At 36.2% G+C, this 72,089-nt stretch overlaps 3 protein-coding genes across 3 annotated transcripts; 2 read left to right on the plus strand and 1 right to left on the minus strand.

Moving 5' to 3' along the window:
- Positions 1-36,000: 36,000 nt before the first annotated feature.
- LOC108204769 (bifunctional aspartate aminotransferase and glutamate/aspartate-prephenate aminotransferase) lies at positions 36,001-46,995 on the plus strand. The gene is made up of 10 exons (XM_017374374.2): positions 36,001-36,312; positions 39,755-39,986; positions 40,115-40,208; positions 40,292-40,395; positions 43,355-43,603; positions 43,698-43,811; positions 44,391-44,474; positions 45,384-45,554; positions 46,255-46,368; positions 46,658-46,995. Exons 1-10 carry the CDS (start codon positions 36,185-36,187, stop codon positions 46,796-46,798), a joined length of 1,431 nt encoding a protein of 476 aa, XP_017229863.1. The 5' UTR covers positions 36,001-36,184; the 3' UTR covers positions 46,799-46,995.
- A 633-nt stretch (positions 46,996-47,628) lies between these two features.
- On the minus strand, positions 47,629-52,569 carry LOC108205016 (low affinity sulfate transporter 3). Its single transcript, XM_017374761.2, has 12 exons — positions 52,066-52,569; positions 51,748-51,796; positions 51,445-51,652; positions 51,143-51,320; positions 50,899-50,964; positions 50,569-50,799; positions 50,293-50,419; positions 49,456-49,742; positions 48,309-48,502; positions 48,141-48,235; positions 47,983-48,059; positions 47,629-47,909 (listed from the first exon to the last, which is right to left on the minus strand). The coding sequence occupies exons 1-12, from the start codon at positions 52,396-52,398 to the stop codon at positions 47,772-47,774; spliced, it is 1,983 nt and encodes a 660-aa protein (XP_017230250.1). The 5' UTR covers positions 52,399-52,569; the 3' UTR covers positions 47,629-47,771.
- A 12,850-nt stretch (positions 52,570-65,419) lies between these two features.
- On the plus strand, positions 65,420-66,313 carry LOC135151057 (uncharacterized). The gene has a single exon (XM_064088562.1). The coding sequence runs from the start codon at positions 65,420-65,422 to the stop codon at positions 66,311-66,313; it is 894 nt and encodes a 297-aa protein (XP_063944632.1).
- The last annotated feature ends 5,776 nt before the right edge of the window (positions 66,314-72,089 follow it).

Below are 72,089 nucleotides of genomic sequence, written 5' to 3' on the forward strand. Positions count from 1 at the left end.
GTGTAGTTGAAAGGAAAAACAGGACTCTTATAGAAGCTGCCAGAACTATGCTTGATGAGGCTAAATTGCCTACTTATTTCTGGGCAGAAGCTGTTCAAACAGCTTGTTTCACTCAATATGCAACCTTGATTAATAAGCATGGCAAAACCCCATATGAGATGGTGAAGAAAAAGAAGCCAAATCTGAAGTACTTTCATATATTTGGGTGCAAATGCTTTGTATTAAAGACTCATCCAGAACAGCTTACCAAGTTTGATTTAAAAGCTGATGAAGGCATTTTTGTAGGTTATCCTCTGACAACAAAGGCCTTCAGAGTCTATAATCTGAGAACCAAGGTGATCATGGAATCCATACATGTGTCATTTGATGACAAAAGAATTATGGGTTTAGCAGATATGGATGATCATGAAGAACTGCATTTTGAAAATGAAGAAATATTTTCTGATTCGACAAACTCTGATGAACAGTCAAACTCTGACTGTGAACAAAATACAGCAAACTCTGGTGAAAGCTTACAAGTTCATGATGATGAAGCAAATGTTGAGGGGGAGCATCAGAATGTTTCAGACTCTACCCAAGACCCAAACTCATCAGAGAATGCTGACTCAAACTCATCAGAGAATACTGATTCAAACTCTGATAGCACAAATTTAGGGGGAGCTACAGAGAATGAACAACAGAATCAAGAGAGCATGGATCAAGGGGGAGGATCCACTGATGAAAATGGTCAACTTCCACATGCTAGGAAGTGGACAAAATCCCACACACCTGATTTAATAATTGGAGATCCAGAAGCAGGTGTGCAAACAAGGACAACTACAGCAAATGAGTGTTTACATCATTGCTTTCTGTCCCAAACAGAACCCAAAAAGGTGGAGGAAGCTCTTCAAGATGCTGACTGGATACAAGCAATGCAAGAGGAGCTAAATGAGTTTGAGAGAAACAAAGTATGGACCCTAGTACCAAGACCTAAAGATAGATCCATAGTTGGTACAAAATGGGTTTTCAGAAACAAAACTGACAGTGAGGGTATCATTACAAGGAATAAAGCAAGACTTGTGGCAAAAGGGTATTCACGACAGGAAGGTATTGACTATGATGAGACATTTGCTCCAGTTGCAAGATTGGAGGCAATTAGAATCTTTCTGGCCTATGCTGCTCACAAGAAATTCAAGGTATTTCAGATGGATGTCAAAAGTGCTTTTCTAAATGGGAAACTGGATGAGGAGGTATATGTTGAACAACCTCCAGGCTTTGTGGATCCAAAGCATCCAGACTATGTCTATAGATTGGACAAGGCACTTTATGGACTAAAGCAGGCTCCAAGGGCATGGTATGAAACTCTGGCTCAATTTCTTCTTGAAAGTGGATTCACTAGAGGTACCATAGACAAAACCTTGTTTTATTTGAATCATGGCAATGATCTGCTTTTAGTTCAAATCTATGTTGATGATATCTTTTTTGGTTCCACTAATGCTAAACTCTGTCAAAGATTTGCCAAGCTCATGCAGTCTAGATACCAAATGAGCATGATGGGGGAACTCAGTTATTTTCTGGGTTTACAAGTTAAACAGACTGAAGATGGGATTTTTATAAATCAAGCCAAGTATACCAGAAATCTTTTGAAGAAATTTGGTATGCAAGACAGTTCAGCTGCAACTACTCCTATGGCAACAGCAACCAAACTAGACAAAGATACTGGTGCATCAGTGGATATCACAAACTATAGAGGAATGATTGGATCTTTGCTTTATCTGACTGCAAGTAGACCAGACATCATGTATGCCACATGTCTATGTGCAAGATTTCAGGCAGACCCAAGAGAGCCTCATCTGATTGCAGTAAAGAGGATATTCAGATATCTCAAGGGAACCACATCATTGGGATTATGGTATCCTAGAGAATCAGACTTTAGTCTAATTGGATACTCTGATGCAGATTTTGCAGGTTGCAAAATTGACAGGAAAAGCACAAGTGGGAGCTGTCAATTTCTAGGTGGAAGACTTGTTTCTTGGTACAGCAAGAAGCAAAAGTCAATATCAACATCAACAGCAGAGTCAGAGTATATAGCTGCAGGCAGCTGCTGTGCTCAAATTCTTTTGATGAAGAATCAACTGTTGGACTATGGGTTATCCTTTTCAAAAATTCCTATTTATTGTGATAACCAAAGTGCTATTGCTATGACAGGAAACCCAGTTCAACATTCTCTGACAAAGCACATCAGTATAAGATATCATTTTATAAGGGAGCATGTGGAGGAAGGAACCATTGAACTTCACTTTGTTCCTACTGAACAGCAGCTAGCAGACATATTCACCAAACCACTAAGTGAGGCAACCTTCACTAGGCTGGTGAATGAACTAGGAATGATATCAGGAACTGAGTAAACATAATGGTTAGATCTTTCAAATTTAAATTGTCAATTTACCATATGTATTGCTCACACATTTGCTATGATATACTCTGATTGTTAAAATCTGATGACATTCTCTGATGATATACTCTGTGTGTTATACTCTGATGACATTCTTTGATGACATTCTCTGATGTCATTCTCTGACGATATTCTCTGATATTTGTAAACTCTGAATCTTGATAAATAATCTCATTTTTTTTCTCTGAGACATATAACCTGTGAAGATACTATGAAGCATGATCTGAATTAGTAATCATGAATCTTAGTTAAGTTCCTTAATCTTGATCTCAATTTTGTGCTACTATTTTACACTATATGCATATTGATATCATTGAGACTCTACTACTTCACATATCTTAATTATAAGTGAGACTGATTAATTTGTATTTTCTCTCAGTAAATTAGACAGTGTTTATAAACTCTGATGCTATACACACCCCTGCAAATAAGCATGGTACTCCTTTGAGATCTTAGATGTCTATATGACAGTGACTGGGAAGACCCAAACATTTACTGGTATTAAGTAATTGCCAAGATTCTATAATCTATGGTGACCAGTCACAATCTCTGATTACTGGAGAAATACTGTTGCAAAATTATATTTAAAGGTCGTGATTCATTTACACTGAAAAGCGTCCTTGATATGAAAAAAAAAATAAATAAATAAAATAATTAAGGGGTTAGTTTATTTTATATTTATCCATCAGAGTATGCCTATTGTCTATGTCTTGAGAGTTTAAATAAATTATTCTTGTCTACCTTATAATTACGAAATTGTGAAATTCTTTAGTCTCTGATTTCATATGTTAAATCACACACATTATCTCACAAGCACATTATTGAGCTATGGATTTTATAACAAACTCTGATTTATTGATGAATATTCTGAACATTATGTCTTTATTCTGAGGTATTTCGAAATTTATTTTCTTTGATTTAAATCTCAGAGTTTAAAATTCGAGAGACCTGATCTTGATTTTTTAAATCATGTACATTTCAGGAGTCCAAATATTCAGAGAATGTGAAGAAAGTGTTCCAAACGGATGTATTATTAGTGGGTTTACATGAAAAACATTTTTAATAGGAGAACGTGTAATCAGCATTTATAACTGCACATGTTTTACTGCACTCATGATTATTAATCTCGTTTCTCCATCCCACTAACATTCATCTACCAGTTAAAATCTGACAGGTGTCCAAGTGAACAAAGAGCCCAAGCGTGTACAGCTAAACAAAATCTGAAGAGTTTATCATCAGATTTTATTGCTTATTCTTCACTTATACACTTAATCTTTACACACACTCTCTCAACAAACTCTTACGCTCTTCTCTCTGAATTTCAAATCTTCTCTAACACACTTTCTCAAACACCTTCATTCACAAACTCTGTTCTAATGGCCACTACAGCTTTTACCTTTGCAGGTGTGGAATTCGTTCCAAACAACCATGCTGCCATTCTCAACACTGCCGACGCTCCAAGGGATTATCATCCCATCCAGCAATTTTTGGCACAGAGTGCCCTTGCTAACGCCCTTACCGCTCCTGCCAGACTCTCAGGAAGCCAAATCATCAATTTTTGGAGGACGGGTAAATATGACAATGGTGGTGCAGATGGATCACCATCAATTGTGTTTTCATATGAAGGGGAGGAGTATTCTGTTACTCCAGCCACAGTTCGTCAGGCATTCAACCTGCCAGAGCATACTGCTTATATCACTAATGGAGATGCAAATCTGAGAACAATGATGACTGATTTGGGCTACAGTGAATCACTTGAAAAATTGGGACAACTGAAGCGTCCAGGGCTCAGAAGGGAATGGAGTTTCTTCTTCGACTGCATCACCAGGGCCTTTCAAAAGAAGTCTACAAACTGGGATGCAATACCAATGGACATGCTGCAGATTGGGTATTCTCTGATCTACTCTACTAATTTTGATTTTGGTAGATTAGTTCTTAGAAATATTGGTGAAAGAATGCATGAGAATAGACAAGTCATATATTTCTCAAGATTCTGTCAATTATTGTGTAATACTACTGTTGGTGAGGTAGATTTTGATGTTGATGATGAGATCAAGCCATTCAGGCTTCATAAAAGAGTGTTTAAGGACCTCATCTCCAAGGATGAGAAGTATCCAATTCAGAGACCTCTTCTAATTCCAGCTCAAGTTAGAGCCAGGATGGATATGCCCCCAGTACAACACCAACAACAACCACAACCACAACAGCCTCAACCTCCAGTCTCTCCTACAATCCCCAAACAACCCAGAACCTCTGCATCCAGATCTAAAAAGGCTACAAAGTCTGATGAAAATCTTTCTACTAAGAAGACCAGAACCTCTGTTGCAACACAAGTTCTGAAGACAAAGTCTGATAAATCAGCAAACTCTGATGCTGTAAACTCTGATGCTATAAACACTGATGCTTTAAACTCTGAAGCTGCTTCTCCTCCAAAGCAGAAAAGAAGGAGACTGGTTGCAGCCTATGATTATGATGATCTTGAACCTGCACATGCTGTAAACTCTGAACCTACTCCTACAACAAACTCTGAACCTGTTCAGACCAGTCCTCAACAAAAGCCAGCCAGATTCAAAAGAAGGGCTCAAAAGCCTGCGAGGGCAAAGGTACCCATAACAGAGATTACAGATTTTACTGTTAATGAAGAGCAAACACCATCTACCACACTACCAGAATCTTCTCAAGCTCTGATGGTGCTTCCTCTTCAGGCTGTTCCAATCTCTGATGGTGCTACAGCATCTACTACATTCTCTGAAGTAGATGAAGAAATAAGGTGTGATGAACCAGTTACAACTGAAGCTGGAGCAACAATGTCTGATCCTCAAATTCCATTATCTGATCTTGGACCCTCCACTCCAATTCCTCATTCTCCAATGAAAATTCCTGAGGGTGCCATTGTTCATGATACAGCTCCAGAAAACTACAAGTCAGATGTTGTAGTTGATGAATCTGACAAAGTAGCATTGGAAGCCCTACAGTCTCTTGCTAAGGCTGGTGAAGAGCCTAGCAAATCACAGTCTGAAGCTCAACAAAAATCTGTTCAAGATCCTGTTGAGAAAGTTGCTAATCCTACATCTGATAGTAATGAGGATGATGAAAGTTCAGATGATGACAATGATCAAAATGATGAAGTCCCTCAGTCACATCTACAACAAAAGTGGGAGTCTACCAGCCAGTATAATGCCAGGCTACAAACTCTGGACACAAACTCTGAGCCACTTCCCAGGGATCTTCAGGTTGATCCACCAAGTGAAGTATGGGACAAACTCTGGCTGAGCCACCAACATTCTCTGGAGCCAGCAAAAGCTGAAGATTTTCTATCTATGGCAGAGAATAAAATCACAAACTCTGATGTAATGTCAAGCCTCAAGGCTACAGTTCTTTATCTAAAGACATTTCATCCTGCTCAAGCTCAGACATCTAAGTCTATAGATGGTCTCAGAACAGAGGTAGCCAGTCTCAAGGAAACTCAAACTATGGAGAAGAAAAGGACTCTACTACCTCTGAAAGATGATGTTAAGAAGCTGGTGTCTGCTAATGACTCTCTGGAAAAGAGGATGACCACCATTGAGTCTACTCAAGAGAAAATGTCCAAACAGCTTGAAGCCATCCAATCTTCACTTTCTCTGATAACTTCAATACTGATTCCTTATGAGGATGATGTCAAAAAGGGGGAGAGAGTAGCACAAGTCAAATGCAAGTCTACTTCTCAAGCTCTGAAGAGAAAGAAGAAGGAAGATGATGATGATGTGGATGACTTCACAAAACACAAGAGATTTCAAGCAGGGACTGGTGGAAGAGTTTCAAACTCTGACAGTCAAAAACAGTCTAAGCTAAGCACAAAGTCTGCTCCAACACATAATGTCACATCTGGATCAAAGCACATACCAGTGGCTGGAGCAGATAAACCATTGACTGATGAAGAGCTTGCCAGATTGATTTTTGAACAAGAAAATCCAGAAGCCAAATTGGATTTGGAGTTGATTGCTGCAGAGGAAGCTGAGCTAAAGAAAGAACATGTTGAAGCTATAAACTCTGGAAAGATCCAAAAGCCTGCAAAATCAACTACCAAGCCAAAAGAGAAAGGGATACTGATCAAGGAAACTACTGTTGCTGATCAGAGTTTACCAGTCAAAAAGGTATACTCTGAAGATGAGTATACATCCAAGGGAAAAAGCAAAGTAGATGAACACCTTGAGAAAGGCTGGGATAAGAAGAAGTCTACAACCTCTGACAAGGCTCAAGTTGTAAAGGAAAAGAAATCAGAAGCTGCAATCTCTGACAAAGCTCATGTTGCAGAATCACAAAAAGGAAAATTAACCTCTGACACAGCTCAAGTTAATAAGGAAGCAAAGAAAGACACAACCTCTGACAAGGCTCAAGATGTGTTCAAACCAACAACTACTCCATTGCTAGGATTTGCAAAGCCTAGTCTGATGACTGAGATAAACTTTGAAAAGGGCTCAATTCAACCAATCTCTCATCGAAAAGTAGGAAGAGATAAAGGAGGGCTGGGATCCAAATATGAGAAATTTGATCAGAGTATAGGATCAATGTCAACAGACCCCTCATCTCTATGTGCTCCCAAGACTGGAGCATTGCAAGAAAGAATGGACAAACTGGATTCAGTCCAACTGGTGAAGAATGACAGAGGAGATAATATACTTATCTACTTCATGTCTGATGGAACAGTGTTTAGAGTAATTGAAGCTGATCTCTATGCTAAACACTGGGAGGAATTGAGATATGTCTCATACATATTTCAAGTAAAGAACAAGTCATGCCAACACATCTCCAATCTGCTCAAAGATCAAATCAGAAGAAAGATGGGTATTACAGGAAACAAAAATGCTGGACCTTTCATTCCTAAATACTTTAATCATCAAGGAAAGCTGGTTGAGATGAAGAAAAATTCAGCAAAAATAGTAACAATAGCTGGAATCAGGACTCTTGCATTCAATGAAGAGTCTGATAAAGCTTACAATATCAGGCTGGATAGAGACTTGAAGAGAAACAAGATATATGATCTCAGAGCTGCAATTTACCAAACTGGAGTTTCAGATCCAGAGCTGAGAGAGATCAAGAGACAAATGATTACAGTACTTGAAGAAGCTGAAAGACAACTCCTCAAAGGATATCTAAAGACAGCTCATGGTGTCTATGAAGCTAGAGAGTAAAGTATCTGTAAGTTTTAAAAAGTTTTCTGTTATATAGTTAAACTCTGTTGCATTTGACTTATCTGTTTTGACATCATCAATTATCTGTTAACTTGCACATAACATATTTATGCACAAGTTGGGGGAGATTGTTAGATATAATTGATGATTACTAATGTTCTTAAAGTTTGTTTTAGAACAGGAGTGATCAGAGTTTAAGCTGGAAGCTGGTCAGAGTTTGATGAAGCTGATCAGAGTTTAGTAAAGTCTGACCAGAGTTTGATAAAGTCTGATCAGAGTTTACATAGTCAAGACTCGTCAGAGTTTACACGTGGAAAGAGCTCAGAAGCGGATATACTTCAAGGAAGGATAGAAGCGGAGGAGTGATTTGCTGACTATGGAAACTAAACAGAAAACTGGAGCAATCTTTGATTGATAGAATACATAGCTGATTTATAGGATATCAAATCAGAGATTGATTTTGTAACTGTGTCTATATAAACACATAATAGGGTTACTCTATATGAGTTGAGTTATCGAGTATATTGTTAAGAACCCTAGCAGCTCTTAGTGATAATATATAAATCACTGAGAGAGTTTTTGTAACCATTTGAGCTTTGTGAATAAGAGTTTATTGATTTCAATCTCTTATATTGTCATACTGTGTTACAGATTGTGATCACTATATCATCTTATATAGTGAGTTAATAGGACCTAACAAATGGCATTATGGCAAACCCTTTGACTAATTAGCTTAAAAAAGATAACTTTCATTGAGATGAACATGCTTTTGTAGCTTTTGAGCAACTAAAACAGGCTATGACTACTCCACCAGTACTTAGACAACTAGATTTCACTCAAGAATGTACTGTGGATTCGGATGCTTGCAACGCTAGCTTTGGAGCTGTCCTAACACAAGAAAGTCAAGAAATGGACTCCTTATTTGATGGATAAACATTTTTCATTAAGATAGACCACTGGGTTATAAATTTTTTGGAAGTACAGAAAATTAGTGATCTTGCAGAAGAAGTGGATCAGCAAACTTTTGGGTTACAACTACAACATTTTTTATAGGAGAGGGACAGACAATACAGTTGCTGTCTTGCTGATACTCTGTCTAGGAGGCATGAGGAGAATAATGTCCAAGTTGAGCAGTCTAAAGTTTAGAATTTGTTATGATGCCAACATCAGTATTAGCATTGTGTCATTGGACTAATTTGGTGTTATCATCAGTACTGTAGTAATAGTAAGGGCAAGGGTCTAATTTCAGTACTACTTAGTTAAGGCGTGATTCTAAATAACAGGCAGGAAGACCGATCAAAAATAACAAAACAAATTTGAAAGCTCAAAATGACACTTACTTTACAGTGCCCGAGTTCCGAGCCCAAAGCGAAGCTGGAATCACGAATGTTAGAAGTTTAGCCACACTAGAACATTTTTAAGAACTGAAAACTGCATCAGAGAACTCCCCAGCACTGCACCAGATGGATACTGATCCTCTTTGCATGTTACATATTTGATGATGTCACAGGTATCTAACTTGTTTAGTGTGCAGAAGCAAATATCAGAGTTTAGCTGAAAATCAGAGTTTAACGACTGACAGCTGGATCAGAGTTTAAGCAATGATCAGAGTTTGCAGGCGGCTGATTTTCAGGAGCATATCTGACTAAATAAGGAAGATAAATATCAAGAGAGATTGTTCAGATCAGGACAGCAGAAGGATAGCTACTGATTAGATTATTTTAGGAAGCAGATAATTATAAATCAATCAGTAGATATCATGTAACTGTGTATATAAACACAGCTTAGGGTTTACTCTAGATGAGTTATCAATTGAATATCATTCGTGTAACCTAGCAGCTCTTAGTGATAACATATAAATCACTAAGAGATTATTTGTAAGCTACTGAGATTTGTGAATAAGAGTTTATTGAGTTATTCTCTTATACTTGTGTTTGTCTTGGATTGTGTTCACTATATTATCATATATAGTGAGTTTATTTGGCCTAACAAGTGGTATCAGAGCCAGCTCTGTTGATATACCTACAGTGAGATCTTAATCACACAATCATGTCTGAGAAATCACAAAACAGTAGATATGAGTCTCTTAGGGTTCCGGTCCTCAGGGCATCTGAATATTCTGTCTGGAAAGTAAGAATGATCATGTTTCTGGAATCTACAGATCCAGAATATCTGGATAGAATTTATGATGGTCCACACATGCCAACAAAGCTCTCTGTTGCAGTGGGAGATGAACCCCAGAAGATGATTCCTAAAGAAAAGAAGGACTATACTCCAGAGGACATCTCATCTATCAGTAAAGATGCAAAGGTGAAGCATCTGTTGCATAGTGCTCTGGACAATGCTATGTCCAATAGAGTAATTGGGTGCAAAACTGCAAAGGAGATATGGGATGCTTTGGAAGTCAGATGTCAAGGGACCAAAGCCATCAAAAAGAACAGAAGAACCATACTTACTCAAGAGTATGAACACTTTGATTCAAAATCTGGTGAATCACTGACTGATCTTTATGACAGGTTTGTCAAGCTGCTGAATGACTTGTCTCTTGTGGACAAAGAATATGATTTGGAAGATTCAAATCTCAAATTTCTGCTTGCTCTTAGTGAAAAGTGGGATTTGAAAGTAACTACTATAAGAGACAATCATGATCTTGAAGAGATGTCTCTGGATGAAATCTTTGGAAGGTTGAAAACTCATGAACTTGAAATGGAGCAAAGGAGCAAACGACATGGTGGGAAACCCAAACCAGTTGCTCTAAAAGTTCAAGAAGATTCAACTGTGAAAAGCAAAGGAAAAGCTCATGTCAAAAAGTCTGATACTGAGTCATCAAACTCTGATGTTGACTCAGACTCTGATATGCCTTCAGACTCTGATGACAGTGATACTGAGATGATGCAGCTGGCAGCACTGATGGTGAAAAGCTTCAAGAAGATGGCTTATAAGAACTTCAACAAAGGGAAGAAGTTCTCAAAGAAAGACAGAAACTCTGATAGGAAGGTCTTCAAAAAGAATGAAGGCAAAGAAGAAAAATCTGGAAAATCTGATAAGTCTAAATACACCTGCTTCAATTGTGGAGAGAAAGGCCACTTTGCAACTGAGTGCAAGAAAGCTAAGAAAGAAAAGGAACAGGCCTTTATCACAAAGAAGGGGAGCTGGGCAGACTCATCAGAATCAGAGGAAGAAGTCAACTATGCCTTGATGGCAAACATGGACAACAGCACTGAGACTATTGAAACCAAGGTACCTCATTCCACTCTTGCTTTTGATACTGAGGATATAACTGAGTTAAGATTGTTTCTTAAAACTCTGCATGTTAGTTATAGAGATCAGACTTTAGAAAATGACAGACTAAAATCTGAGATCTTGGATGTTAAGAAAAGGAATGATTATCTTGAAAAGGAACTAGTTCAAATGCTAGAAGTTCAGAAGGAAAGAGATGACTCTATCTTTGTTAGAAATGAACTCTTAAAGAAAAATGCTTCTCTTGAATCAGAACTTGTAAAGGAAAGAGAGATAATCAGAACTTGGACTAACTCAGGGAAGACTACTCAGAATATCTTAGAAAGTGGAAACTGGAAGAAAGGGTTAGGTTACTCTGATAAATATGAAGCTGAGTCATATAAACAAGAAACCATTAAAATTGAAAAACCTAGGGTAGTTCCAGTAAGATTTGTTGCAGAATCAAAAACTGATATACCTAAACAGGTTAACATTGGTTTGATGACTCAGAAACAATTTAAGCATAAGCTCAAGGAGGTTAAGAAAGAAAACAGGATTAAGGAACCTAAAAAAAATAAGAATGGAAAGGTTGGAATAAACAAAAGCAACAGTTATATGCCTATTCCAAATGCTCCTAGGAAAACTTGTCATAATTGTGGTAATCCTAATCATCTTGCTTCTTTTTGCAGGAAAAATAAGGACATAAATGCTATGTCTCCAAAATCAGAAGTTAAGACTAGGAATACTAGATTTAGACCAGAGAATCCTTGTTTTCATTGTGGTAGTTTATGGCATTCCATTTACACTTGTAAGGAATACCATAGTTTATATTATGATTATTATGAATTAAAACCTTCTTTGAAGAAAAAGATTGATTCTCCTAGTTCAGCATCTGTTAAAAAGCCTGTTAGCACAAACTCTGATTTAAACTCTGATAAATCTTCCGCTGCTAGTGTTAACAAACTTAACAAGAACAAAGGATCCAAGCAAGTCTGGGTCCTTAAAACTAATCATTAGTTGTGTATGTGATTGCAGGGCAACATGAAAAACATCCTAGTTCTGGACAGTGGATGCTCAGGACATATGACAGGAAATAAAGCCCTGCTATCAGACTTTGTGGAGAAGGCTGGCCCAAATGTTTCTTATGGAGATGGCAACATAGGGAAAACCTTGGGATATGGCAATATCAATCTTGGAAATGTCATCATACAATCTGTAGCTCTTGTCTCAGGACTTAAGCACAATCTGCTGAGCATAAGTCAAATCTGTGACAGAGGATATCATGTCAATTTCCTAGAAGAACACTGTGAGATCATTAGCAAAAGAACTGGAAAAATTGTTCTGAAAGGATACAGACATGGAAACATCTATGAAGCTAAGCTATCTTTAAACTCTGAAAGCTCTGCAATCTGTCTACTTGGCAGAGCTAGTATTGAAGAAAGCTGGAACTGGCACAAGAAATTATCTCACCTAAACTTCAATAATATAAATGAACTTGTGAAGAAAGATCTTGTGAAAGGACTTCCAAAATCAGTTTTTACTCCAGATGGACTCTGTGATTCCTGTCAGAAAGCAAAACAGAGGAAATCTTCCTTCAAAAGTAAAACTGAGTCCTCAATTCTTGAGCCATATCATCTGCTGCATGTTGATCTTTTTGGACCAGTAAATATAATGTCCATTGCAAAGAAGAGATATACTCTGGTTATTGTTGATGAATTTACCAGATATACATGGGTATATTTTCTACACAGCAAGGATGAGACACCATCTTTATTGATTGAGCATGTCAGACAGTTGAACAAAATCTCTAAAGATGCAGTAAAGATCATCAGAAGTGATAATGGCACTGAGTTCAAGAATTTTAAAATGGAGGAGTTCTGTAAAACAAATGGCATTAAACAGGAATTTTCAGCACCTGGAACACCTCAACAAAATGGTGTTGTTGAAAGAAAGAACAAAACTCTGATTGAAGCTGCTAGAACCATGTTGGAGGAAGCAAAGTTACCAACCTACTTCTGGGCTGAAGCTGTGCAGTCTGCCTGTTTCACACAGAATGCAACTCTGATTAACAAACATGGGAAAACTCCATTTGAAATGGCTAAAGGCAGAAAACCAAATCTCAAATACTTCCATATCTTTGGATGTAAATGTTTTGTTCTGAAAAATCATCCTGAACAGCTAACCAAATTTGATTTAAAAGCTGATGAAGGAATTTTTGTTGGTTATCCTTTATCAACAAAAGCCTTCAGGGTTTACAATCTGAGAACAAGGGTAATCATGGAATCCATTCATGTGTCCTTTGATGATAAGAAAATTACTGGAATGGAAGATTTTGAAGATCATGAGCAACTGAGATTTGAAGATGAAGATGCATTCTCTGATTCCATAAACTCTGACTCTGAGACAATATCAGAGCATGTCACTTCTACTCACCAACCTCAAGCACATGTTGAGGGGGAGCACTTTCAAGATGAAAATCTGGATGAAAATGTTGCAGACTCGGCAGAAAACACAAACTCTGATTCTGACTCCTCAAACTCTGATCACTCTGCATCAGAAAATCAGGAGAACACATCTTCAGGGGGAGCATCAGACACTCAGAATGCTCATGGAGATAGCATGAATAATGGGAGAGAGGCATCAGAGAACCACAATGATACTGGCATGGATCATGGGGGAGGGTCTAGTTCCAGGAATCAACTGCCACATGAAAGAAAATGGACAAAGTCTCATACACCAGATCTGATTATTGGAGATCCAGATGCTGGAGTACAAACCAGAACTGCAACAGCAAATGAGTGTTTATTCCATTCATTTTTATCTCAGACAGAACCAAAGAAAGTGGAAGAAGCTTTAAAGGATGCAGACTGGGTAACAGCAATGCAGGAGGAGTTAAATGAATTTGAGAGAAATAAAGTCTGGACACTTGTACCAAGACCAAAGAACAGATCAATAGTTGGTACTAAGTGGGTTTTTAGGAACAAAACAGACAGTGATGGTGTAATTACAAGAAATAAAGCCAGACTGGTAGCTAAGGGATATTCTCAACAAGAAGGAATTGACTATGATGAGACCTTTGCCCCAGTTGCCAGATTGGAAGCAATCAGAATTTTCTTGGCTTATGCAGCACACAAGAAATTCAAAGTTTATCAGATGGATGTGAAGAGTGCTTTTCTCAATGGGGAGCTGGAGGAAGAAGTATATGTTGAACAACCTCCAGGATTTGTGGACACAAAATTTCCAGATCATGTCTACAGATTGGATAAAGCACTGTATGGACTAAAGCAAGCACCAAGAACATGGTATGAAACTCTGGCTCAATTTCTTTTGGACAGTGGTTTCAACAGAGGTACAATTGATAAAACTCTATTTTATCTCAACCATGGTAATGATCTGCTATTAGTTCAAGTCTATGTAGATGATATCATTTTTGGGTCTACTAATTCTAAACTCTGTGAGAGATTCTCAAAGCTTATGAAGTCCAGATATCAGATGAGCATGATGGGAGAAATGAGCTATTTTTTGGGACTTCAAGTCAAACAGACTGATGAGGGTATTTTCGTTAATCAGTCTAAATATACCAGGAACCTGCTAAAGAAATTTGGCATGCAGGATAGCTCAGCTGCTACCACTCCAATGGCAACTGCCACTAAGTTAGATAAAGACACTGGTTCACCTGTAGAGATTACTAACTATAGAGGTATGATAGGTTCACTACTGTATCTGACTGCTAGTAGACCTGATATCATGTTTGCAACCTGTCTCTGTGCAAGATTTCAAGCAGATCCAAGAGAGCCACACCTTGTAGCAGTCAAAAGGATTCTCAAATATCTCAAAGGAACAGTTGAGATGGGACTCTGGTATCCCAGAGAATCAGACTTTACACTGATTGGTTACTCTGATGCAGATTTTGCAGGATGCAAAATAGACAGAAAAAGTACAAGTGGGAGCTGTCAATTTCTAGGAGGAAGATTAGTTTCTTGGTTCAGTAAGAAACAAAAATCTATCTCCACATCCACTGCAGAAGCAGAGTATATTGCTGCAGGAAGCTGCTGTGCTCAGATTTTATGGATGAAGAATCAACTACTGGACTATGGGTTAACTCTGACTCAAATTCCTATTTATTGTGATAACCAAAGTGCTATTGCTATGACAGGAAATCCAGTACAGCATTCCATGACCAAGCATATCAGCATAAGATATCATTTTATCAGAGAACATGTGATGGAAGGAACAGTAGAGCTTCATTTTGTTCCAACAGATCAGCAGTTGGCAGATATCTTCACCAAACCTCTGGCTGAAGCAACATTTACAAGGCTTGTAAACGAATTAGGGATGATCTCTGGTCCTCTCTAAACTCTGATACATTGCATGATACTATATCTGTTAGTAATTGTTGTTATAAACCTGATCTACAACTGCATCTGTTATTCTCTGATCTAGACTCTGATGATTATACTCTGATTTGATAAACTCTGATATTTAAACTCCGACCCGACAAACTCTGATGACTTGAATTTTTCATGATGAAAGATACTCCTGTGAAGAATATGTTGCACTTAACTGAATTTAGTCGTTAGCCTCTCCAAAGTCTGAATTTTGTGATATTACAGCTGTGGAAATCTTTAGCACACAACACATGAGTTAATTTTGTCACCTAGACTGTCTTACTTCTTAAATATTAGATATGTACTTAGAAAAGAATCTGCTTTCCTCCTCTTATGAGCTAAGAGTTAATAAACTTCAGTTATGGATCCTCAAGATATTTCTTCTCGGAAAAGAAAATCAAAAGAAAAGAAAAACAAAAGAAATAATCTCAGGTACTCCTTTGAGATCTTAGAAAATTTGTGAAAGGAAAGATCCAAGTGCACTGCTGGTATTAAGCAAATGCATCGAAAATTAAGTTAATTTTTGGGGACTTTTCACATTCTCTGATTACTGGAGAAATACTCTGAGCAAACAAAAGTCTGATAAAGGTTATGACTCACTTACCATGAGAAGTTCCCTTTCAAAAGACAAAATGTTGTTCAAAAGAGAAGAAATTGTATACTCTGATCCATTTTGTAAGAAACTCGGCTTATGAGATGATTAAAACAGTTTCTAAATATCTGATTCTTTCTAATATTATTTGAGAAATTTGACAATCTCTGTGACATTAGAATATTCATGTTAACACACACCTCACTCCACTTCTGTGATTAACAATTTTTCTTGGCTTCGAGTAATTTTTGACTAGAGTTCAATAAATATTTGCAAACTCTGAGGAGCAAGTGTCATTTAGACCTTGAATATTTATCTCTCATCATTACAAGATTCTATGATCACTCTTTGATTTGTCATTTTATAAGTCATTTATTTAAACTCTGGTCAATGGTCAGCTTCTGATCGAAGTCCGAGTTCTCACCCTCTGGAGATCAGCAAATTACGATGATGGAGGTGAAAATGGTTCTCCATCTCTCACCTGCAATTATGAAGGCCAAGAGTATGCTATCTCACCAGCAACCATTAGGAAGGCTCTTCATCTTCCTGAAGAAAAGAAATATGATGCTTCAGTACCCACTCAGACTTTGCGTGACATGATGATCTTTCTTGGGTATTCTGCAAGCACAGACAAAATGGGGGAACTTAAGCGTCCACACCTCTGCAAGGAGTGGAGCTTCTTCTATGACTGCATAACCAGGGCTTTTGGTAACAAATGCAGCAACTTTGATGCCATTCCCATCTTCAGTCAGCAGATTGGGTATTTTCTAATCCACAATCTCAAATTTGATATTGCCACATCTATATTGAGATTTATTGGTGATAGGAGAAAAGAAAATATGAATATTGTCTATTATTCAAGATTTTGTCAGCTCATATTTTCTTACTGCTTCCCTGATGTGCCCCTTCCTGAAAATGGAAATGAGCTCCCATTTAAGATCACCAAAAGAGCTTTTACTGATCTGATTAAGAAGGACAGTAAGAAGAATACTGTACCTGTATTGGCTATTCCTGTGACTGTACAGGATAAACTGAAGATAGCTTTACCTGACAAGTATGAAGCCTTATTCTCTGATGAGAATATCCCACAACCTTCATCTCCTGCTCATGATCCAATAGCAAAATCTGATCCCAAACCAACCTCTGGCTCTTCTCAACAAGGACCAGTTGAAAAATCTTCACCAAAAAGGATACTCAGATCTACCAAATCCCCAACCAAACCCTCCCCTCCTCCCAGAAAAAGAAGATTCCTACAGAAAATTTCAGATTCTGAATCAGAAGAAGACATACCTCCTCCTCCACCGGCAAAGAGACTGAGAAAGAAAATAAAGCCAACCTCTATTACTGATCTGACTGTGGAACCACCACAATCAGAGGATCCTGAACAAGCTTTGATTCCATTCTCTGATCAATCTGCAGAGCCACTATTGATTGAGCCTATTTCTGCACTGCCACTTGATACAGCTGCAGCTGACAAACAACTGTCAGAGTCCACCTCTGATCACAATGATCAGCCTGAAGGAACAAAGTCTGTTGAAGAGAAAGTTGCAGCTGATACTGATATATCAGAAAAACCCTCTGATGCTCCTAGTAAATCAGAGGATGCACAAATAGAAATGGTCCTCCAGTTAATCCAAGATTCTCTGGTTCAACCTGATGATATTGTTGCAGCTCCTGCTCAGGAGATTCCCATGGCAGAAAACTCTGAGGCAGCTACTGAAGCTCTAGAGTCCCATACTCTGAGTATTTTTCTTGCAGACATTGATGATGATGAAGGCACAGAAGTCACATCAACCCCCATTCAAGCTCCTGGTCTACACTCACTAATCTCTGAGCCAGTCAGAGAAACTACACCAGTCAGGGAATCCACTCCTTTTATAGCTCCTGCAGTTCCAAGTTCTCCAATTCCATTCTCTGAGCCTGTCAGAAGGAAAATTTGCCACTTGTCTTATAATAGCAGGATGTGCAGAACCACATCACCTTCTGTTGAAGACAGACTTACCTCTATTGAAGCAACTCAGGCTTCAATGAATTATACTCTGGCAGATTTGAGTGCTTCTGTGGCACAGCTGGTACAGGTTCTCACCTCTGCTGATGTCAAAAAGGGGGAGAAAACATCCAAAGACAAATGCAAACCTGATCAGCAAATAAAAAGGAAAAAGCCAGATGATGATAAGGAAGAAAAAGGGGAGATGAACAAACAGCAAAAGCTGCTGCAGATTAAAGAAACAAAGAAGAACAGTAGAGAAGCAGCAAGCTCTGAGAGACCACCCAGAGAATCTCAAAAACACAAATCTATGGAATTGACTGTTGTAACTCAAGCTCAGAGTATAAGTAAAGCAGTCAGAGATTCAGATGCTATATCTAAAGAGATAGATCTTGTGAACTCTGAAGTGGAAAAGAAGAAAGAAAAATTGGTTGCTGAAGCTGAAAAGCTGATTGAAGCTGGAGACCCTGAGTCTCAGAAATTTTGTCAAACTCTGAAGTTCAGAGGCAAAGAAACCACTCTCTTCTATAAATCTCCTTCCTTGCAAGCAATTGATGAAGCCATGGCAAGAAAAATCTTTGAAAAAGAAAATCCAGGAGTAGATATTGAGGCCATCAGACTTGAAGAAGAAAGATTGGCTGCTGAGAAGAAGAAGATCAGCAAAACAAAATCTGATGAGCAAAGACAGATTACTGATTCCTCTCAGAAACAGAAGATTCCAAAGCAAAAGGGAATAGTAATAAGTGAGGTGAATTACACTGACATCAATAGACCAAGAACCAGATCTCAAACTCAAACTCTGCCTGAGTCTGACTCAAAAGACAAAGGTAAGAAACCAGTTGATATAGTTCCTTCAGTTCCTACTATGCCAAAGAAATCAGTAATTACATTAGCACCAGAGAATCCTACAAAGAGGATGGTCAAACTGAGCAAGAGTGTGCATGTAATGGCAAATGTATCTGAGCAACCAGAAGAAAAGGAAGTTGGATTGGTCAGAAGAAGAAAAGGTGAATCCAAATCAATTCCTAAGATAACTTTAACCTCTGACAATGCTCAAGTTAAAGCTCCAATAACTGAAGAAAAGATTGAAGATACTAAAGCTTCTTGGTTGAAGTTAAACTCTGAAAAGACTCAAGATGATCAGAAGAAAAAGAGTTTATATGGGAGTCTTGGTACAAATTTATACAAGGAAAGCCCAATGCTCACCAGAGTAAGAACTCATGGTACCAGAGGGAAAGAAGCTTATGACTCAACTGGTCTTGGTCACAGAAAAGAAAAGATTCAAACAGGCTCAGCAACTACTTTCAGAGATCCTTATCCTCTGACTGAAAAAGTAGGAGAAGCTGTTACACAGAAGGATCTTGACAAAGTTGAGTCAGTACAGATTCTGATGGACACTCATGATGGGCCAGAAGATAAAGAAAAGATTGCTATATTTCTAGAATCTGGCAGAGTGTATAGAATATCAGAAGCTGATTTATTGCTGAAATCTCTGAGAGAGCTGGAACATTTTCACTATATGTTGGAGATCAAGAATGAAGCAACTCAGAGGTGGTCAGATTTGATGAAGAAAACTGAAAGGCATATGTTCAGCCTATTTGTATTTAAAGAGGTACAACTCAACTCAGATAAGAAAGCTCAGTAAATAGCAAGTCAACGGAATCCGTACGAAGAACGTCAAATGATTTATGGGAATTATATGTCAGATAAATTCCAGGATGCTGCTGCACACCACTGAAAGAAGTTCATTAATATGTTCAAGCCTCAGTGCACAAATAATCTTTTGTGGCATGTCCAGGAGTTCAGAAGATATAAAGTTTCTATACTTTATTTTATCAGAAGATTCCAGTTAATGAAGAAGTACTTACAAGACGAAGTCTCGACGAACAAATCAAACTCTTAATGTTTATTTGACAAAGAATATTTGATTCAACTAGATACAGATGAACCAGACAGTGCATCTGTGTATCAGTTATTCAAATTGAATATTTGAAGTCAAGCAGAGTTGGTGGTTCGTTCGCTCGACTGATCAAGACGGAGATTTTAATGTTTAAAGAAGACGGGATGCAGTTCTGCTGTTGAATGGGTGATTAAATATTTAATAGATTATTATTTCACTTCTCAAATAATTAAATTAGTTATGTAATTTATTTGTTAAATTAATTCACTCTCGAATTAATTTAATTTATGAATTTATATGATTAAATTAATTAAGTGGATAATTTTCTATTTAAATATAATCTACAAATCACATTCAATCATCCACTCAAGCTCAGCAAGACAATCTGAGATTGTCTTACCGAATTTCCAACTGCCAAGACAATCCTTGATTGTCTGACCGAATGGTTCTCAGCAAGACAATCAGGAATTGTCTGCCCGAGAATGCTTTGCCAAGACAATCTTCAATTGTCTGCCCGAGAACAATCTGCCAAGACAATTAGGAATTGTCTGACCGAGATAAATTGTCTGCAAGACATTCTGTGACTTCCCAGACAATCTAAGATTGTCTGACCGAAGGTGCTCTGCCAAGACAATTGGATTGTCTGGCCGAGAGAACCACACTGCCAAGACAATTTAATTGTCTGACCGAATGGGAATTGTCTGACCGAGCTCTGGATTGTCTTACGGGCCTTGAAATTGTCTTTCTGCATTGTCTTGTGCTTGCAAGGCAATCTAGAATTGTCTTGCCCTTGCTACTTTGTCTTTGCAACTTTCAATTGTCTTGTCTTTCAATTGTCTTACAAGTACAAATGCTTTGCCTATAAATATGGCATTGCATCCTTCATTTTTAGTGTTCATTCACTTTGTAATCAAAGCATTTGTAAAGCTTTCAAGTTGTTTGTAACTTGCTTGATCGTTATATCCACAGTTTTCTGTGCTTTGATAACCCGGTTGTTTTAATCACTAAATCTAGAATATACCCTGTCGAATTTATTCTACGAACTTTAGTGGACATTAAAACTGAACCATCTTAATTATATAACGACGTCAAACATTGTTATATTAATTAATTATAATCTGATTAACAAATCATATTCAATCAGATTAACTTCCGCGAAGATTTGGTACTGATTGTATTCAACCCCCCCCCCCTTCTACAATCATATCTGGACCTAACAATTGGCATCAGAGCGGTTGATACCATTTTTCCGTATCAGATCCTATACACACTCTGTAACGTCCAAATATTTTTTATTCGAATTAATTTTATTCCAAAAATTAATTTTGATTAAAAATATTTTTCTTTCAAAAATCTAAATCTCTCCAAACACTATTCACTTCAAATCCTTAAACATGAGTACACAAAAGATCAGTAGCATTAAAATCCCACCGTTCAGCCAGGAACACTTTGGCCTATGGAAGAGGCACATGTTCCTATTCCTCCGCACTGCGAACAGAAAATACATTGGGATTTTAGACAAAGGTGTTACTACTCCGATGAAGGTCATATTAGCACACGAAGAGGATGGTGTGTTGATACCTCATCAGGTCATTCCGAAAGAACTTTCTGAGTACACAGACGAAGAGAGTGATCAGATGAACTTAGATGATGCTCTTCAACTAATCTTGGTTGAATCTCTAAACCCAGTAATGTACAATGCTGTTGTAAATTGTACGAACGCCAAGCAAATCTGGGATACATTAGAGATTATCAATGAAGGCTCAGAGGAAGTTAGGGAAAACAAGAAAGAGATACTGATGGCTCAGTATGAACAGTTTGGTTCTCATCCCGGTGAAGGGATTTCAGAAGTATTTATCAGACTTAATAATTTGATAAATAATTTAAATCTGAATGGGAAATTCTACGACAAGAAAGAGGTCAACATGAAGTTTCTCTTAACCCTTCCTGAACATCTGGAACACAGAATCACTGCCATCAGGGAAAGCAGAGACCTGAATGAGATTTCTCTGGAAAGACTCTACGGAGTTTTGAAAACTTATGAACTGGAGCAAGTTCAGAGTAAACAGAGATATGGCTGGGGTAAAACACAGAACCATTCGAGAGCTCTAGTTGTTGAGTCACCTGTACTGGAAGAAAAGAAGAAGGATGTTGTTGTTCCTTCTGAGACTACTCAGGAATTTGTTGTACCTGAGATGGGTCAGACTGCTTCTACCAGTGGTGATGAAGAGTTCTATACAATGGAAGAGCTGGAACAGTTAGAAGATCAATCTCTATCACTGTTTGCCAAGAAGTTTGGAAACATGAGATTCCGGAAGAACCCTTCCTATAAATACAAACCTACTGTTAGTAAGTTTCAGAAGGGAGGCTATTCATCTTCTACAAGTAAAGGAGGATATAAGACTGGGATGGTGGACAGAAGCAAGTTCAAATGCTTCAATTGTGGTGAACCTGGACACTTTGCAACTGAATGCAAACAGCCCAAGGTTCAAGGAAAAAGAAAAGATTCGTATGATGAGCTGAAGCAGAAGTATGATGCACTGGTTAGAAAGCATCATGGTACTTCTGGAAGTCAAGGTTTCAAAAGCAAGTCTTATCTGGCAGAAGGCAAAAGCTGGGATGATACAGATAGTGATGAAGAGGAGCAGCTAGGGAATGTTGCTTTCATGGCTACTACTGGATCATCTTCACCTCCTCCTGCTGGAAGCTTTCAGGTAGATCCTACATGCCCTAAACTGTTTATGCAATTAGGACTTGAAAGAGATGATGCTATTAAAAGGATGAAAGCTGCTAATCTTAAAATTGATACTTTAGTCTTAGAAATTCATGATTATAAAATGAATGAGATGAAAGTATTAAAACCTAAAATAGAACAATTGACTATGGACTTAGGATTACAATGTGCTAAAGTCAAAGTTCTAGAGAAAGGTGAGATTGCTTTAAGACTTCAGCTAGACGAAGAGAAAGTGAAATGTAAAGCCTTTAAGGATGCCTCCTTGATAGTCAAAGAACTCAATGATAAACAAGAGATCAAGAGAACTGTTGGAATAGGCTTTGACTATAACAAATCTGTAGGTAAGGCTAGTAACATCACTCCTTTTAAGAAGAGTGCTGAAGAGAGAGGGATTCCTTTTGTTTTGAAAGATTCCCTTAAACCTTTGTTTAAAACCTCAGAAGCTGAACCTCTTTTAGAGACTCCTGTTGTCATTAGATATGAACTAAAACAGGAAGACCTTAAAATGAAAGAGAGTAATGAGATGAGAGATGAGATTCTGACAAACCTGAAACCAATTAAAGTGAAAGGCAATGTTAGGTTGCCTAAAGCTGGTTTAGGTGTCAACTCTGAGAGAACTAAATTCAACAAGCCCAATAATTTTGTTAATAGTAAGAACAAGAACAATAGGTGTCATTCTACTGAGAACTTTAAATCTGATAATAAGGTTAGAGTAGAATCTATTGATGTTCCTACTACTATGACTGATACTTCTGTTGCTCCTGCTTTTGATGCATGTCATAAATCTTGTAGTGTTGATAATTGTATGACTTGTGCTTTCAATTTGATGTCTGCTTATTTTAAAAATTTGCATGCTAAAAATGAAAACACATCACCTAGACAACACACAAACAACAAGCATGCTAGATCAAAGACTGCTAGTCCTTCTCACAAGAGAGAGGAGACTTATGTTCCAAAGCCTAAAACCAAAGTTTATAAGGCTGTTGTTAAGGAGGTAAGTTCAGTCAAATCTGAACCAAGTATCAGTCTAAGGGGCTCTGTTGTATTACCTGATAGAAATCAGCTCTTTAAGACTGCCGGACCCAATCAATTGTGGGTCCCAAAGACTGTCTAATCAAGTTGTCTTTTGCAGGGTGCCAGTGGAGTTGTTCGTGTTACCTGGGTGCTTGACAGTGGAGCGTCAATGCACATGACTGGCAACAAATCCCTGCTGGAGGACATAAGAGAAGGAGCTGGCCCCACAGTCAGTTTTGCTGATAATAGCAAAGGTCGTACTGTGGGATATGGCAAGTACAAAATTGGAAGGATCATCATAGAAGATATTGCAATAGTTGAAGGACTTCAACATAATCTCCTGAGTGTCAGTCAATTCTGTGACAAAGGTTATTATGTTCATTTTGAAAAAGAGATATGTATCATTAAACATATCAAGGATAAGCGTCCTTCACTATGTGGCATAAGGAAAGGCAATATATTCGTAGCTGATTTGTCTTCAGGACCAGGAAACGAAGTTCACTGTTTCTACGCCAAAGCGTCTGCTGAAGATAGTTGGTTATGGCATAAGAAGCTCTCACACCTCAACTTCAAAACCATGAACTCTCTAGTCAAGAGAGATCTAGTGAGAGGGTTGCCTTCCCTGGAATTCTCAACTGATGATCTTTGTGAAGCTTGTCAGAAAGGAAAAGCGAAGAGAGCATCTCACAAAGGCAAAACCATCAATACCATTACAGATCCACTTCATTTGTTGCATATGGATTTGTTTGGCCCCGTGAATGTTGCATCTATTGATGGAGGAAGATATGCCTTAGTCATTGTGGATGACTTCTCTAAATTTACTTGGGTTTACTTCCTGTCTTCCAAGGATGAAACTCCCCTGACAGTGATTGATCATATCAAGTTGGTTGAGTTGGAAAAAGGTGTTCCTGTAAAAGCTGTAAGATCAGACAATGGAACTGAGTTTAAAAATCAAACTCTAATCAACTTTTTCTCTGAAAAGGGAATTAGAAGGCAGTATTCAGCACCAAGGACTCCTCAGCAGAATGGAGTCGTCGAAAGAAAGAATCGTACACTGATCGAAGCTGCAAGAACTATGATTGCTGAAGCAAAGCTTCCTCTGTACTTTTGGGCTGAAGCTGTGTCTACTGCCTGCTATACCCAGAATAGAACTTTGATCAACAAGGATCATATGAAAACTCCATTTCATCTGTATAACAACAAGAAACCTTATGTCAAACATCTTCATGTCTTTGGAGCCAAGTGTTATGTTCTCAAGGATGGTGAAGAGAACTTGAACAAGTTTGAGCCAAAGGCTTCTGAAGCAATTTTTGTTGGTTATACAAATAATGCTTATAGAGTTTTTATAATTGATACTCTGTCAGTGAAAGTTAGTGTCAATGTTACATTTGATGACACTAAACTTCCAAGTATACAATCTGCTGATCCATCTGAATCTCTGAAGTTTGACAACTATCCAGACTCTGATTCAGATGATGATATACTACCTGAGGTTGCAACAGGAGATGACAACAATGATAATGATCCAGGCAATGGTGGAGGAAATGGCAATAATGCTGGAGATTCCACTGATGCCAGTGGGGGATCATCAAGTCAACCTGGCAACAACTCAGGGGGAGCTGTTGGATCAACTAGTCACACATTTCAGCTTAATGATAATACTGCTGAATCATCAAGGACACAACTTCCAAGGGAAAGGATTTGGAGCAGAGATCATCCCTTTGATTTGATTATTGGTGATCCTGATGTTGGTGTAAGGACTAGAAGTGCTACGACAAATGAATGTCTATTCTCTGGGTTTCTATCTCAACTAGAACCAAAGAAAATAGAAGAAGCACTTGCTGATCCTGATTGGGTTCTTGCCATGCAAGAAGAACTCAATCAATTTGAGAGACAAGAAGTCTGGGCCCTGGTTCCAAGACCAAAAGGAAAATCTACCATTGGAGCTAGATGGGTCTTCCGTAACAAGTTAGATGGTGATGGCATTGTTGTAAGAAACAAAGCCAGACTGGTTGCAAAAGGTTATTCTCAGGAAGAAGGAATTGATTACGATGAAACCTATGCTCCAGTTGCTCGTCTTGAAGCCATCAGAATATTTCTTGCATTTGCTGCACACTCCAACTTCAAAGTATATCAAATGGATGTGAAAAGTGCATTTCTGAATGGAAAGCTAGAAGAAGAAGTATATCTGGAACAGCCCCCTGGCTTTGAAAATCCAGAGTTTGCTGATTTTGTATACTTTCTATTCAAAGCTGTCTATGGACTCAAGCAGTCACCAAGAACATGGTATGACACTCTCTCTGAGTTTTTAATAGAAAACAACTTTACTAGAGGTGTCATAGACAAAACTCTCTTTTACAAATTGCATGATAAGGATATGATATTTGTACAAATATATGTTGATGATATTATATTTGGTTCTACTAACGATAACTTGTGCAAGAGATTTGCTAAGTTAATGCAGAGTAATTATGAGATGAGTATGATGGGTGAACTGTCCTACTTCCTTGGTCTTCAAGTAAGCCAAAAGGAAGATGGAATATTCATTTGCCAATCCAAGTATGTCAGAGATCTTCTTCGAAAGTTCAATCTAGAAGACTCTTCACCGGCAAAGACACCCATGGCCACTGCCACAAAGCTTGACCAGGATAAATCTGGTAAGAAAGTTGATATCACAAGCTATCGAGGTATGATTGGCTCTCTACTTTATCTTACTGCAAGTAGACCAGATATCATGTTTGCAACATGTTTGTGTGCTAGGTTCCAAGCTGATCCTAAGGAATCACATCTTATAGCCGTCAAAAGAATCTTTAGATATCTTAAGGGTACACCTGGCTTAGGTATTTGGTACCCTAAGAATACTGGTTTTGACTTAACCGGCTATACAGATTCTGATTATGCAGGATGCAGGATTGATAGGAAAAGTACGTCTGGAAGCTGTCAATTTCTAGGACGTCGGTTGGTTTCCTGGTATAGCAAGAAGCAGCACTCAGTGTCTACCTCTACTGCTGAAGCTGAGTATATAGCTGCTGGTAGCTGCTGTGCTCAGATCTTGTGGATCAAGAACCAACTGAATGATTATGGTGTTGTAGTAAACAAAATTCCTATATTTTGTGATAATACAAGTGCCATAGCCATTTCCAACAATCCGGTTCAACATTCAAGAACCAAGCACATTGATATCAGGTATCATTTCATACGAGAACATGTCATGAATGGTACAGTGGTGTTACATTTTGTACCCACGACTGAGCAAATTGCTGACATCTTCACTAAACCACTGGATGAATCCACTTTCTCTAAGCTGGTTTGTGAGTTAGGGATGTTAAATATGACATAGTTCTCTTGTATATATTTTTCATATGCATTATATGTTTTTATATATTTTTTGTGAATTTACTGTATAATTATATCTATATTATTAGATTTTATATGATTTTCTGTATGTTATCTGATAATATTCTGAGTAATTATGCATGTTTGTATATTAGTCTGTAATTTTCTAAGTGCTCATAAACTCCCCTGTACAATTCCCTAAGCATTTAGATAATTATTTGTAATTATTTTGTATTTTTCAAAATTAATTAAGCATAAATATTTGATTTTAAGTTAATTCATCTTTTTGAATTAAAGTTAAAGTCATAAGTATTGATATTTAATTAAAAGTTGAAATTTACAAAATATTTGTGTAATTTATAGCATTGTTTTTATTATAGATTTTTGATTTTAATTGCAAAAAGTTTTATCTTTTAAATTAATCAAAGATCATATTACTATTATTATTATTTGTTTTTCTTTTAGACAATTACATTGTCTACTGTTTGGCTCGGCAAGACAATCTCATATTGTCTTGCTGAACCGGTTTCTCAGTATATTTCGTTTAAATCAAACAAACTCGGCAAGACAATTATTTTGTCTTACCGAGCCTATCTCTTAATGCGCCCTTTTATCTGTAAGACAATTCTAATTGTCTTACAGACACGTGACTTGTCTGCTTCTTTAAATCTCGGCAAGACAATTTTAAATTGTCTTACCGAGACTAAACTTGTCTTTGTCTTGCTAGCGTGTATATATTTGTCTCAAGACAATTCGAGCAAGACAATCTCGTTTGTCTTGCCCGTTGCCTTCATCTTCTTCATCACGAATATACACACAATACACACACTCATTCGACCTCGTTTTTCAAGTTTTAGAGATAAAAACTTGCTCGGTTTCGTATTTCAAGCCTTTGTTGCTTGCTGTGTTACTCGACTTTCGTTGAATCGTGTCGAAGCTCTGCCAAAATCGAACTGGGTTTATGTGTTCTTGAGAGACTCGATCGTTTTGGTTGATTTGATTCTGGGTTTGATCGACTTACTGAACCATATACCTGTATTCGGCTGTTGAACCCGTAAATCGAAAGCACCTGTGGTTGATTTAGGGTTCTTGGAGTGATTTGGGGCTTTTCTAATTTAAGGGCTTGTTTGGTTTGTGTTAGGTGTTTAATCTTAAGGCTGCGTTTGGCTAATCTGAATTATTTGGGACTTTAGGCCGTGTTTGGAACTCTAGCTTGTGGAGTTTAATTGTTTAGTGCCATTTAAGTTAATTAACTTCTAATTCGATATTATTCAAATATTTCGAATTATTAATTAATTAATTAAGCTTTAATTAATAGTTGAAATTTGCGAGACATTTGAGAATTCACATTTAATTTGAAAAAATCTCGCTTAATTCAATTTTTAATTATTAAAAATGGCCGGAGAATTCGTGGTTGCTGAGACTAATTACTGTGCCAGTCTTAACCCTGACGATTGCTCTGATAGATTTCGGACTTGGGTCAGATTCCTTTCGAGACAGAGTTTGGTCAGTACAGCAATGACAGCAGATATTCCGATCAAGCTGCAACCTCTTTTTGACTTCTACTCAAATGCTGTCAACTCTACAACCCTGGAGAACTACAAGTTAATAGGGGATTTACCTAACCGGAAGAGGATTGTAATAACTGTAGATGATGTGAACCGGATCTTAGGACTTCCTAGGGACAATTTTGAGCCAGATCCCTCTGAGGATGAATTGAGACAGTTCTTTCAAGATATTCACTATCAAGGTCAGATTTTTCTCCCGAAGATGTCAAAGGGAAATCTGAAAGCTGAATGGGATGTGTTCTTTGACACCCTTGCCAAGGTGTTTGCTCCCACAAATAGGAAAAATTTTGGAAATATATCTTCAATGCTGCAGATCTTTGGATTCAGCATAGCTTACAACCGTCGAATCAATTTTGGGAAGATATTGCTGAGGGAGATCATAAGGAAGATGGGGTCTGTTTCACAGAGATCTATTCAGAAGAATGACAAAGTTGAATGCTTCTACCCCAGATTCCTGATGTTGTTTATGAATGACAAGATGAATGCTGATGATAGGCACATGTACAACGATTCTCCTGTTGTTCCTATTCAGAGGACATGTGCCAAGATCCAAACTAGGCTGGTCAACAAGAAAAAGCATGATAATGTGCCACTGGTAGTGACTCCATTCATGCTCGAACAATTTAGTGTTCCTTTTCAGCCTGTACAAGTTCCTGAACCACTACAACAGCAACAGTATCAACCACAACAACAACAAGCTCAACAACAAGAACAACCACAACAACAATCACCTCCACGTATCAATCAACCACTTCAACTCCTCCAAGACTACCAATCATCCAGTCAATCCTCACATTACTCTCCCTACAACCCTCCTTACAATTCACCACAACAATCACCTCATCAATCTGATTACAACTCTCCTCACCAATCTCAACACCAATCCCCTCCACAATACAACTTCTTCCCAGAACAACAAGCCTCCATTCTTCCCTCTCAATCTGAACCAACACCTTCACCTACACATACACATACCATTCCTCAACCTCAATCAACCTCTCAGCCACTTCCTGCTGATTCTGCTATCAATCCTGCCCTACAGGACTTCAGGGCTGATTTACAGGTAGCTCAGGTACTTTCTAATCTCACTGATACCTTTAATATTGATATTGCAGATTTCGATTGTGATATTGGATTTGATTTCCAGACTCCCAGCATTGAACCTGTAAACACCCAGGTTCATATCCAAGCTGATGTTTCCAATTCAACAACTGAGTCTTCGTCAAACACATCAACCGACACTACTCATACACCTGTTGTTCGAAAGGTAGCCCGGAAACGGAGTGGGAGTGCTATTCTGAGAGAACCCGCAGCTCTGTCTCATAAGAAGCAAAGGGTGGCAGAACCGGAGACAACTGCAGCCGCATCCATTTCCTCCCAAAAGGATTTGGACTCTGACATGGTAAATATACAGTCTCTAGATTCATTCTCTCCACAGAATGCATTTATTGAAATTGGCCGTCCGACCGCGGTATCCTGTAAAGAGTCAAGCACACAACTAGCACTCACGCTAGTAAACACTGAACCTGTGTCTTTTGATTCTTCACTTAGAGAGAGCACAGAATTTCAAAACATGTTATATGAAAATCTTTCTGATCACTCTTTCTTTTTGGATCAGGATCTACTTGGCAACCTGCAAGTACATCCGCCTTCACAGGCATTCGGAGAACAATTTGTTTCTTCACCTCCTTCAGTTCCATCTCAGGGAACTATGGTTGTATATACAGGTGCTGGTGACGGTGTGAAAACTACGAGTGAAATCAGGCAAACACCGAGCGAAACACATGCACGAGAGGATAGTGAAAAATCTTTGAGTGTTCGTGAGGTGAGTGCACACACCAACACAGATCTATTACAGGAACAAATGGCTGCTCTGAGGGCTGAAATAGAAAGGCTGAATGCTGAGAACGCAAGATTCAGAAGTGGAGAGTTGGTGACTCTACAAGAAAAGGTTGTTGATCCTTCATTCTCTTCCCTCAAACAGGAACTAGATGCTCATGTCAAGGGTATTCACTCTAGGATGGACAAATTTGATACAACTCAGGAGCTCTGTCTGACGAAGCTTGACAACTTGGAGCAAACTATGGCTCAAGTTGTTCAACACTTAAAGATCAATCCGTCAACATCTCAGTCTACTCCAGAGGATCCCTCAACTAAGGGGGAGAAGGATAAGGATAACAAAGATAAGGATGACAGCAATGCTGGTGGTGGTGGCAATGGTGGAGATACTGATAAGGGTGAAGAAGAAGCAAGTGAAAAGGATTCTTCTGCAGCTGGCAAATCTAAAGGCAAAATGCCTGAAACTGAGAACATCTTCACTAATCAGGATTATGATAACATTCCTGAAGATGTTGATGATGATGATGCATTTGATTCTGCGTACTTTGAAGCTGAAGAAGAAGGTCGTTTCGAGGAAGGCTTTCTTTTCAATGAAGATCAGTCTGTAGATCCTGAGCACATGGAAAAGGTCAAGATGTTTAAAGCTCAACATGAAGCTAGCAAAGCAAAGCTTCAGGAACTGCAGAAACTGGTAGATGAAAAGAGGACAACTGATGAGTTGGTCAAGCTGGAGAAACAGAAACTATGGGATGCTAAGTGCAAGGAAAAGAGAGAGGATATCTCCAGGAAAGTTGGTGAAAGCTGGGATATTGCAAGGCAAATCCTCTCTGGACCTCAAAGGGAACCTTTCAATGATGGTAAATTCAAATCCTTCATTTATGACCTGAGAGAGGCTAACCCTAATGAAGATATGTTTATGCGTGCTCTTGCTCTCGAGTTAGAATATATAACTATTGGTGTCAAGAATCTTCTCAATGAATGGGAGATCATTATTTCTACTCAGAGAAACGGAACATTCAGGGTTTCAATTGATCTATTCAAGTTTCTATCTCTAACTGAAATCTGGGTGATTCGTAACAAGATTAGACGCAGCTCGAATTTGAATGAACTCCTACGTGACAAACTTATGGATTGTGCTATTCATAACAGTCCACAAGTTGTCAGAAAGCCTTACTGTGTCAAGTTCATTCACGAGAGAAAATTTGGAACCTTCTACCTGGATCACCAACATCTTCTCAAGTATGATGTGAGTCAGTTGGTTCTTGTATCCACTATCCTACGTACCAAGGGCTTCGCTACTAAGGCCAAAGCTGATGCTGATACTGAGATTGTGAACTACTGCACAAGAAGAAATATTCAGCAATACTTCAGGAAGATGAAGTATATCAACCAATCTCAGCCAGCAGATTTCATCGAAGACCCTGTGGATATTGAGGTTCAATATTATCTCTCTTTGGCTCGTGAAAGAAAGAAGCGTGGAGAATCCACTGCAGCTGAAGAGCCAACTCAGAATGAGCCTTCTACTCCAATTATTCACTGTTCAGATGCTGAAGAAGGAGAAGTCACTCGTTCTGAGTGAATAGATTGATTAGGATATTTTGTTAGATATGTTCAAGGAACATCCTTTTGTAATCTATTATGAATATGGTTTAATGTTCAATGCAAGCCATAAACTTTTGCTATTTACATTCCATTGTTTAAATCTTTGTCTTATCTGTTAGTTGAGTTATCCTCTAGGAAATTTGCATGTTATGTTAACAAACAAATAGGGGGAGATTGAAAGGCATATGTTCAGCCTATTTGTATTTAAAGAGGTACAACTCAACTCAGATAAGAAAGCTCAGTAAATAGCAAGTCAACGGAATCCGTACGAAGAACGTCAAATGATTTATGGGAATTATATGTCAGATAAATTCCAGGATGCTGCTGCACACCACTGAAAGAAGTTCATTAATATGTTCAAGCCTCAGTGCACAAATAATCTTTTGTGGCATGTCCAGGAGTTCAGAAGATATAAAGTTTCTATACTTTATTTTATCAGAAGATTCCAGTTAATGAAGAAGTACTTACAAGACGAAGTCTCGACGAACAAATCAAACTCTTAATGTTTATTTGACAAAGAATATTTGATTCAACTAGATACAGATGAACCAGACAGTGCATCTGTGTATCAGTTATTCAAATTGAATATTTGAAGTCAAGCAGAGTTGGTGGTTCGTTCGCTCGACTGATCAAGACGGAGATTTTAATGTTTAAAGAAGACGGGATGCAGTTCTGCTGTTGAATGGGTGATTAAATATTTAATAGATTATTATTTCACTTCTCAAATAATTAAATTAGTTATGTAATTTATTTGTTAAATTAATTCACTCTCGAATTAATTTAATTTATGAATTTATATGATTAAATTAATTAAGTGGATAATTTTCTATTTAAATATAATCTACAAATCACATTCAATCATCCACTCAAGCTCAGCAAGACAATCTGAGATTGTCTTACCGAATTTCCAACTGCCAAGACAATCCTTGATTGTCTGACCGAATGGTTCTCAGCAAGACAATCAGGAATTGTCTGCCCGAGAATGCTTTGCCAAGACAATCTTCAATTGTCTGCCCGAGAACAATCTGCCAAGACAATTAGGAATTGTCTGACCGAGATAAATTGTCTGCAAGACATTCTGTGACTTCCCAGACAATCTAAGATTGTCTGACCGAAGGTGCTCTGCCAAGACAATTGGATTGTCTGGCCGAGAGAACCACACTGCCAAGACAATTTAATTGTCTGACCGAATGGGAATTGTCTGACCGAGCTCTGGATTGTCTTACGGGCCTTGAAATTGTCTTTCTGCATTGTCTTGTGCTTGCAAGGCAATCTAGAATTGTCTTGCCCTTGCTACTTTGTCTTTGCAACTTTCAATTGTCTTGTCTTTCAATTGTCTTACAAGTACAAATGCTTTGCCTATAAATATGGCATTGCATCCTTCATTTTTAGTGTTCATTCACTTTGTAATCAAAGCATTTGTAAAGCTTTCAAGTTGTTTGTAACTTGCTTGATCGTTATATCCACAGTTTTCTGTGCTTTGATAACCCGGTTGTTTTAATCACTAAATCTAGAATATACCCTGTCGAATTTATTCTACGAACTTTAGTGGACATTAAAACTGAACCATCTTAATTATATAACGACGTCAAACATTGTTATATTAATTAATTATAATCTGATTAACAAATCATATTCAATCAGATTAACTTCCGCGAAGATTTGGTACTGATTGTATTCAACCCCCCCCCCTTCTACAATCATATCTGGACCTAACAAAAACAATTAGTGAAAAGAGAAGATTCTATGGAATAAAGTCTGATGATGAATATATTCCACAAATAGCTCAAGATGATGGTTCCGAAATTAGCATGGAAAAGAATAGTTCTGTGATGGAGACTATTGCAAACACCAGAATCTTGGGTTATAATAATGAAGCAGACAGGCCTAGAGTCATTCAGCTTGGAGAAGCAATGAAGAGAAGCAAGGCTAATGCCTTGAGATCAGCTATATACCAGACATGAGATGAAGATGAAGAGTTAAAGACTGTCAAAGCTCAAATGATACAAACTCTGAAACAAATTGAAGAAGATTTGATTACTCAGTTTGTCAAGGAGAGCTATGGATATAGACTGATTGGATAATTAGTTCTGCTATGATCTGTAAGTTGTAATTAGTTCTGCCTAATCTTTAAGTTTTAATTTATTTATGCAGAATAGTTACTTCATGCATTTGTCCTTGATTGTTTTTGACATCATCAGTAAATATATAGAACTTGTTCATTCTGTCTAATGCACAAGTTGGGGGAGATTGTTACATATTTGATGATGTCACAGGTATCTAACTTGTTTAGTGTGCAGAAGCAAATATCAGAGTTTAGCTGAAAATCAGAGTTTAACGACTGACAGCTGGATCAGAGTTTAAGCAATGATCAGAGTTTGCAGGCGGCTGATTTTCAGGAGCATATCTGACTAAATAAGGAAGATAAATATCAAGAGAGATTGTTCAGATCAGGACAGCAGAAGGATAGCTACTGATTAGATTATTTTAGGAAGCAGATAATTATAAATCAATCAGTAGATATCATGTAACTGTGTATATAAACACAGCTTAGGGTTTACTCTAGATGAGTTATCAATTGAATATCATTCGTGTAACCTAGCAGCTCTTAGTGATAACATATAAATCACTAAGAGATTATTTGTAAGCTACTGAGATTTGTGAATAAGAGTTTATTGAGTTATTCTCTTATACTTGTGTTTGTCTTGGATTGTGTTCACTATATTATCATATATAGTGAGTTTATTTGGCCTAACATTGCAGTTCACCAATGAATCAACACCTTCACCTTTAATTTAACACCCTTTGTCACAATATATGAAGATGAGAAAGCTAACCAAGATCAGGTGCTAAACTCCCTGACAGATTTCTATTTAGTAGCAAGTTACAAAGATACGACAATTCTACAAAATTTGGTTCCATCACATAATCATAATTTAGCTGCTGCTCCATAGATTTTGGTTATATTATAAAATCTTAATTTTAAAACAACTCTTACTATAAAATCACAAATCTACAAATTTCGATTCTATTACGGAATCATAATTTATACACAAACCGTAAAGACATGATATACATATGCTTGTGTAGAAGCACAATTTGACAAATTTTGATTCCATTACATAATATTAATTTTAAAACAAAAATAAGCATTAACTTAATTTAGACAAAACTAATTTCACAAAAATACACCGGTGCTTCTAGTCTAGAACCTGAATTTTCCAAAATATGGTTCGAGCCGAAATTTTAAATAAGACACATAAAAATCAAATTTGTTAACTGATTTGTATATAGAATCAGCACTACGAAATTAATTCAATCTTATAAACACACACATACGTAGGGCTGTTTAACGAACCGAGCTGTTCGCGAACAAGCTCGAGCTCGGCTCGTTAAGAGCTCGTTCGGCTCGGCTCGTTAAGTTAACGAGCTCGAGCTCGAACACAAAAAATTGTTCGTTAAGTAAACGAGCTCGAGTCGAGCTTTTAGTATGTTCGGCTCGAGCTCGCTCGGCTCGAGCTCGGCTCGTTAAAACTCGAAAAAATGTAATATTTTTGGGGTTTTTTTATAATTTATATATGTTATTGAACTCAGAATTCAACATATAATTTATATATATCTATTTTAGTGATGTAACCAAAATTTCGGAAAATAATAATTTTATATGGTTTGCTATTTTGACAGTCAAGTAGAAGGTTAACTAGTACCGCTAACTAGTGTTTAATCCTAAATTAGTGTTTCAATTTTTTAAAAAATATTTCTTACCGATCCAACCTTATGGATGTTAACATATATACATTTTAGTGATATAAACAAAGTTTCAAAAAAAATTAAAATTATTTGGTTAGCTATTTTAAGAGTCAACTAGCGGTTTGTCTTTATTTTTTTTCTGGCTCGGCTCGACTCGACTCGACTCGGCTCGGTTTGTATTTGTTCGCGAACAAGCTCGTGTTCGGCTCGTTAGTTAACGAGCCGAGCTTGAACACAATTTTTGTTCGATAAAAAAGCTCGGCTCGGCTCGGCTCGTCAGAAAAAAAATTAAAGCTCGGCTCGGTTCGGTCAAAACTCGGCTTGGCTCGGTTCGTGAACAGCCCTACACATACGCGTCTAGAATCATACCTAACAAAAAAAACACATGTCGAAATCAAAGAATTGATAATAATTAATACCTTTTCATTTTCTTATATTTTTATTTAATTAAATCACAACCGTTACAAAAACGAAAAACAATCCTAAGGTTTTAGAAACCCACCAAAAACTCTTCATGTTGTCAACTACTACTACCTAACAAGAAACTCCTCCTCTCACCAACCCAAACACACCAACTCTCTCCTTTTATTCTTTAAGTACATTCCCCAAACACACCCCAAGCTAAAATACTGGTCTTTTATTCAAAAATGGCAACTTTTTCTGTTCAAAGCTCTCCAAGCATTTCAAGAATTGAATCATCTGGGCTTCAGTCTCATAATTCACAGAGCTTCAGATTAATCTCATTCTCCTCTCAACTCTCCGGTCTCTCTCTCAGGTACCCATCTCTCTATTTTATTTGAATTTGTAGTTTTCATATCTGATTGATACAATGCGTATACTTGGTTGTTCTCTGCTTTTCTTGGAGGAGCTGTGTTGACTGGGTGATGTAGTTAATATGTTTGATGAATTGTCTGACCCAGGTAACTTCACTAAAGTAAGGTAGAATGTAAGGAATTATGAGAAATGAGAAAGGGCATAGATCATGGGTTATTTATCTCTATTAAAAACTCTATACTTTGATACCCTAAAGTTTCACTCGAATTCTGTTTACACTTACCGAGCTCAATAATAATTATGGAGAACGGGTCTGGAGATCACCATGATTCTATTTTCCGATACACTTGCTTGTATTTATGTTGGTTTACATTGTTTTATGTATATAAGCATCCGGATGTGCTTTATTTTTCTTTCCATCGCGATGCTTGTTATTCTCACTTTGGCACACGTGATTACACTATTTCAATCGCGATGCTTGGATTATTATTCAACAGTTCGGGATATTAGTTTATGTTGCGCTGCTGTGCTCTTTGGATTATTATTTCTGTCATACTTGCATACTCGTCCAGCTCCATGTAGCTTGTCTTGGTGATCTTTGATAAGGTATGAGGAGCTTTATATTTGATATTGTCATTTGGGTGGTTTCATGAGGAGATGTTTCTGTTTTGCCAGTGACTTGTAAAGAAAAATACATAAATATATGTGCTTGTTCGGATAAGTTGAGCGGTGATGTTTTGGCTTGCAAGTCTATATCTAAAGAAAGATCAGTTACTCTCTATGACCTGCGTAGCGTTAAGCTTAAGAACGAAATTATGACCAAGTTATCTGGTCACCCTAATGTTGTGGAGCTTAAAGCAGTTTAGGAGGAAGCAGATTATGTGCATCTTGTTATGGAGCTTTGTGTGGGAGAGGAGTTTTTTCACCGGTTTGAGAAATACAAAAAGTTTAGTGAGTCCGAGGCTAGAATTCTGTTTAGGCATCTAGATTTTAGTCAAGTGGAGGCAACGACTGGTTGCCTCTTAAACCCACATGTGGAAATGAATCAGGTGCAGGGACGCATCCCCTGCAGTAGTTGATAACTTGGAGAGTTCACCTGCATTTACCTGAAAATCATCATTTTTTTCTTTCTTAATTGACCAAAGAACTCCTTACTCGATATCTGGAGATTTTTCTTTTAGTAGCAGCTATGAATATAATGTACCACATTTTTCATCCTCGATCCCGACAATGTCAAGTTTACCTTCTTCAGTTACTTGAGCTGAATAGCATTGTCCTCTTTATATAAGGGATAAATACTTTCTGGCTGATTTAGTATTGCAAGTTTTACGCAAAAATCTTCTGCGAGGAGCAGAGGAGGCCATTTTTTAAAAATCAAGGATGCCTTTTGCCAATGTTTAAAAGTATGAGAGCTGTATTTGGCGTGTCTGCAGCATATTTGGACTACAATGGAATCCTGGAAAGAGCCTGTTACTCTTTCAACAATCTTTGCTGCTATTAAGGTTAAACTATCAGAAGGCTGCAATATGCAGTCTGCAGTTAGCCTGTAATCAACTTCGTCGGGTTGTTAAAGCCGAGAGGTCACTCCATTGAAGTGACCGAGTACTCGTGCTTCTTTTGAGCTCTGTGAGCAATTGTCCTCTAATGTCAAGCTAAGCCAGGATTCCTCTAATGGCAATCAAGGCCAGGGTCCTTTAATGGCAAGCAAAGTCAGGACTCAAATGAAGTTGAAACAGTCCTCTAATGGCAAGCAAAATCCAGGATTCCTCTAATGGCTAGTAAAGCCAGGATCCTCTAATGGATAGCGAAGCCAGGACGTTTAGAAGCCTCGATTCTCCGTTTAGAATTCCGCCAAAATCTGTTGAGGTATAGGCTACGAACCTTGAAGTGCCTTTAGAAGCAGATGTTAGTGCTGAAGAAATGAAGAGATCGATGGAGATTCAAGAAAAGAAGCCATGATTCGGTTATCTTTTATTAATATTTTATTAAGCTTATCTTGGATTGTCAAGTTGCTTTCTTCATATTTTTTTCCCTCTACAATTTTGTCAGCTTAGCTTGCCCTGAGACAAGTTGCTGTAATTTTTCTTCCTGTACAAAATTGTCAGGTTAGTCTTCCTGTACAAAATTGTCAGGTTAGCTTGCATTGAGTCAAGCTATTGTTATTCTATAAATCTCTTCTTTGATATCTCTTCCAATCCATTTCTTCATCTCTTGGACACCTTGAGTCTTTCATCCTCTATTTTCTTCTATCTTTCAATCTGATCATCTTCAGTTTTTGGTTACCATTACTTCTGCGTTGGTGTCGAAACATTTTTCTCCAATCTAGGAGCTTCACCATGTTCTCGCCCCATAGCTTGAGGGAGAGTGTCAAGGGATAGTGTAGTAAGGAATTAGTTGAAAGGGTAATATAGACTTTTGCCAAAAAATTAGTTTATATTAGGTTTTGTTATTTGTTGCCTCTAGACAAAGGATTGAGGCAGCCACTCTAAGGATCATCTCAAAAATGTAATCCCTTAGTTTTCTTCATGCTGTAAGCCTGTAGCTCTATATTCTTACATCAATAGCTTGACATTCTTTATATTTATAAAGTTATCAATTGTAGTTTTCATGTCTAATTGATACAATGGGTATACTTGGTTGTGCTTAAAATGTGTATTTATTAGGTTGGATTGTGTTTAAATTAGTAAATGCATTTGGGTTGGTTCAAGTTTTGTAATTTCTTAACTAGAAATAATCTTTGTTTCTTCATTCATTTGAATATGTCAATTCAGTGGGTTCTAAATAAAAAAGAACAAACATATATGTAGAGAGAGTGTTTAACTATGTAGTTAAATCAAATTATATTGTAGAGTTTCAAACTTTTCTAGCCATTATCCCTTTATTCATCTGTCTGAGAACTGCGCACCTATTGCGAGCGTGAAAATCTGCTATTCTTAGATATTGTAAAGGCTTTTTTTTACGATGAAAAACTAATATTTTGGGATTTGAGCAATTCACAAAATTGGCATCATCAGAACTAATACCTGTAATTTTGGTATTTGGAAAGCCCGGAGAAAATGCAGGTTTAAAAGTTTGTTGTATCATGTATGCTATATTTTCAAGTAGTTTATTGAGAATATTCGCTCTAATGCCTTCTATTTTTTGAATGAGTACTGTGATTATGTATGGGGAATGAGAAAACACACACAAAAAGGTATCATAATTCAAGTTTAATAAAATTTAGATGCTTTTTAAACAATTTGCCGAAAATCAATACATATGTGCAGACCTATACATGTATTTTGCTCAACGTTATCCAATATCCATACTAGTCTACATAATCCTTAACAATTTCCATCAAAGAATTGATGTGTAATATGCAATGCTCACTTTAGTATTTTTTATTTTTTAAAATAATTCTTTAATTATGTCCAGATAACATATTGTGACTTAATTTGTATCAGATCTTTAGAGACTTCAAATAAACTGCAACGAAATGGCTTGGTAGTGAGAGCAGTAAAGAACGTTGATCAAATGGAATTTGATACCACACTTAGTCCCAGAGTTAATTCACTTAAGCCTTCAAAAACGGTGGCCATAACTGATCAGGCAACTGCACTTGTACAAGCTGGTGTGCCTGTGATCCGATTAGCAGCTGGAGAACCAGATTTTGATACCCCAGCTATAATTGTTGAGGTAACTTCTGAATGTTTATATACATGTATATGTAGATTTAGATTTAGATTTAAATATAGGTGTCTATCCCCATCATATCTGCAGTGTCGATAGTTTCCTCATTAATAATTGTGATCTTTAAACTTTAGGCTGGAGTTAATGCAATCCGTGAAGGTTATACGAGATATACTCCCAATGCAGGAACATTAGAATTGCGGTCTGCAATTTGTCATAAGCTAAAGGGTTAGTTGATGCATATGAAGACACCTGCCTCTAGTTAATTATTTGACTTATTATTTTTTATGGAAGTAATTTGTTGTTGGCAGAGGAGAATGGGTTATCTTATTCACCTGATCAGATTCTTGTTAGTAATGGAGCAAAGCAAAGTATAACTCAAGCTGTTCTTGCTGTCTGTTCCCCAGGAGATGAGGTGATAAATTTCATAATTTTAAACATTCACCAATTATAGCTATCACTGTGCATAGTTGGATTAGTTCCTTTTGCTATTTGTAGGTTTTGAAATGTAAAACTACTGCAGAAACAATCACACAAACTGAATATTCATTTCACAAACTGTGCAAAAAAATACACACTAATACAGAATTCTTAATATAGGACTGCCTATATAGTGGCCGTTATAACCACACAAATAACTACCCCTAATCCCTAAATACAAGGTCTGCAGTTACAAATAACTGCTGCAGACTTTATTCTATTTAAAAGACACTAGATTTGCAACTAGACACATAACAAGTTGGACTTGGTAAACATTCTTAAAACGAACTGTCTATTGCAGCGACTAAGGCATATTTTAACACTCCTCCTTGCCTTTGATGCTGCAAACTCCCAGCTTATACCTCATGTATTCAAAATTTTCCTTTGGAAGCGCTTTGGTGAAAATGTGGGAAAGTTGATTTTCAGTCCTGCAATGCACTAAAATTATCTCTCCTTTATTCTGAAATTCTCTGATAACATGTATTTTATCTTAAAATGCTTAGTCCTGCCATGGAAAACTGGCTTTATGGAGATTGAAATGGCTGCTTCATTCTCAACAAATATTTGAGTTGCTTCGTGTTGCTCAAGATTCAAGTCTTTTAGGATTTTTCTGAGCCATATAGCATGATTTGCTGCTTCAGTTGCAGCAACCAACTCAGCCTCTGCAGTGCTTTGAGCGGTGATGTCTTGTTTCTTAGAGCACCAATTAAACACTCCTGGACCAAACATAAAGCTAAACCCAGTAGTACTCTTCATATCATCAATTGCACCTGACCAGTCACTATCCGCAAAACCAGTTAAATGTAATCCTTGACCACTTGCGTACTTGACTGCATAATGAATAGTTCCTTTGATGTATCTTACAACATGTTTGGCAGCTTGCAGATACTCTTCATTTGCACAGTGCAAAAATCTAGACAAGAAATTCACAGTTTGCACAATATCAGGTCTAGACGCCGTGAGGCATCCAATAAGACTTCTATAATAGTATTCATCAACCTTCGGAGCACTATCATCTTCTTCACTCAGCTTTGCTCTTGCTTGCATAGGTGTATCAGTAGATTTACAACCTTCCATGCAGAACTTTTTTAGTCTCCTTCGCGTACTTGCCTTGACTGATGCAAATTTATTTTTCTTTGGCCAAACCTCTAAACCAAGAAAGAAAGACATTAGCCCCAGGTCTGTCATCCCAAATTCCTTCTGCATTTCAGCTATGAATTCTTCTATGAGTTCCTGATTATTCCCCGTGACAAGTAAATCATCAACATAAATGGAAACCACAATTAAATCGGCACCTGCTGTCTTCACATACAAGGTTGATTCGCTTAAACTTTTAACAAATCCTAATTCAAGAGATAATCATTTACTCCCTCCGTCCCTCTGGGATGTATACGTTTGGAATGGACACGGAGATTAAGAAAAGTGTATAAAGTAGTGTAAAGTAATGAGAAAGAGAAAGAAAAGTAGGTAGATTGGTGGGACCCATGCATATTTAATTGATAGATTTGAATAAGTAGATGGAAGTAGTGGGTGGGTGGCATTTTTATATTATAAAGTTTACTATTTTGAGAAAGTTTTGAAATGTATAGAATTGAATGGGACATCCCGAAAAGGAAAGTGTATATAAATCAGAGGGACGGAGGGAGTATACGACTGTGCCAGGCCCTTGGTGCCTGTTTAGGGCCATACAAAGCCTTATATAACCGATACACCTTTTTCTCTTGACCTTGCACAAGAAATCCTTCCGGCTGTTCAACATAGATTTCTTCATTTAAGAACCCATTTAAGAATGCAGACTTCACATCTAAATGAAAAACTTTCCAGCACTTTTGAGCTGCAATAACAAGTGACAAGCGATTTATATCAAGTCTTGCCACTGGAGCAGACGTTTCAGAGAAGTCCACACCAAATATTTGTGCATAGCCTTTCACAGCAAGCCTTGCTTTGTGCTTGTTTATTGATCATCAGCATTAAGCTTAGTCTTTAACACCCCCTTTTCTATTTTTTGGCCTTTCAACAAGCTGCCATGTGTGATTTTTTTCCTATCATTCTCACTTCTTCTTCCATAGCAGCTATCCACCTTTCATCATGCATTGCATCTTTAACATTTGCTGGTTGCAGAAGTACAATATTGCACGTATCATAGATGTCAGCAAGCTGCCTCGTACCTCTAACTGGATAATCATCGATATCATTTTCATTAAATCGGAAATTATGAGAAAGTTGATCATTTTAGCTAGCATTCCAGTCCCATTGCTCCTCCATAAAAACATCATCTCTACTGTTAATAATTTCATCAGTAGGAGGCTGATATATCCTATAGGCCTTAGCAGGACTACTATAGCCTATGAATATTCTTAATATAGGAATGCCTATAGCCTATGAATATTCTGTACAAACTAATACACGCTAATACAGAATTCTTAATATAGGAATGCCTATATAGTGTCCAATGTCCATTATAACCACCACAAATAACTACCCCTAAATACGAGGCCTGCAGTTACAAATAAGTGCTGCAGACTTATTCTATTTAAAAGACACCAGATTTGCAACTAGACACATAACAAGTTGGACTTGGTAAACATTCTTAAAACTAACTGTCTATTGCAGAGACTAAGGCATATTTTAACTATATTAATATAATGTCTGCCACTTCCTAAAAATTTACTAGCATTTTCTTTGAATATCTTTATAAGTACTAACATTCGTAGAGTTTTTTTTCCCAGATCCAATATTATTACGTTACGAAACAAGCACATATTTTATATAACGAGTATTTTCAGATACGGACTGTTAAAAATGTACAATGTTATATGTTTTTTACCAACAGGTTGTGTGGGTCTTCCACTTGTAAATCTGGTTGTGCCTTAATCTTAAGTATATTTGATCAGGTTATTATTCCAGCTCCCTTCTGGGTGAGTTATCCAGAAATGGCAAGGCTAGCAGATGCAACGCCTGTGATTCTGCCAACTACCATCTCAGAAAATTTTCTGTTAGATCCCAAGGTTCTTGAGTCCAAGCTAACAGAAAAATCTAGATTGCTTATCCTTTGTTCTCCTTCAAACCCGACAGGATCTGTATACCCAAGAAAATTACTTGAACAGATTGCTGCAGTTGTTACGAAGCATCCTAGATTGCTGGTAATACCACTAGATCTACACTCTTATATGTGAATATAAATTTGTCCAACTATGCTAACATTTAAATGCCTTCAATGTGCATTGGTTATTACAGGTATTGTCTGATGAAATATATGAACACATTATATATGCACCAGCAACTCACACAAGCTTTGCATCTTTGCCAGGCATGTGGGATCGTACTCTAACAGTAAATGGATTTTCAAAGGTACTTGTATTCTGTTTGTGACATTATACATATTTTGATATATTAGTTTGTAAGTATACGGGAAGGGGAACTAAGGATGCATACCCCTTGTAATGGGGAGAGCAAGGGGAAAAGGCTACACCTGAACCCTTTAGGTGTATGTATTTTTAACTATTTTAGTTTGAAAAGATTTATTGCTTTTTAATTTTATTAACACTTTTGGGTCAATTTTCAGGATTTAAAGGAATTTTAAACTATAAACTTCGCATAGGAATCATAAACTAGTGATAGAAAAGTACCTTCTTCGTGACTTTAGTATGGGGAGATTTTTAATTATAAATACGTTTTCAAATTTATGGCATTATAAATAAGAACGGGACAGGAATAAATTTTTTAAGAAGTCTAATTGTCTTAATGTCTTTCCCTTGAAAGTTAGCAGTTCTATAACCAAATATTTCAACTTTCAGGATGTGTTGTATTTGTTTTTTCAAAGTTAGCATAGCTTACAGACAATGTGTAGTTCTCCAAAATCATTTTCACTGTATGATATCTTAAAAATTATCTTTTCTTCGGACATGAAATGCCTAAATTTGATCGTAGGCTTTTGCGATGACTGGTTGGAGACTTGGATATATTGCTGGTCCCAAACACTTTGTTTCAGCGTGTAATAAGATTCAAAGCCAGGTAAATCATTACTTTCTGCAGTTAGATTTTGCATAATTTTCGTGGAGTACAAAATTCTGAAGTTGTGAAGTAACCTGATTGTATCAGGTATAATAATTATTGATGTTAAGTTGTTCTCTAGTTGTGTGTACAATGTTTTCTCTTTAAAGCATGTAAAAAGATTAGCTATTATTAACCTTATTTTATGAAGTTAGTTAGAACTAAATTATCTAAGAAATTTTGATAGATTGAGAACATATGATTTGTTCAGAAACTAATCTATGCTCTCCTATAGATTGAAGATGTAATACTTTGAGACATTTCTTAAACATAGTCACGTCAGACATATGGGATCGTATTCAGCAAGTTGCTTCAAGAAATTCAAATGTATTTTGATATCTGTAACGCTTTTGTCAACTTCCAGTTTAAATACATTACAGCTTTTCTGTCATAAAATTACTTCGATACTGTTCGACTTACCTGCAAGTATTTACACATTAATTTAATAGAAATCGGGGTACATGTAGATTTAATTATATCGTTGAATGAGGTGTTGCAACTGTACTGTACTATGTATATGCCTGGCTGGTAAATTATGTTGTATTATGAAGTCTATCATATCAATATTACACACGTGACACGACCCAGATTTAATTATAGTTTAGTAATACATTTGGTCTTATTCAACAGTATTAATGAATGTATTACTCTCCCACACATGATCTCGATTCTAGATGGTAGAATTCTTCAAGTTCCTGTTTTAGCAGAATATGGCGCATGTGTTGTACCATGACAGAATGAGAAAATGTGCTGAAATTATCTAATCACCATTAACATGCTCAATCTGATTGAGTGCTATTTAATTAAAATATTTCCTTATTGATCTCACTTACTCTCACTTGCTCTGGTGGTGATTTTCTGTTATAAAAGTTCACATCAGGTGCCAGTAGCATATCTCAGAAAGCAGCTGTTGCTGCTTTAGGTATGGGCTATGCTGGTGGGGACGTAGTTTCAACAATGGTAAAAGCATTTCGGGAGCGACGAGATTTTCTTGTGAAAAGCTTTGGGGAATTAGATGGTGTCAAAATATCCGAACCGCAGGTAGTTTTAAGTAACTGTATGCAGCTAATAAGATGCCTGTCCAAGTTTGATAAATTGTTTTTTCTTCCATCTATCTATCTATCTACATATCTATTTATATATGGGTAGCGGTCCACAGCATACGGATGCTGTGGAGCGCTTAACCGGCATACAGATTCTGGACCGTTGGATGCATATCCAGCGGCCAGGATCATATTAAAATTTTAATATGTCCAGCGCTTTTTTAGCGCTGGACGGGGATTCCCATGTCCAGCGCTTTTTTAGCGCTGGACATGGGAATCCCCGTCCAGCGCTAAAAAAGCGCTGGACATATTAAAACTTTAATATGATCCTGGCCGCTGGATATGCATCCAACGGCCAGGAAATAGGGTGCCGGTTAACCGGTCCCTGGCAGCCGTATGCCAGGGACCTGGTCCCTTTATATATATATGGAAAACTTATATGGAGACCACTATTTTATTCAAGACCTCGAAAACCATATATGTACTGCAAGCAGATCTGTTTTGCATGATAATAAATTTTGTAATGTTCTACTTGCGGTATATATATGGTCTCTGAGGTCTCCAATAAAATGGTGGTCTCTGCATAACTCAACCACACACACACACACACACAGATATATATATTTTGTTATTCCTATACCTTCCTTATAATCTCTTGATGTCCTGTCAGCATGGTCTTTACCTGATTCTATTTGCAGGGGGCTTTTTATCTCTTTATTGATTTTAGCTGTTACTATGGCTCGAAGGCTGATGGCTTTGGCCTGATCCAGGATTCAGAATCTTTGTGCCGTTATCTGTTGGATGAGGGTCAGGTAAGCTATATTTGATTTAACTGATGAATAACACAAGTATACTGTGCCTAAACATTTAAGATTCACAAAAAACAAATAACCCGGGAGCAAGGCCAGTAAAACAGGGGTACTAAATCAATAGCTGACAAAGTCAAGTTTTAATTGCTTGCCAGCGGTATCAGTTACTGGATTAGGGACTCTTTAGGTCTAATAATCAAATTAATAGGACTACAGTAAACCTGCTGCTTATCCTGTTACATTATGTGACAATTTCTTGTACTTTCAAATAACAAGGGTCGTTGATGTACAGGTAGCTCTTGTCCCTGGGGATGCATTCGGGGATGACACTTGCATCCGCATTTCATATGCAGCTTCACTTTCTACGCTTCAGGCTGCTGTAGAGAATATTAAGAAAGCTCTGACTGCTCTTAAGCCTGCAGTCCTTGCTTAATTTAGACCTACGGTAATTCAAGACATTATTCCAGTATTGCTTGTATGCGCTGCATTTGTTGATATAACTTGTGTGTAATGTTTAAATCCTCTTTTATATCATCATTTTATATGCCAGCCAAACCATTGCCTTTGTATTCATTAAACATGTAAGAGCAGAAAATAAAAATATCCCTATCTTATGCAACTTTTGTTGAATCTCAGTGTCCCAAAGAATTTTAAGAAATAGTGCATGGTAAAACTGACAATCTAACAGTAACCAGTGTGAAGGCTGCATATAGAATTACTACCTAGTATATTTGTATTGGTATTAGTTGTCGTAACAGTTGCCACATATCAGTGAGTGATGCGAAGAATCACATTTAGCCTCAGTTTACAACTTCACTCAACCGATCTACAGTTTAGTTAGGAAATCCAACTTGGTACTTCTTGCCCAAGTTTGGATTTAGACAAGGCAATTGACTCTTTTATGCATTGGGGCAGTCCAGTCACATGGTATAGGCCAACTATATCTACTGTGGACTCGTCCTCATGCCAAAGTTAGCTTTTGGGGTTGAGATCGGCCAGACTGGCCAACTTACTCCGATAAGTATAGGGATAGTTCAGTCACATAGTACAGGGTAACTATACCCAGTGTGTCCAGGTCCTGATCATGTGAATTTGGATCATGAAAGGAGGATTGTTGGGAATGTACTGGTTATGAAGCCTGAGGATGAAAACATAGTTCTTACTTCTTATAGACAATGAAAGGCAGCCTGTGATTATATTGGTTTTCGCTCACTTATAGATAGATGGTTCTAGATTGTCACTCTGCCTCCATTAGAATTCCAGGACACTGAATAATATTTTTCTACAAAGATGAAACCGCTGAAGTGTTTCACGTTTCTGGCGTTATTACATGCCCTTATAACATACACGAAGGCAGGTCTACAAAATTACACACATACACACATGAAAGCAAGTACTTGAAATAACTAGACATGCATCCTGTGACCAAGACATGCATCTGCTGCTTCTCCGATGGTTAAAAACACCCTCCCTCCGATCTTTTTCACCAGATTGGATACCTTTAGCTTGTGAACAACTTGCCATTTAGGGTTTGTTATAGCTAACTGCAAGAGTTACAAGTTTATTAAGTTTTACCACTTATTTTATGTAAGTAGCGAGAGTATGTGATTGTGGTACCATGATTCCTTGTGAGAGCAGCTGCTCGTACAATTCTTCTAGCGTAGCTAGTCCCGTGGTATCTATATTCGTCAAGTCTGTCAGCAATTCTCAGAAGAATTAGGATCTGTGTTCGCATAAGTATACACTAATGTTGAGAATGAAGATAGATGGCGTACTTGTCATGTCGAGAACTACCAGCTGAATCTTTCCTTTAGCTTTAACTATTCCTTTGGCATCCATCTCTTCCTTTTCAATTGCCCATTTCGAAATCCTGTAACAGCAGATGACGAATTTAGCTTAGGTATATAGATAAAGTGTGCATGTGTACAAATGTCTGGTGTTACCTTTCTCTAATGAAAGTGGCATTAGCAAAACAAAACAATGGAGACTTAATGCGGACCGAGAGGACACCAGGAAGCATAACAGCCATAGGATACTGGTTTACATCGCAAAAAATGTCTGTTCCTGGAACCTTTCCTAAGGTTTCAATTCCTGGTTGTATCGAACTTATGATGATCTTTGCAAACGACATTGCTACCTGCAAATCATCGTAAGTTTGATCAGAACACTCAACCTCCAGCAGGGGAGTGAGATTTTACAGGAGCGAGAGATTTATCATCAAAACGCTCGGACTCCCGTAAGAGAGCGAGAGAGTTATCATCATAACAAGAATGACTATCTTTTGTCTTTCTTTCTTGGATTTTTTTTATTGAGCATAGTTGACCAATAACCCAATTAAGTAAATTCTAGCAAGAGCCCACAACTGATGAGAATATTGTGATAATTTTGGTGGGTTTCAGAAGGCCGGATCCACCACCTTTATGTCCAGGCTTTTTACACCATTCAAATCCAAACCCATGATAGTGGAGGTCCCTGCTAACCCAAGTACTACTACATGATACATAAAATCATTGTTCTGCCCTGTACAAACACTGCACTTAGCGTACAAATCCAAATTGTTCCTTTGTCTTGGTTTAAAATCAAAACCAAGTCTAGCTATTATACTAGCTAGTTGTTTCTTGTATGGTACTCACTATTGTTATAGAATAAAGGTTAGCTAGTTACCCTTTGTCACTCACTTTGATTCTATATCACAAAGGGACAACCATGTTATTATACAGACTTTTTTGCTTTTCTTGTCCTTTCTGTCATTCCAGTGAAGCAATATGTCTTTGAAATGTTGCATCAGAAACATTGACCCACTCCATATTGCTATTGCCCATTTAATTTCATCAATAATTTACCAAAGTTTTAACTTTAAGTTGTCTAGAATTATTAAAGAAGAAGAAACAACAAAAATATACCTGCATGAGCTTTAGGCCTCCAGCCTAACTTTATATTATTGCACAAATTTTAGAATTTTGTCTTGATCACGCTTATTTATATTTACTATAATTATGTTGTAACAATTATTTGTCAGATTTCTACAAATTGTATAGTTACCCGTGTTCAAATAAATCTCTTAGGTGATGTGTAGGAAGAAGATGTTACCGCTACTAGCAGACCAATCTCCACTGAACAAAACAACACTCCGAAGAATGCTCCGATGAGAGCCAGAAAATCAAGCTTATCGACTTTGTATATGTTGTATGCTTCATGAACATCGATGAGCCCCGGCAAAGCCGATATAATAATCGAGGCAAGAATCGCATTGGGAGTGAAGTACAATAGCCTTGTTAGCGCTTCCAGTGATATGATCACAGTAATAACCATGACAATGTTTGATACCACCGTCTCACAACCCGCACTGAAATTCACAGCAGTGCGAGAAAATGACCCTGCAAATAACCACAAGTCTTAGGCACTGTTTCGCATTGCTGTTGTAGATAGCAACAACAGTTTTTTCCTGAAATTCAGGTGAAAAATTATTTAATAACTCTGAAAACAGCTTTTTTGAACAACATCGTTTTAGTTGAAAAGCTACTTTTAGTAAAAGTAGGTCATCCCATACTTTTGCAAAAAGCTGTATTTCAGCTTTTGCGGGAAGTTGTCATAAATTTCATTGTCAAACCTCATAAAAAATATTACCTTTTTATATTATAACTCAAAATATGTAGATATCAAAAAACATTACCAAATAGCAATCTGAATTCTACAACAACACATTTTGTTGATATCATAACAAATTTTAACAACTATCAAACAGACTCTCAATAAACTATCCACTAATTAATCCCGTAAGTATTAACCGTTTCATTCCATTCTTGGTAGTAGAGGTACGGTATGTGTACATCTTACTCTTGACGATCCACCAGGGATACACTGGTATCTTCGGTTTGAGATATATATGCAATAATGATCTTTTTATGAAAATTAGAGCTAGCTCACCAGTCGCGACGTAGCAAGAACTAAGAGAGCCTGCAATATTCATGACACCCATGGATAACATTTCCTTGTTTCCGTCAAGATGATAACCTTTTATGGTTGCAAAAGATCGACCGACAGCAATTGCTTCCTGATTAATTTGACATTCAGATTTCAAGAAATAAGTATGTATAAATAAGTTCATCTAATACCTGGGACCACAAAAGATAAACTCTTAACCACTTGAGCTATTCACTCATCTTCTGAAATGTTAAATGTTTAGAGTTTAGACTGCAGTACCGTTAGCGCGACAACTGCAACAATTGCTCCGATTTTCACCAAGTCTGTAGCATGAGGATCATTCAGCTGTAACTGATGAACTGATATTGGATTCAGCCCACTTTTGATATGTTTCACAATCTTAACTCCATGTTTATCAGCTCTTGTCAGGTAAACAATAAGAGTCGATATGACAACGGATACCAGAGGTGCAATGGCCGGTAACCAGAACAGTTTCTTATTTCTTCTCCCCTGAATCAGGTGAAAAATTTCATTATGAAGTCTATGAAAATTTCAGATGTTATGAAGCCGTGGTTAAAATATAAGAATTCACGAAATCTGTATACGTACCACGATCCTCATAAGTAGTAGGAAACACAAGAAAGAGCATCCAAGGACAAAGTTATAAGGACTCCACTGTCAGTAAGAATTACAATAGTGTCAATTTTTCTGGCAAATTTTTAGATAATTTCTTTGTTCGGAAGATCTGCTGCTAGAAGTTAGTCTTGCGTTATACATGTACAATTTATCAATTTGTCGGGTACTATTAGGGTGTGCAACATTATTCTTATCTACGCGACCGGCAAGAACTTACAGGATTATGAAACAAGGACTTGAAGACAGCTGCCAAGACAGAGATGATGTCGGTTTTATTTGTCGAATAAGTGATCCCAAGCAAGCCCTTCAGCTGTTGCAGACCGATAACTATGGCAGCACCAGCCATGAATCCGACAATGACAGCATGTGACAGAAAATCCACCAGAAAACCCAACCTGCGTGCAATATCATACGATATATCAGTACATACTAAGCTAGAATGTATTAATTTTATGTAGATGCAAACTTTTCTGTGCTTATGAATTGATTTGAAATTGACAGGTGAGGAAGAAGATGAACCTCAGTAGCCCGAATGCCGCTTGAAAAATTCCTGCAAAAAGCGTTACAGTGAACACGAGATTCCTATAAGCAATTGGATCAGCCTCAGGGTCTTGAACTTTTTGAACCATTGAAGATATCAAGAGTGAAACTACAGCCACTGGTCCGATAGCTATTTCCCGTGAACTTCCCATGAACGCATAGATGATCGGAGGGACAACGTTCGTGTCTGGAATCAAAAACCATCTTGATCAAATCAAAGTTACTGATCATATTTTTCGTTAGTAGTATATCCAACATGGACAAATGCACTTAGCCACTTACAAAGACCATGTTGAGGAGCCAGCTTAGCCAAAGTTGCATATCCAATACTCTGCATGGAATTACAACAGACGTTACAAAGTTCATTTCAAGTTTACTGGCCTGTTTGGAAACCTGGATTTCATTTGAAATCTTGGATTTGATCAAATAACCTGTTTGGGAATTTGGATTTGGATTTCAGTTGAAATCCAGATATTCAAATATTAGTATAAATATAAGAATTTGAAATGACAACTCAAATCCTATCATTTGAAATGAAATGCATGTTCCCAAACGCCCTCTGAATAAATTTTGAGGTGAATTATTTAGACAAGTTCATACCTGGGGAATACATAAGCTTGCTAGAGTTAGACCAGCCATAAGATCTTTCTTAAATTTGTTTGCAGTGTAGGTTCGAGACCACACAAGTATAGGAAACACACTCTCCAGGACCGAAACCATGCGCCTAGACTTAGAATGCTCACCTGAAGATTTGGATTTGTTTCCATTGGGAAGAACAATCTCCTTGGTCGAATTCACAAGCTCGCGCCACAAACCTGGCGGCTCAGGGGCATTCAGCACCCACTGAGCTGCCCTTTCACCTTCTGTAGGTGTTTGAAGTGTTTGGGAGAACTGAGACAGCTCTCTTTCACTCATGGCTACTGATGAAAGCATGATAATTATTACTTTCAAGTAATTTCTTCAACAGCTTTATAGGTATAACTAGCTGTAATCTGTGATAGCTAGTTAAGGTTTGTTAATGCCATGTCTTACATGATAGAATGAAGCTAAAAACGTTTACTTTGTGGTTTGCCCTTGTTATATGAAATGAACTGATCATTATATTCGCTTACTATATATTTAAGCTTGCTTAAGATGTACAATGGACAAATTTGTGGTCCGTCTTTGTCATCCTCAACTTTATACTTTTTTTTTGCCAAGTCACTTTATACTTTTTACAGTTACTATCCTATATTTTACGAAAATACTCTCTCCGTCCCGGTCAATTATATTTCTCTTTTACTGCTCGACACGCATTCTAATATTCTTTCTTGTAAAACATAGAGTTCTACACCTTATTTTTAAAATTTATTCTTTTATAAAAATATAATTGTTATATTTTTATACAAAAAAAGGGTATTTTAAAAATAAGTTGCACAACCATACTTTAGTGAAGCATTAAAATTTGTGCCGCGTTCTTGTTCCCCAATTTATACTATTGCCGGGACGAGGAGTTGGTGTGAACTTATAAGTTACCAGAAGTGTTTGAATACCATGGCTTATAAGTTTTTTAAGTGTTTGGATAACTTAATTTGTAAGTTGGTATTAGTTTGGTAATTTTGAAGTCGTTTTATGTTACAAATAGAAAGAACCAAAAGTTAGAGCATCTCCAGCAGATTAGTTATATGAGATCTTAAGCTAAAAATTTGAGGAATATGGGCAAAAATTCACTCCATCAGAGTCCCTACTCATTCCCTAAACTTTAGGATTCACTTTTCATTCCCTAGCTCATTCCTCATTTGTTTTTTAATGATTAAATATTCAACCTTCACTTTTGGATACTCTTTCCCATTTTATTCTTATTATCTTTTTTGTTAAAAGAATTTGAATTTAATACTATAATAATGATAGGGAATACATATAGGAATTATTGTTGGAGTTGTTAATCGATCCTTAGTTTTTGGAATTCGAATTGTTTATTATATATTTAAAGAACGTACTTGGGACACTGCCGAAGATACTCTTAGAGTATAAAAAAACCTAGGAAACCTAGCTTTTTTCATTTACTTAAGCACTTTCTCACATTTGCCAAACGGACAGATAATAAGTGGAAAACTAGAAGTAGACTTTCAGACTTTTAAGCCTATAAGCAATGCTCCCAAACACCCTCATTATATACGGTCATGATAGCAGACGAGATGCAGCATATTCGTCATGTATACAAATAACCTTACTTTTGAACATAAATAAAAAAGATAATTATTTTATTTCATTATTATTAAATATACTCACACATTTTTTTTTATTTTGAAAAAATTCAAATCATTAATTTGACCGCGTCATACAATTATTCTTGTTGTGTTTTTATTAGGATTTTAAGTTAAATGAATATATTGCAACGGGGTCTTCGCCCTTCTCCATTAATATACATATACTCCCTCTCTAGGTTGTTTTTTCACGGTTTGTACATATATATTTTGAGACTTCTATAAAATATAATTTTAAAATATTATTTACTGTTTTTAAATAAAAATTTAAAAATTAAACTTTTATTCAGGAAAATTTTTAAAAAATATCATAAAATAAAATTTTATAGTCTACAAAACCTAAAGAAAAGACTCTCTAGAGTGCTCTATAGTTAACTAGTACTCCTCAAACTAGGACTGCGTACTGTAACACGACTCCGAATATTTCAATACAACATCAACCACAGGTGCAGTGGTTCTTATCCAGTGTCGAAGTCAAGCAGAAACGAATATTGCACGTGAAAAAGAAATGACAACAAAATGAAAGAGATTTGTAAGAGTTATAAATCACAATAATATTAGCAACAAAAAAAGTGTTTCATGATAAAAGTCCTAAAATAAATTAATTTTTTATTTGATAATATTGTAGTATCAATGTATCATATATATATATATATATATATATATATATATATATATATATATATATATATATATATATATATATATATATATATATATATATATATGCATTAAAATTTTGTTTCTCTAAAAAAATCTCAAACTAATACTCCCTCCGTACCACTAGGATGTTTACGTTCACTGTTTTGCACATATTTTGAGACTCTTATAAAGTATATATAGTTTAATAATATTTTTTTAATTTTTTTCTTTTTTGAATAAAAGTTTAAACGTCAAACTTTTTTTCAAAATTTTTTATAAAAATAAATATATAATGTAAGTATATTTTATAAGATCATTAAAATACGTGCCAAAAAGTAACGTAAATTTCTGGCGGGACGGAGGGAGTATAAGGGGCCGTTTGGGTGAGCTTAAAATAAGTGCTTATTACTTAAAATAAATAAGTGGAGTAGAAGTTAGAAGTAAGATAAGACTTATAAGTGATTAAAGTGTTTGGGAAATAAGTAGAAGCCCTGAAACAAAAGCTAGCATTCCTAACTTTTTTTAAGTGCTTCTTGACTTCTTACACAAACGGTACGAAATAAGTGCTTCTAACTTATAAGTCGAGAAGTCCAGCTTATAAGGGGGGCCAAACACCCACTAAATATTGGACTGCTTATATTAAAGACTAATTTTATTTATTTTTCTCATGTGAGATCTGAGTTGACACTCACTCAACAGATGACATATATTATCTTTTACTTTCAACTCCTCACAGTTTTAAGGTGCTCCTCGCAATTTTAAGGCAGTGTTGTAAAAAGTGGGAATCAGACTTAATCAGTGAAGTCACGGAACAGGGATTAACCGGTGAATAATTGAATTGATCGGGGATTAATCGGATTAATCAGTGATTAATCGGAGATTTAATCAGTTCGGCGAGCTACGGAACATGGATTAATCGGTGACTAATCGTGATTAATCACCGACTTTTAGAACAGAGTTTTAAGGTGCTAATTCTCTGATTAAAGGCATCTGATTAATTTAACGGTATCGGAATTTGGATGGAAAAAATGTTTGGACGTGGCAATACATTATCCCGTGTAATATTCAGGGGCTGGCGTAGTCACGAAACTTTATAATGGGTATATCATCGATGATAGCCTAGAAGGCTAAAATAGTGACCACATTCCCACCTTGATGGATCTGGACAGGAAAGTGGCTTTAAGTTCAAATCAACAGTGCATGACACCTGTTAATTGTCTTGCGAATGAGCAAATCCAACAGCACATGTAAAGAAGAGATCGAAATGTCAACATGACTAGTGTTAACGTCAAATTTTGCTACAACTCCTCCACTTCACTTAGTGCGAACTGCACAAATTCAGAACCCTGCCTTTGTTGATATATAGTAATAGAAGACTTCACAAAAAACGTAAAGTTATGGAAATATATTTTGAGACGAAATTCAAATACTCATATCACTGCTAGAAAAAATAGAATAGACATCGTCTCTTAAACATCGGTTGCTCTTGCAGCCGATGTAAAAGGTGTTTCCCACATCGGTTTTTAACGACCGATGTCTTTTGTTAATATAAACATCGGTGTTTTAGGCAAACCGATGTTATAAGTCTGTTTTAAAAAATTAACAAGCGCGTCTTCCCCCGTTTTCCCCCCTTAGCCAAATAGTTCATTCCATCTTAAAACTTACCCCCTGGTTTTTGCCTTAGCAAAATTTCCCACCCCCGCTCTTTTCTTTTCAATGTGCATCTTGTAATTAAACATCGGTGTTTTAGTCAAACCGATGTTTATTGACGTTTTTCTGATAGTGTATAGATACATAAGAAGAAAAGTTTGACAGGCATTGTTCTTGTTCCTCTCATCAATTAGGACCCTTTTACTGAAGTTCATTAGAAAAAATTGAGTCTTTAGTATGGTTAATTTTAAGTTAAAAACTTGTAAATTATATAGTTTGTACCGATAAGAACTACTGCTCCTTCCATCCCATTGGATTGTATACAGTTTTTTTTAGACATCTCATCAAATATATACTCAATAAGCTCTGAACTAGCTGCTGCTTGTGAAGTATGGAAAGAGATCAAATTTGAATTTGATGCAATGCTGATAATGAACCATAAGATTGAATTACATGTGCCCATAAGAAATCTCGGAGCCACTCATTAATAGTAATGGAACTCTGCGCAAAGTTTCTTCCCGTGATATGAGTTACTACCCCTTGATCACTTATATTGCCCCAAACATCCGACTCGTTTTCCAACTGAAATGGAATATAATTACTGAAACCAAAAATAGTAAACTTTTATAATATAAAAACTTAACTACACCTACTACCTTCTTCCACTACACCCACTTTATACATTAAATATTAGTAGGTCCCACCATTTTACCCACACTACACTCATTTTACACATTAAATATTAATGGGTCCCGCCACTTCACCCATTTTTCTTACTTTTCTTCACTAAATTACACTTTTTCTTAACCTCCGTGCCACTCCTCATATGTATACTAATCAATGGGACGGAGGGAGTATAAACTAATGATAGAGCATATGTATACTAATCAATGGGACGGAGGGAGTATAAACTAATGATTAGAGCATGGGGTAACAGTATCATCTCCCAAAAGTTCTCTATCCAAGCTCTAAAGTGAAAAAAATAAAGAGTCGTGTATAAATTAGAGCTCCAAGGGACTCTTAGAAATTCTTCAAAAAAAAATTAAGAGTTCATTCTCTCTCCCCTCTTTTAGAAGTCACAACTTGACTCTTAACTTATTTTTATCAATTAAAAAATTCCTTATCTCCAATTCATCCACACTCTTGAATTTGGATCCTTGTTACAATAAAGCCCAAGCTAAATAAAATATGATATAGAGAAAAAATATAAAGAGTATTGTTAGAGTTCATGCTCTTAACTTTATATCAAATTTCTAAGAGTTATATTTTTTATATTATATTTAAAAGTCAATTAGGAGGTTCACGAAGATTCGTTAACACCATGTCTGAGAGATGGGCAACGCAAAGCGGTATATGCGTCAATAATACTATTATGTATTTTCATCGTCACATAATATTATAGACAATAATTATGCAGGTTCGACGAAATTAATCAACTTAAAATTTGTACATATATTGTTAAAGTTGGAAAACTAGAGTGCTATATTTAATTGCATATTCTCCTGATAGTATTGTTCTAAAGCGCTAATGGTCATTTAGCGAAAGGGAAAAATATCAAATTGGTGATTCGTTTCATTCAAATATATTAAGTAAGTTACCACTTTTCAGTTTGACTCAAATTGGTCACCGAAGTGACTCTTTCGTTCAACCTGTTAGAGTCAAACAAGCGGACCGATCATTTTTAACGTTAAACGTTAAAATAAATATTAAATCAGCAGAATACCATCACGTGGAGATGAGTTGGCATGCTTACTAGAGTAAGACAAAATAAAACTCAAAGAATCTTAGACAAATATACACATATACATATTGTGTAGGAACTGAAGGACATATACATATATACATGTATATTTATATATTTGTCTGAGATTCTTTGGGTTTTATTTTGTCTTAGTTTAGCCATTATGACAACTCATCTCCATGTGGCGATCTTCAGTTGATTTAACGTTTATTTTAACGTTTAGCGTTTTTTAACGACCGTTCCGTTTATCTGACTTTAACGGACTAGACAAAAGAAGTACTTTAGTGACCAATTTGAGTCAAACTGGAAAGTGGTACGACTTACTTGATATATTTGAATGGAACGAATCACCAATTTGATATTTTCCCCTTTAGCGAAATCGGTATCTAAAACGCTCATATTGTATACTAAATGGGTGACTAAGGATGTCTGGAATTCAAGCAGATTAAACCGTCAGAATAATATTATCTTGTTAATTTTTTAATTCTAAATATTATTTTTATAATAGAACTATAATTATGGGAAAAAAATTAAAAATATTTTATTAGTGATATTATGAATTTAAATTCTTATCATAACATAGTTTTATTTTTAAATATATTAACATTTAAATATATATTAATAATCCGTTTATTGTCCTACTTACAATTTTGTTTAAATGTTTGCTTAAACGCTGCAGTTTGGAACTGATTTAAACTTATTATAACGGGACGTGTGCAGATTATAATTGTGGTCACTTATAAAATTATTAAATAAGTATATTATTTAATATTATAATTCTTATTTAAATTAAATAATATATTATTCTTGAATAACGGCTAATCATCAGAATATGACGATATATTATTTTATTATCAATTATATTCCGAAATCCTAGTTTCCCTAGTTCCCCCGGCTCTAAACCCTCTAGAGTGGCTACTAGTAAACTAAAAATGGGTGATTCGCACTGTCAAAAAGTTGGGTAGCTTGGTCATTATAGTTGAGCCACGAAAAGAAGCCTCAATAATGGATGTGTTTTTGGCTAAAAAGGGTGTCACCTCGGTGAGAAAATTCCTTGAAAAACTGTGGAGGGTCTTGTATATTACTCCCTCCGTCCCCCTCAATTGTTTACATTGGAGGGGGACACGGAGACCAAGACAATGTATGAAAAATGAGTAAAATTAGGTGAAAAGTGAGTAAAGTGGTGGGACCCATCAATATTTAATAATAGATTTGAGATAGTGGAGGAAGGTAGTGGGTGTAATAGTAGTTTTTATTGTTAAATATGAGATAGTGGAAGAAGATAGTGGGTGTAATGATGAAAAAACTTACTATTTATGGTAACGTAAAGAAATGAGAGGGACATCCCAAAATAGTAACGGTAAAGAAATGAGAGGGACGGAGGGAGTAATTCACACCGTCCAAGTTGGCTCAAGCAGGGGATCCCTGAACAGAAGCATCGATAATGGATGCGTCTTTGCCAGCAAAAAGTACGGCTCAGAAAAATTGGACAAATTCAAACCTAAAATAAAAATTGATTGTTTTTCACTTAGAACTAAACTAAAATTATTGTCTCTCTCTCAAAACCCTAGCTTCCATCAAAGATTTTTGAGGGGGCTTCCATCGGTTTTCACCGGTGGAAAACCCCAATTCTTTTTTTCTATTTTCTTGTTTTGAAATTTTATTTTTCATTCAATAAGTTCCCAATTTATTTGGGTTTTGTTAGTCTCTCCTTCTTGTGAGATTTGGTTTGTTTTGTTTCGGTGTGTTTTGATGTTCTTCATGACCAAGGTTATAGATCGGTATGATTTTCATGAGCTTGATTCGGATTTGAAGGTTATTATGTGATCGCATCTATGGTCGATTGTTCAGAACAGTCAGGTGAAAGCCAATCAGATGGAAACAAGTGTGTATATACAAATATTCAAATCGCTTAGTCGTCTCTCCAAGAAGAAAGGATTCAACAGCGATTTTCCTCAGCGTCTGTCCAATTTCGATTGTATTTGTAGATGCCGTATGTCTTTTAATTAATGAATTGATGCCTTTTTATCAAAAAAAAAACTAAAATTACTGTAAGTATTAAAATAAATACTTCCACTTATAATTTATAATTATACTAGCTCATAACTAATTAAAACCCATGTCGAATATATATATTTTAATGAGAATGTTTATTAAACGTGTTTTTATTTTTGACATGTTATAATTCAAGGAGCCTGTATGTCCACATTTCAACCAATCAATAAAAATTTTAATATTTTTTCATTTATAATATAGCAGACCATATTATAAGTTAAAAAGATGCATAGACCAAAACAATCGGACTAAGCTAATTTTTAATGTTTTGTCTTAATATATCATAAAAAATATATTAGAACATGTTATAAATTGGAGATCCGTAAACTCGAATATCAACCGACTAAACAAACTCGACTGACGGACGACCAACGAAAATTTTCATATTTCAACTTTAATTGTATAAATAAATATATTATATGGTACAGATTTATAATATTAATTTTAAGGTGAGACTATTAGAGTATATAAAATAATCTTAAAATATTTTGGTCAAAAAATATCACCGATTATTTCCTAATAATATCATTAATAATATATTTAATATATATATATATATATATTAAATATATTATATATATATATATATATATATATATATATATATATATATATGAGTTGAGTTCTAGGGAGACTCTTGTTATCAAGAGACGCAAGAGACTCCATCTAGACCATCTATTACTTAGTATTTTTATACTATCTTAAATACATCCTAGAATGGCAATACGGTAATTATACCTATTAATGGAGGAAATATATTATATCTCACATCTGTATAAGTTGTGTATTTATGGAAGATAATAATATGCTTTTATGTAGAGATTTAATGATCTTGTCAGGAAAGATATAAATGCATTTATGTAGTGATTGAATAATCCTTTTATATTTGGAAATGAGATATTGTGCTCTTATTTTTAGATTGAATTATTTTTTCAGATTTGGAAAGAATATATTTACGCAATACTATATCTTGGATCAGTTTATATAACAAACATGATAATAATTAAATTATGTTGAACACTTACCAGAATAATTAGTAGAACACTTACCAGAATAATATTAAAAGCATGGCACATTGAAATTTTTGTTAGGTCATTAATAAAATGTACATTATAATAATAGTTAATAGAATAATATTTTTAAAAAAACTCACCTCTAATAATATTTATTAGAACACTTTTATAAACACTTAGTAGAACATTCAGTTGACTACAAAATTGTAGTAAATTTTAGTAGAACCGCTGTTAAAACAAAAATAAAAATATTAAATTTTAGTAAAACACTTTGCGAATCTCTTTAATAAAATATGTTAGCGATCTTAATAAATTTTATTATATGATCTCTTAAATTCGAATTGAGATTCTATAAAACTATAAAATATTGTATATAATAAATTATATTTGACACTTAGTAAAGAAAATAGTAAACTAAATTCATTAAAAAAACTTATCAGAACATTTATTATAAAAATATTTCTCATTAAAAATTTTATTAGGTGTTTCGTTAGTCAATCATATATATGTTTTATGATTTTATTATATGTTATATTTAAAAAAATTAAAATATATTTGATATAATTTTTTTATGTTATATATTTATTAACATTCTTCTAGTTGATGCATTAAGTGTTTCATATAAGTCATATATTTATTAAGATTCTTCTAATTGATGCATTAAGTGTTTCTAATTTATTTAAGTCATATATTTATTAAGATTCTTCTAAATGATGCATTAAGTGTTTCATATAATGATAATAAAATAAATAAATTAATAAACACTTAAGAGAAGATTAAAATTATGATTCTTTTAATTGATGCATTAAATGCTTCATAAAATAATAATTTTATTTAACTTTTTAAAAATAATAATAATAAATTTATTTGATATAATTTATTTAAATCATATATTTATTAAGATTCTTCTAATCGATGCATTAGTGTATAATCTAAATCAAAATATTTAGTATAAATTTTATTGGAATCTTAAGTGTTTTTGCTAGTAAACACTTAAGAGAATCTTAATAAAACATTCACTACTACATAGTAATTAATTAATATTAGCAAAACATGATTAAATATGTTGGACCCTGTTTATTAGAATTTATTTATGATCATATTAAACATATGAGAACACTTAAAAATGATTGATATATAATATTAAGTTTTTAGTAATTTAATAAATATTCTACTATTGAGTCTCGTAAGTTCTTAAAAATAATAATTTAAATTGATAAACACTTAAAAGGATATTAATATTATATTAAGATTCTTCTAATTGATGCATTAATTGATTCATGTAATAATAATTTTATTTAATTTTTAAAGCAAATAATAATAATAAATTTTTGATATAATTTATTGTAAGTCATATATTTATTAAGATTCTTCTAACTAATGCATTAGTGTAAAATCTAAATTAAAATATTTAGCATAAATTTTATTGGAATCTTATTTTTTTTTTGCTGATAAACACTTAAGAGAATCTTAATATTAACATTCAATATATTCTCTAAAGTGTTTTATTATATATCATGAACATCTTTTAAAATCCCCATATAAATTAAAACATTAAATTATTAAGAGCAATTTTTTCAATTCTCTGCCTGAAATTCTCTTAAGGATTTAAAAAGTTGCTATTAAAGATTGAACACAATAAAAGAGATTCCATTACTTGTTCATCAAGTCGATAAGAATAATTACATATTTATATCTAAAAAAAATAATAAAACTATAATGAATACTTACAAGTTTCTACTAGTAATATGTGTAAAATCTGTTGTATTTATTACTATTATGGTTTAAAGAAAAAAATCTCATTTTTTGTTACAATTATAATATATTTATTGGCTAAATTATAATTTTTGAATATTAATCTATTAACTTTTTTAACAAGAATCTTTAAGGTGTTCATTGGAAACACAATAAAATTTTCTCATTGTTAATTGATACGTGGGTGAAGGTGACAAGATATAATAAACTTGAGTACAAACTAACCCTTAAAAAATTATTTATTTTATATTAATAGATCACTTGATAGAACACATACTAGATCTAAACTATAATAATTTTTATAAAACATTAAATACATAACTAGGCCTAAGAGATCTATGCGAAGTTCACAAAATACGTTAGATTCTTAAAGTGATGGGGTCCGAATTTGATTGTCTCCAACTGTATAGCTGATGAACTTGGTTATGAAAAATAGAAATAAATTATTTAAGAAGTAAATATGGATACTAATTAAATAATATATTGTGCAAGATAATTGATATAACTTGAATATGGAAATATAGATACATGAATTTATTGAAATAACTTGATTACGGAAATATATAAAAGTCCAGTATTAAATGTGTAGACAATATTTAATGCAATCGTTTTGTATATGGAAATAAATGATTGAATTAATATGATGTATGTATACATAATTTATACTTTTGCTTTACATATACTATCCTTGTAGCACTAGATAGTATAAATACTGATTAATGTGTATATAATTTAGGCCATAGGATCAAATGATAATGGATGGTCAGATTTATGGTCTCTCGGTTCTCCTCTTAAGCCCTGGTCTCTTTTGAACCTCCCCCTATATATATATATATATATATATATATATATATATATATATATATATATATATATATATATATATATATAGTCCTATTCAACTACAAACCACCTAAATCTAAAAACTAAAAACCTGTGGCCCAGCCCACTTTTTTTAACCAACCCAGCCCACATTTCTAACTTCTGCCGCTCACCTAATGTTACCGCTTCTCTAGATTTACGCAGTATGTACATACAAGACTATAAACAACATATACATACAAAATGATTATTAATTAACACAAACTCACCCTCTCCGATCTTCTATGCCTGAGAATTTACGTGGCAAATATTCTGAGATCTAGTCATGAGAGAAGACATAGAAATCACCAATTCCAGCAACACAAATCACTATTTTTAAATCTAATATCACTAATTTGTAAAGCGAATATCACTAATTTATAAAACAAATATAACTAATTTGTATAGCGGAAATCATCGATTTTTATAACTATATCAAGTTTTAACAACACTAAAATCCACGACTGAGCTCTATTCATTCAAGAGATTAAGAGAGAGGTCGTTGAAAAAAGATTAAGGGAAGGGAAGGGAAAAGTCGGATGTAGTGATGACGGAGAATGGACGGAGGTGGTGATGACGGGGAACGGACGGTGATAAGATGACGGGGGAGATGAAAGGTGGCTCTGGGGAGATGATGTATTGTGTGTATATGTTCAGCGTGAAACAAGTTTATCTTCCTCTTTTATTTTATTCGATGAGATCGTCAGGAATGCACCTACCAGCGAAGCCGTGAGATCTGGGCTTGGGCGGGGAAGCTCTGATCACGGAAGGTAGGGGAGGTGTGAGAGTTGATCGGGGAAAGATTTAGGTGGGTGGGAGTAGTTCTATGCTGGCTTTTACTGTTAGAAAATGGTAAGTTTAAGACTCATTTTATATGGGTTCTTGATGGAATTACCTTAATCTAATTGTTGGAGGTTGTTCTTGTAATGAGGACTTAAACTTTCATGTTTGGATCTAAGACATTTTCTTAGTGTAATCCATAAATAAATTGAGTTGAAGTTAGTAGCTTGAAAGTGGTAAAATATGTTATGTGGGTTAGTCCCTCATTGATATTGGAAAGTGAGGTTGGTGGCTTTATATAGTACATTTGCAAGTGTAGTGTTGAACTACTAAGGCATGTGGGTGGGCAAGGTTGTAGTGAGCGCCTCGCGCGCACACACACGCGCGCCGCCGACCCGCCCCGCCACGCCTCGGGTCGGGTCGGGTCGAAGGGCGATTTGGGCGAATGTCTCGGCCTCTCGCGTACGCGAGGCGACCTGGGCGAGGGATTTTACCGCTGTTTTAATTAAATAAATCCTGACTTATAATATTATTTTAATATGAATGTACGTGCCCCTGAGTGGTGTATGTACGTGCCCCTGAGTGGTGAATGTACTGATATATATTCAATTAAAATAAAACGATTTAAGTCAGAATATTTATTGTAATTAATGCCATATCTTCAGTTACATTTTATTTTGTATTATATACGGAATCAAAACGTTTTGTGAGATATACTGATAACAAAAAGATAAAAACCCTAGCTGCTACTCTTCTCTATTTTTCTCTCTGCAAAAATACATACAGAACAGATTGCATAGGTTTTCTGGGCGAACTGAGGTCAGGTCACTGTTGATCAATTGCGTATCTGTGAACGAGTTGATCTGAGCTGTTTTATCCTGGAGGCGATATTGCTGCAACCCAACACAGCGTAAGTGGGGAAATTATCGTTTCAAGAACAATCTAGGCTTTTCAAGGGCTAGGCGACTCAGCTGTTATTCTGATTTTGATCAGTATTTGATAAAGCTTCGCAAGCTAAGTGATTTCTGTCTTTTCTTGTCAATTTAAGGTACTGATTATATTTTTGTTTTGCCTTCGTGTATTGTTTCGTTATTTGGTGCCTTGCCTGTTCTTGTTAATTCCTGATATATAACTGCCTCATTGTTGCGCTAATAGTTTAATATTTCCAACAATCTTGAAACTATAATTTGTGTTATATAGTTATTAGCAAGATGGTTAACGAAACTGGAACTCCTATGACTGTTGTTGGTGCTTCTAGTTCTGGTTCTGGTGGTACTGCTGCCATTGATTGGGCTACGTACCGTTTCCCTCAGCCTATTGATTTATCGGGCATGCCTGATAAATTCAGTGGGGGGGCTTCCTTTTCTCGTTGGCAGAAAAAGATGAAGCTCTGGTTAACGGTTAAGGGCTTATGGCCAGTGGTGCAGTATGATCCTCCTGTTGTGGATCAAGAGAAGGCTGATTCTGCAAAGGTTTATGCTGCAAAGGTTTATGCTTTGTGGGCTGAAAAGGATGGGGTGGCTAGGGCTGCTATTTTGGCAGCGTTAGCGAACACTCTATTCGATGTATATTCATCGGATGCCTATACTGCTAAGCTTTTGTGGGAGAAGCTGGACCAAACCCACAATACTGATTCTCAAGGTCTTGCGAAGTATAGTGTGGCGAGGTTTCTTGATTTCAAGCTGGTGGATGGAAAATCCATGACGGAACATGTGCATGAATTTGAGATGTTGGTGCATGCTTTGAAGGAGTCCGGAATGGACCTGCCTGAAAAGTTTCAGGTTATGTCCGTGATTGAAAAACTCCCAAAGTCTTGGGAAGAGTTTGCTCTCTCCCTGAAAAGACAAAAAGGAGAGATCACTTGGACTAATCTGATGTTGGACATCTCTGTGCAGGAGCAGCACAAGTCCAAACAAGGACATGTGATGCCTGCTGAGCATGGGAGTAGTTCGAAGGTGAACGTAGTAACAGTAGGACAGAAAAGGAAATCTGTCACTAAGAAGGATAAACCTAAGAAGACAAGAACAAGGCTAAGAAACCAAAGGCAAACAAGCCATGTTGGTCTTGTGGACAGGTTGGTCATTGGAGCAAGGACTGTCCCATGAAGAAAGCTAAGAAAGCTGGTGTGGTAGCTCAGGCTAATACTGTGCTTGGAACCACGAGTGGGCCTGTGGCTAACATGGTTGTTGGTGAGGTTGTTGCCTCTGAAACCAATGACGGGTATGTTGCCTACAACCCTGAACTGTTTTCCGCTAATCTGTCTCATGAATGGTTGATTGATACAGGAGCTAATGTGCATATTTGTGCTGATATTACTCTCTTTGTATCTTATCAACAGTGTCATGGAGTGACAGTGAGGATGGGGAATGCAAGTGCTGCTCAAGTGCTAGGAATTGGAAACGTGGACCTGAAGTTTGCTTCTGGGTGTGTTCTGACCCTCACTAGAGTGCATCATGTTCCTTCTATTCATAGAAATATTATAAGTGGAAGCTATTTAGTTAAAAATGGCTTTGAACTTTCTTTTAAATGTAATAAAGTTGTGATTACTCAGACTGGTACATTTGTTGGCAAGGGTTACTTGTCGGATGGTTTATTTTTGATAAATGTGGAACCCGTTTTGGGTGGTTTTATTAATGTTCCTTCTGTTAATTGTGTTGAATCATCTGATTTATGGCACTCACGACTTGGTCATTTAAATTTTGGTGCTCTAAAGAATATGATGAATTTAGAGTTGATTCCAAAGCATTCCATTGATAAGAAATCTAAGTGTCAAGTATGTGTGACTGCTAAACAAACAAAGAAACCTTTTCATAATGTTGTTAGGGATTCTGAATTGTTAGATTTAGTGCACACAGACATATGTGAATTCGGTGGTGTTTTGACTAAGGATCATTATAGATATTTCATTACCTTTATAGATGATTATAGTAGATATTGTTATGTTTATTTGCTTAAACATAAGGATGAAGCACTAGAAAAATTCATTATGTTTAAAAATGAAGCTGAAACACAAACGAGCAAAGTACTTAAACGTTTGAGATCTGATAGAGGTGGTGAGTATACAAGTAACTTGTTTAATGAATTTTGCGCAAGCAATGGTATAGTTCATGAGGTTACTCCACCATACACACCTGAGTCTAATGGGGTGGCAGAGCGAAAGAACAGAACTTTTAAAGATATGATTAACAACATGTTAATTAATTCGGGGTTGCCTAAATACATGTGGGGAGAGGCTCTGAATACGGCTTGCCATATTCTGAATAGGGTCCCTTTGAAACACATGGATAAGACACCATATGAATTATGGAGAAAACGTAAAACTAGTTTGAATTATCTTCGTGTGTGGGGGTGCCTTGCAAAGGTACTTGTACCTGAACACAAGAGAAAGAAACTAGGGCCTAAGACTGTTGATTGTATCTTTTTGGGCTATCTAGAGACCACAACCGCTATGAGATTTTTAGTTTTAAAATCTGACATAGACGGCATTGTGGCTAATACGATAGTTGAGTTTCGTGATGCAACGTTCTTTGAGGACGTGTTCCCTATGAAGACTGGTATACCTCAGGGTAATTCTGAGGATGATCCGACTCTCACATCGAGTTCTATTCCCGATCATGTGGAAAAGATGACAAATGTGGGGGCGAATCCTAGTAGTAGCTCTACTCCTAACGAAGTAGAGGAACCTAGAAGGAGTAAGCGTGCAAAGGTAGTCAAGGACTTTGGAAGTGACTTTGTCACTTACAATGTTGAGGATGAACCTTTAACTTTCCGTCAAGCCATGGACTCTTCGGAGTCAAGGCATTGGAAAGGCGCTGTAAAGAGTGAGATGGACTCTATTGTTTCTAATGGAACATGAGAGTTAGTCGATCTCCCTTCTGGATGTTCTACTATAGGATGTAAGTGGATCTTCAAGAGGAAGTTGAACCCGGATGGCTCAATAGATAAGTACAAGGCGAGGCTAGTTGCTAAGGGTTTTAGGCAAAGAGAAGGTATAGACTATTTTGATACATACTCTCCTGTTGCTAGAATGACAACAATCCGAATGCTTAGAGCATTGGCTTCTGTGCATGGTCTTATCATCCATCAAATGGATGTAAAGACAGCTTTTCTTCATGGTGACCTTGAAGAAGAGATTTACATGGATCAGCCTGAAGGATTTATTGCTTCTGGTAACGAGAGGAAAGTATGTAAACTAGTCAAGTCGATCTATGGCCTTAAACAAGCACCTATCGACTGGCATAAAAAGTTTGATGAAACTGTTTTAGCATTCGAGTTTTTAGTTAATGAAAGTGATAAGTGCGTCTACTATAAGGTTAGAGGAAATGAATGTGTGATTGTATGCCTATATGTTGATGATATTTTGTTGTTTGGAACCAATATTGCGATTATTAACGAGACAAAGAGTTTCTTGAAAAGGCACTTTGAGATGAAGGATATGGGTGAGGCTAGTATGATTCTTGGGATCAAGTTAACACGGTCAACTGATGGAATAACCTTGTCACAGTCTCATTATATAGAGAAATCTATACTTGAGAAGTATGGTTATTCAAATTGTAGAATCGCAAGTACACCCTATGATCCTAAAGTGGCCTTTGTCAAGAATAGTTCAGGTGTACCTGTGTCTCAGTTAAGGTATTCTCAGATTATTGGTAGTTTGCAATATCTTGCTAACGTGACTAGACCAGATATTTCTTATTCTGTGTCTAAGTTAGCTAGATATACAAGCTGTCCGAACAAGACTCATTGGGAGGCTCTGGATAGAGTTCTTAGATATCTCAAGGGAACTATTTCTCTTGGCTTGCATTACTGGAGATTTCCGGGGGTACTCGAGGGGTACAGTGATGCAAGTTGGATAGCTAAGAAATCCGGTTCCAATGGAGTGACTGGATATGTGTTTACCCTAGCGGGTGGAGCTGTGTCCTGGAAGTCTTCTAGACAGACTTTGATTACTCGGTCTACTTTTGAGGCTGAGTTGTGTGCATTGGATGCCACGGGGACGGAGGCTGAATGGTTACATGGACTGATGTCAATGTTACCTGTAGTAAGCAAACCGCTTCCTGCCATTTCTGTTCATTGTGATAGCCGTACAACTATTGACAAGATCAGAAGTGTAAAGTATAACGCTAAGACAAAGAGACACATCCAAGTTAGACTTAAGTCTATAAGAGGTCTTGTTTCTGATAGGGTTATAGCTATAGAGTTCATTGGAACTCAGGATAATATAGCTGACCCGTTGACTAAGGGGCTTGAGCATGCTGTAGTCCTTAAGTCGAGGTTGGGGATGGGAGTGGTAACCCATCATGGTTCATCTACAGCGGGAACCCAATACACCTGAGAGGAGATCCCTCGAAGTGTATTCAATGTGGTAATAACAAGTTGTAAGGATGGATCGGTAGTACCTTTACTACATATAGCTAGATACTTATGTATCTGAGTCTATCCCCTGGAAACCTTAAAAGGTACTGTTACTGCATGTATAGCAAGAGTTTTTAAAACTCTGAATGGGGTCAAGTCATTTGACGAGATATTAGCAGTACATCTTTGGAGATGCCCAGCTAAGCGAATGTAATTGTGTGGTCGCAATTAGAGGAATGGGTTATTCCTTGAAACATTCGTCGAACAGGATCGAGACACGACCATTAACGTCTCAAAGCCGTAGATCTGTACCATAGCCTTTGACTTGTCGTCGTCTATGGAGTATGGTTACACCAAATGGATAAAGATTCAAGGTGAAATATTCCATCTATATCCGGTAGCCATCGAAGTAGAGGACTTATGAGGGTTCGGACCTGAAAGGGTACCTACTCTGAAAAACAAGTCATGATAAAATCTGATATGCATTTCTGTATGGATTAGTGGGGGATTGTTAGAAAATGGTAAGTTTAAGACTCATTTTATATGGGTTCTTGATGGAATTACCTTAATCTAATTGTTGGAGGTTGTTCTTATAATGAGGACTTAAACTTTCATGTTTGGATCTAAAACATTTTCTTAGTGTAATCCATAAATAAATTGAGTTGAAGTTAGTAGCTTGAAAGTGGTAAAATATGTTATGTGGGTTAGTCCCACATTGATATTGGAAAGTGAGGTTGGTAGTTTTATATAGTACATGTGCAAGTGTAGTGTTCAACTACTAAGGCATGTGGGTGGGCAAGGTTGTAGTGAGCCGCCGCCGCCGCCCCGCCACGCCACGCCTCGGGTCGGGTCAGGTCGAAGGGCGATTTGGGCGAATATCTCGGCGTCTCGCGTACGCGAGGCGACCTGGGCGAGGGATTTTACCGCTGTTTTAATTAAATAAATCCTTACTTATAATATTATTTTAATATGAATGTACGTGCCCCTGAGTGGTGAATGTACGTGTCCCTGAGTGGTGTATGTACGTGCCCCTGAGTGGTGAATGTACTGATATATATTCAATTAAAATAAAACGATTTAAGTCAGAATATTTATTGTAATTAATGCCATATCTTCAGTTACGTTTTATTTTGTATTATATACAGAATCAAAACGTTTTGTGAGATATACTGATAACAAAAAGATAAAAACCCTAGCTGCTACTCTTCTCTATTTTTCTCTCTGCAAAAATACATACTGAACATATTGCATAGGTTTTCTGGGCGAACTGAGGTCAGGTCACTGTTGATCAATTGCGTGTCTGTGAACGAGTTGATCTGAGCTGTTTTATCCTGAAGGCGATATTGCTGCAACCCAACACAGCGTAAGTGGGGGCAATTATCGTTTCAAGAACAGTCTAGGTTTTTCAAGGGCTAGGCGACTCAGCTGTTATTCTGATTTTGATCAGTATTTGATAAAGCTTCGCAAGCTAAGTGATTTCTGTCTTTTCTTGTCGATATAAGGTACTGATTATATGTCTGTTTTGCCTTCGTGTATTGTTTTATTATTTGGTGCCTTGCCTGTTCTTGTTAATTCCTGATATATAACTGCCTCATTGTTGCGCTAATAGTTTAATATTTCCAACAATTACTAATTGCAAGTGGGTGGGGTAGGCATATGATTTGTTTTAGCTGAGTGCACTTAGTAATTACAAGAGTTTTAATAGTAGTTTTTAGTTTTTATTTTAAGATTGGTTTGTATTTGATCAAATGCATATATATATCTGTGTGTGTGTTACTTGTGTCATTTTTTGGAAGGTCGATTTTTTTAGTTAGAATATCTAAAAAAGATACTATATTTTAGTTAAAAAGAATGATTGATGTGTTGTTCTATTTTATTTTTAGAATATTGTGTTTTTTTAGTAATATAAAATATAAAAATGTAATAACTTTTAGTAAAAGGAATAATGGATTATATAGACGGGCATTAATTTTTTAGTTAGAAATGTAAAAAAGAAAACGTGTTATAGTTAAAAAGAGTAAGTGATATGTTGTCTAATGTTATTTTGGAAAGATTGAGGTTTTTCCTACTGATAAAAAATAATAATAATAATAATAATATATTTTAGTTAAAAAGGATTATTGAAATCCAAGTCATAATCAAAATTTTAATATTTTGATATAATAGTATACTATTGATGAATTCTAAACAATTTAGAAATCCGGAATCACGTGATTATCAAGAACATGCGAAATATCTCCTTTAATTTGTAGAGCCATTAGAAATCTTAAAATCAAATCTTCAACTAATGAAGCTAATTCTTGAGTACTCATTGCCGTTAACTCGTTTAAAGTTTTTATGAATTATGCCATGTGTCTTGCTCTGAAAATCGGGTACTCTTTCTTCGTAAAGTTATTTCCTCAGTTCAATCATCAAAGGATCACTTGACTTCTCATGCACAAAACCAAACATGAGTAACTGATAAGAATATTTTCGATTGTGTTTAAGGACTAAACGATTCTTATTGATTCTAGATTTGATTAAATG

The sequence above is a fragment of the Daucus carota genome, chromosome 1 (assembly GCF_001625215.2).
Source record: "Daucus carota subsp. sativus chromosome 1, DH1 v3.0, whole genome shotgun sequence".
In the NCBI taxonomy this organism is placed as follows: Eukaryota; Viridiplantae; Streptophyta; class Magnoliopsida; order Apiales; family Apiaceae; genus Daucus; species Daucus carota.

Bases quoted from the DNA above. Each gene is read 5' to 3' on its own strand.
- LOC135151057 (XM_064088562.1), top strand. From the start codon at position 65,420: ATGGTTAACGAAACTGGAACTCCTATGACTGTTGTTGGTGCTTCTAGT.
- LOC108204769 (XM_017374374.2), top strand. From the start codon at position 36,185: ATGGCAACTTTTTCTGTTCAAAGCTCTCCAAGCATTTCAAGAATTGAA. The intron at 43,812-44,390 runs GTACTTGTATTC...ATTTGATCGTAG, and splicing joins CAGTAAATGGATTTTCAAAG to GCTTTTGCGATGACTGGTTG. The intron at 45,555-46,254 runs GTAGTTTTAAGT...TTCTATTTGCAG, and splicing joins TCAAAATATCCGAACCGCAG to GGGGCTTTTTATCTCTTTAT.
- LOC108205016 (XM_017374761.2), bottom strand. From the start codon at position 52,398: ATGCTTTCATCAGTAGCCATGAGTGAAAGAGAGCTGTCTCAGTTCTCC. The intron at 51,321-51,444 runs GTTCATCTTCTT...TATTGCACGCAG, and splicing joins GCGGCATTCGGGCTACTGAG to GTTGGGTTTTCTGGTGGATT. The intron at 48,236-48,308 runs GTAACACCAGAC...CTGCTGTTACAG, and splicing joins GCCACTTTCATTAGAGAAAG to GATTTCGAAATGGGCAATTG.